Source organism: Camellia sinensis, chromosome 1 (genome assembly GCF_055761805.1).
Source record: "Camellia sinensis isolate YWXY chromosome 1, ASM5576180v1, whole genome shotgun sequence".
Lineage (NCBI taxonomy): Eukaryota > Viridiplantae > Streptophyta > Magnoliopsida > Ericales > Theaceae > Camellia > Camellia sinensis.
In genome coordinates, this window is record NC_138961.1 from 19,441,337 (window position 1) to 19,513,425 (window position 72,089).

Consider the following 72,089-nt stretch of genomic DNA (forward strand, 5'->3'; position numbering starts at 1 on the left):
TAACAATACTGCGGCCAATCTGCACGTGGCCCTCGCCCGGGGATAACAATACCGCGGTCAATCTGCACGTGGCCCTTGCTTGGGGGTAACAATACCATGGTTACTTGCGCGCAAGTTATGGACCTCTGTGGTCGTTGGTACCAACTATGTATATGGGTCTCTGGACCAATCTGTTCTGATAGCTAATGGGTGTACCACGTATGATCTTATGCAAAATCTGAATATGCAAATGTATATGAATCTGTTTCTATTTTGAAGTCTAACTGATTTAAATGCTGGATTCTAACTTGTGCTGGACGTCATTCATATAACCCCTTCACTATGTTATTATTCACTGGGCTTTCGCTCACAGTTTATATTATATATGTAGGTGAGCCGGCATGTGACCAGGGCCAGAGTTGACGGCCCTTTGTACCGTTTTTGTCAGCCAACCGCTGTGCCTCCCGAGGAGGTTCCGATCGAGTCTAACGCCAAGGCTGTTTTTTTATTTCATGCTAGTCTTTGTGTAAGCACTGTACAGTTAGATCTTGGGAAGTTCACTTCTGTAAATATTTTATAAATACTGTGTATCTGGACTGGCATGTTTATATATATATTTATAAGTTTTAAAATGTTCTATCCCATGTACGTTATCACAACTTATTGGACCTTGTCTATTTTGTATTATTGCTTCCGCAACCCCTTAATATTTGTTAATCTGTTCAGAGGCCATTGGTAATCCACAGATTACTGGCCGGTTATGGTGCTAAACCCATAGGGACAGGTTTGGGTCGTGACAGAGTGGCATCAGAGCACGTGTTCTACCGCACACACAAGTCCGTATGAGCTTAGGATGTCCTAGTAAGAGTTAGGGGCATTCCATCTGCATGTGTGGGTGTGTGGTAATTCAACTGAATATGAAAACTGAATGTACATTTGAATCAAATAACTTGAAGGAAACAAATAAGATTATGCCTGTGTTTATTATCATTTGATGTTTGTATAGTAAGATGGACAATGCGAGGGGAAGTGGTGAAAGTGAATCTTCGGAGGCCCGCATGGGCCGAATGGAACAGATGTTGGCAGCGTTGACTGAAGCCTGGACACAACAACAGAGACAACAACCTTTGCCCCCTCTGCCTCCACCGGCATAAGCCGAGGTAGATAATGTTGACATCATCAATCTGACACAGAAATTTATGAAAATGAAACCACCAACGTTCTATAGTGGAATTGACCCTTTGAAAGCAGAGACATGGCTACTTGAAATGGAAAAGTTATATGAAGTGTTCCTTTGTACCGAAACTTAGAAAGTCCTCCTAGCCACCTACACTCTGAAAGATGAAGCCCGCAGGTGGTGGTTATTGATCCGAAATGGCAATGGGAATATGACATGGGCACAGTTTAATGCTATCTTCTACGACAAGTACTTTCTCCAATGTTTCAGGGATCGAAAAGTGTCGGAATTCCAAGAACTTAAACAGGGAAGAATGGTTGTAGCAGAATATGAAGCCAAATTCACTAAGTTGGCACGTTTTGCTCCACATATGGTGGATACTGATTACAAGAAAGCACAGAAGTTTGAGGGAGGGCTGGACCTAGAAATATTTGACCGAGTGGGTGTCCTAAAGTTACTTACTTATGTGGAGGTACTTGACAGGGCATTGATGGCAGAAGCCACAATAGTAGTTAAGAAACAAACTACAACACCAACAACAGAATGGAGAGGAAAGAGGACTGGACCTAGTTTCAAGAAAGGCCGGTCGTTTTTGAAAAGGCAATATACAGGATCCTCCGGCAGCTCTAGCCAAAGTAGTGGATCTACTTCAAACTGTCCCGACTGCGGAAAGAAACATAGGGGCACCTGTTTTCGAGCATCAAGTGCATGTTTTCGCTGTGGCAAGACTGGCTACATGGTGAGGGATTGTCCGATGAGATCCAATGACGTTAACCGTCTTATGACAAGTTCCACCTAGTCTGTTTCTGCAGCAAGACCAAATGCAAGGACCGATGTTAGAGGGAATGCAAATAATGAAACATTGAGGCAAGAAAGAGTGTTCGCTCTAGTGCCTGGTGACGTACCCAACACCTATACTATGGTGTCAGGTACACTTTCTGTATGTTCTCAAAATGCATGTGTACTGATAGATTCTGGTTCTGCACATTCCTTTGTATCGCATGCTTTCTCTCGAAAATTGACTAGACCACTAGAACAACTGACATATGTGTTATCTGTATCCACACCGTCTGGGGATTCTATGATGTGTACTCATGTTTATCCAGCATGTGATATTATGATTGGTGATATGGCGTTATATGTGGATTTATTACTCTTGGATATTAGTCATTTTGATTGTATTTTGGGGATGGACTAGTTGACTGAATACTGTGCTACCATTGACTGTGCAAATAAAACTGTTGTGTTTAGACCACCGGGTATGCCTGAATTTACTTTTATTGGGAATGGGGTAGTTCCTGCCCCGTATTTGATTTCGGCTATGAAAGCTGTAAAACTCCTTAGGAAGGGATGTAGGGGTTACCTGTGTTGTATATTGACTGCACCATCTAACGGTACTACTGTAGAAACAATCCCTGTTGTTTGTGAGTTTCCGATGTGTTTCCCACTGACTTGCCTGGGGACTTAGTTGATAGGGAGATTGAATTCAGTGTTGAAGTGCTTCCGGGGACACAACCTATTTCCAAGACTCCCTATAGGATGTCCACCTCCGAACTGAAAGAATTGAGAACCCAACTTCAGGAACTGTTAGACAAGAAATTTATCCGTCCGAGTACTTCACCTTGGGGTGCTCCAATCATGTTTGTCAAAAAGAAGGATGGATCTTTGAGATTGTGTATAGACTACCGGGAACTGAATAAAGTGACTATCAAGAACAAATACCCTTTGCCCCGAATAGATGACCTGTTTGATCAACTTCAGGGTGCCCAAGTATTTTTTAAAATTGACCTCAGGTCCGGGTATCATCAACTAAAGGTTAGAGCTGAGGACATAGAGAAAACTGCATTTCGAACTAGATATGGACATTATGAATTTTTAGTGATGCCGTTTGGGATGACCAATGCACCTGCAGCTTTCATGGACCTAATGAATAGGGTGTTTAAATCATATCTGGATGATTTCATTGTTGTATTTATTGATGACATTTTGGTTTATTCTAAAGATAGGGAAGAACATGAGAACCATTTGAGAACCACCTTGCAGACTTTGAGAGAAAAGAAATTGTATGCTAAATTGTCCAAGTGTGAATTCTGGCTTGACAGTGTGGCATTTTTGGGACATGTAATCAACAAGGATGGAATTTCTGTTGACCCTCAGAAAATTGAAGCCGTTGTGGATTGGCCTAGACCAACAAATGTGACAGAAGTCTGAAGTTTTCTGGGACTTGCAGGTTACTACAGAAGGTTTGTGAAAGACTTTTCCAAGCTTGCCCTGCCATTGACTCAATTAACTCAGAAAAATGTGCCATTTGACTGGAATGAACAAAGGAAGGCGGCTTTCCAAGAGTTGAAAACCAGGTTAGTGACTGCACCAATCTTAACCTTGAAAACCAGGTTAGTGACTGCACCAATCTTAACCTTGCCTAATGGTACTGATGGGTTTCAAGTGTGTAGTGATACTTCTTATAAAGGCTTGGGGTGTATACTAATGCAAAACGGAAGGGTAATTGCCTATGCTTCTAGACAACTTCGACCTCATGAAAAGAATTACCCAACACATGACCTTGAATTAGCGGCTGTGGTGTTTGCTCTGAAAATATGGCGCCACTATTTGCATGGGGTAACTTGCAAGGTGTACACAGACCATAAGAGCTTGAAATACTTCTTCACCCAAAAGGAATTGAATATGAGACAGAGGCGATGGTTAGAGTTAATCAAGGATTATGATCTACAAATCTTGTATCATCCAGGAAAGGCTAATACCGTAGCATATGCCTTGAGCTGAAAATCCGGTGCAAGTTTGTCATGTTTGTTGTCCAACCGAAAAGAATTGCCTAGTGACCTAGAACAAGATGGGCTGTTATCTGCTACTTCTGCTCAACCTGCTATTCTTGATGAGATCAAACAAAAACAATGTGAAGATGAACACTTGAAAAAGATTATAGAGGAATTTAATTTGAAGCCAAGGCCAGGATTTGTGTTTGAGAAGGATGTGCTAAAATTTCAGAACCGTCTTTGTGTACCCGATTGCGATGATTTGAGGAAACGTGTTATGACCGAAGCTCACAGTAGTAAGTTTGCTATGCATCCGGGGAACACGAAGATGTATCATAATTTCAAACAGAATTTTTGGTGGCCTAGAATGAAAAAGAGTATTGCAGACTTTGTGGCTATATGTTTACATTTCCAACAGGTTAAAGTTGAGCATCAACGACCTGCTAGTTTGCTACAACCGCTTCTAATACCGGAATGAAAATGGGAGCACATTACTATGGACTTCATTGTGGGGTTGCCTCGTTCTTCTCGAGGTATGGACTCTATCTGGGTTACAGTTGACCGTTTAACTAAGTCTGCCCATTTTCTGCCTGTTAAAACTATTTATAACGCTGACAAATTGGCCAATATCTATATGACTGAAATTGTGAGATTGCATGGAGTGCTAGTATCTATTGTGTCTGACAGGGACTCAAAGTTTGTATCGAGATTTTGGCAGAGTTTGCAACAGGCTTTGGGGACTGAATTGAGACTGAGCAGTGCCTATCACCAACAGACAAATGGCCAAACTGAACGAACGAACCAAACTTTGGAGGATATGCTCAGAATGTGTATGTTAGACTTCCAAGGGAATTGGGAGACCTACTTGCCATTAGCTGAATTTGTGTATAACAACAGTTACCATTCAAGCATTGAAATGGCTCCTTACGAAGCTTTGTATGGAAGAAAGTGTCGTTCTCCGATATGCTGGGCTGAAGTAGGTGATAGACCTTTGTTGGGACCAGAACTTGTGCAAGAAACAATCGAGAAAGTGAAACTGATCTAGCAACGCCTGAAAACTACACAGAGTCGGCAGAAAAGCTATGCCGATGTCCGAAGAAGAGATAGGAAATATGAAGTTGGGGACCACGTGTTCATAAAGGTGACCCCGATGAAGGGTCAAACTCGGTTTGGTGTTAAGGAAAAATTGGCACCAAGATATGTTGGACCTTATGAAGTCCTCGAAAAGATCAATCCGGTATCGTATCGGGTAGCCTTACCTCCAGTAATGGAACATATGCATAACGTCTTTCATGTATCGATGCTACGAGAATATTTGAGAGATCCACTTCACGTCATTGAACCGACACATGTACTTTTGAAAGATGACTACACTTATGAGGAACAACCTATCCAAATTGTGAATCGCCGGATCAAAAGACTAAGAAATAAAGGAATACCACTAGTAAAAGTTGACTGGCAAAACCACGGAGGAACCTATGCAACTTGGGAAATCGAGGAAGACATGATGAAGAGATATCCGGAATTGTTTCCATTGGACCCAATGCTGATTCAGAATGAAGGTAATTCGAGTTTGGAGGACCAAACTCTTTTAAGGAGGGAAGACTGTAATGACCCCGACCTCCGATTAATGCTAATTCATGATTAATTATGCTTAATAGTAATTTAGGAAGGATTTGGGATTTATTTGCATGTGTATTGCATTATTTATGTGTTTCTATCTGTTTGTGATAAAATGATCTGTTTATGTCTTTGACTATAAATTGCGAATTGAAAGCCTTATCGGCGTCTGAATCAGAAATCGACTTGATTTATATGCTAGTTAGGATTTATAGAATTGTATGGTAGGTTTAATTAAAATTCAGTTCGGAGCGATTAAATTAGATTAAATAATGCTTGATGAAACATAGATTTAGCGAATGCTCGTAATTACATTTTTTCCCCTTAGTAGGCCACTTTGTCCAATCTTGATTAGGAGCTCTTCATAACATTTCCTCAGCCATTTTGTGACCAAGAAACGTAGGACAGTGAGAGAAGTGAAAACTTAGCTTCAACAAGAGTTTTGGCTTAGAGACTTGAATTGGTAGAAGATTTGCAAAATTGAGCTTCCTCACCTATAATTCAAGACTTAAGGTAGGAGACTCATCCTCTCACTTATGTATTTGAGTTGTTCTAGCATGGTCCATGGTGATATTAGTGATAGAAGTCTAGTTATGGCTTAAAATGTTGAATTTACAGCTAAATCATGCATGTATGTGCAGATCTTGGAGTTTAAAGTTGTTTTCATGGAAATTCTTGCATACATGTCTACATTTTGGTTGAAGTTCATGATTTTGAAAGAATTGGCTCTTAGGAGCATGAATTGGAAGCCTTGAGGTTGATTACATTCATGCATGTTATATATCCATCATGTTCTTGAAGTTTATTTGAAAATTGTGTTTAATTGAACTACCTTTGGGCTTTGATTTCTCAAATTGATCTTTGAAACATGTCATATTATGAGTTTACAAGTGTTTTCCAGAAAATTGGCCCAAAAGGATTGAATTTGATGCATTGTAGTTGAGTTTTGAGCTTGAGGTTCGAATCTGAAAATTCTAGATTTTGGACTCACGCTCGAGCGGGGAACTCCACGCTCGAGCGTACATACTGGCTTCATGAAGTATGCTCGAGCAGGTAAAATGATGCTCGAGTGGGAATTTCATGTATCCAGTACTTTGTCTGTGTTTACAGTCCGCTCGAGCGGGGTAATGCACGCTCGAGCGAGGACTTGTGTCTCACGCTCGAGCGGGTATCGAGCGCCCATCGAGGGTGAATTTCATGCATCCAGCACTTTTACTATAGCTTGAAGTCCGCTCAAGCGGAGTAATCCACGCTCGAACGGATTCCTTTTGTCTGCATTTCTGCTCGAGCGTAGAAGGACACACTCGAGTGGGACCCCTGTTTCAGCCAAATTTTGAAAAGTGTTTTAAAGCGCATCTTTGCATCCTCATTCCATCCTAGGCATTCCTAGGCCATGTTTTAGACTCTGTAATGAGGATAAGAGATTAGAAACACACTAAGAGCCAACGAAATAAGTTTTGTACTATTAGAACGTGTGTTTCAAGTGTGCATCTGCTATGTGTTGTGTAGGTCACGTGCCACGCCCTGTCTGATCGATCTGCTCTGTCTGTCTGTCTCTAAGCTCACTGTGAGTAATAACTCTGTAAAGTTATGTTTAACTTAAGTATTTTCTGACTAGTATTGTATGATTTGTTTTTCTGAAATGCTATCTTAAGAATTATGAATGAATGTCCTATTTTCTGAAACGTAATTGTGGCACCCTTAGTTCACGTGGCCCTCGTCCGGGGGTAACAATACCGCAGCCAATCTGCACGTGGCCCTTACCTGGGGGTAACAATACCATGGCTACTTGCACGCAAGTTATGGACCTCTGTGGTCGTTGGTACCAACTATGTATGTGGGTCTCTGGACCAATCTGTTCTGATAGCTAATGGGTGTACCACGTATGATCTTATGCAAAATCTGAATATGCAAATGTATATGAGTCTATTTCTGTTTTGAAGTCTAATTATGCTCTGATTTAAATGCTGGATTCTAATTTGTGCTGGACATCATTCATATAACCCCTTCACTCTATTATTATTCACTGGGCTTTCGCTCACAGTTTATATTATATATGTAGGTGAGCCGGCATGTGACCAGGGCCAGAGTTGACGGCCCTCTGTACCGTTTTTGTCAGCCAACCGCTGTGCCTCTCGAGGAGGTTCCGATCGAGTCTAATGCCAAGGCTGTTTTTGTATTTCATGCTAGTCTTTGTGTAAGCACTGTACAGTCAGATCTTGGGAAGTTCACTTCTGTAAATATTTTGTAAATACTGTGTATCTAGACTGGCATGTTTATATATATATATATATATATTTATAAGTTTTAAAATGTTCTGTCCCATGTATGTTATCACAGCTCATTGGACCTTGTCTATTTTGTATTATTGCTTCCGCAGTCCCTTATTATTTATTAATCTGTTCAGAGGCCTTTGGTAATCCACGGATTATTGGCCGGTTACGGTGCTAAACCCATAGGGACGGGTTTGGGTCGTGACAGAATCCAAATTGCTTTTTAGAGGCATTCCCTTCTGAATTGAGGCAATATATTAAATACGTTGTTAGACTTATTTATTGTGATGATTTATTTAATTATGTTTTAATTTATTTGAAAGAGAAAAATAGAATCCAAAATTTATTTTGATGATTTAGTTGAAAGAGAAAAATAGAATCACAATTTATTTTGATGATTTATTTGAAAGAGAAAAATAGAATCAAAATTTATTTTGTCCCATTATTTCTCACCTAAACCTTTATCCTAAATGTTGTTAGAATGTATTTAATATTTGATTAAATCAGGAGTTCAAACAGCCCAAAACAAAGGTTCAAATAGCCTAGCACAGCAGCATGCCAAAAGGTTCAAAAGGTTCAAGTGGAAGATATTCAAATTAGTAATGATGGAAGTATAACGGCTATAAACGACTATAAAGGTTCAAAAGGCCAAAAGATTTAAGTGAAAAATATTCAAATTTGTAATGATGGAGTGGAAGATATTCAAATTAGTAATGATGGAAGTACAACGGCTATAAACGGCTATAAATTCAAATGACTACAACGGCTATAAATGACTATAATTTTTATTATATATACCAAAGCCTCTAATATAAACAAGTTACAACAAAAAATCTGAAAATATTCTTTGATCTATAATCACTCACATCTATGCTCAGAAATTATACACTAAGCCTTATAGCTTTAAGTCCATCTTTCCTGTGTGAAATTTACAGAAAAATCAAAGTTTCATTTTATATATCTATCTTTGAGAGATATTTATTGTAAGCTTTCTTTGAAAGCAAAAATACCATCTTATCTTGTAAAAGTGTTGCAAACACTGTTGTGTTCTTAAAATCTTGAGAGTGATTGTGAATCACCTAAGATTTGCAAGGGTTTGGGCTTGTGAAGTCTGTGTAAAATCCGTGGAGGATTGCTCCATTTGTAAAGAGGTTTCTAGCACCCCTGTAAAGTTAGAAGATAGTGGAAAATCTCAAGTGATGCTTGAAGAGTGGACATAGGCCGAGTTAAAGCCGAACCACTATAAATTTGTTTGTCTCTCTCTCCCTTATCTCTTTATTTTATTTTAAATTGCCATAGCTATATTTCACATTTTTACTGTGCTAAAATCATTAACTGACATAGTTGTTAAGACACTTGTTTTAATTATTTTTATTTCATTAATTATATTTATCTATTGTGCTAGTCATAATTTTTATTAGGGTATTATTAATTTTAATTGTGAAAACCTAATTCACCCCCCCTCTTAGGTTGTCTTTTGGGTAACATACGTTAAGGATGTTGCAGCAGATGGCAATTGTGGGTTCCGAACTATTGCTGGTTTGATGGGTTTTGGAGAAGAATGATGGTTACAAGTGAGAAAAGATTTACTTAAAGAGTTGCATGCGCATAGTGACCACTACAGGAAATTATTTGGATCACAAGAGAGAATCGATGACCTTACCAACACCTTGGCATATTTTGAACCAAACCCTGGGTTGGACCGGTGGATGACGATGCCTGACATGGGTCATCTTATATTGTCTTTCTACCAAGTCGTTTTGGTCCACTTGTCTATGCAACAATGTTTGACATTCCTCCATCTTAGGTCAATACCGACGTCTGTTGCCTCTTGCAAGGAGATATGTATTGGCTTTGTCAACAACAACCATTTTGTTCAAGTATTGGTTTCTAATATTTTTGTACATTCTTGTACATTATAACAACAAATTTCTTAATAACAACAACATTTTTGTACATTCTAATTTTTTTGTTATTATTATTTTTTTTTATAGCTCATTTTGGAGCCTGGTCATCCTATTCCACCCATAGCAACTAACTGGCGGAGGTACCATGACCCTTGTGCAGTAGGCTGGGAGGTTGCATACAGTTCCAGAGTGTAACATTTCAAATCACTCATCAGTCTAAACGTAGCCACAATCGAAACAGTAGACCTGGATGAGGACTAATGTCATACGAGTGAGCTAGGAAATAGAATTAGAATGGATTTCAGTTATGTAATTTTCTTTGTTAAACTAACTTAGAATGGAAAAGAGTGAATTGGAATGGATTTAAGTTATGTATTTTGAATGGATTTAATTCACGTTAGTTTCTTTGTTCTAATGAATTGGAATGGTAAACAGTGAATTGAAATGAATGTTATGTTCTGTGTTATACTAAATTGAAGTTGATGAAAAAAGTAAATTAGAATGGATTCAAGTTACACAGTGATGAACAAATTTTGTTTGGACATACAATGCTGACAGGATCATTATTATTCGACAAAACAGTTCTGAACAAAATACATTTTTTCGGCTATACAGTGGTGAACAAATTGTTTTTATTCGGTTCTACAGTGCTGAAATGAGTAGGCCAGCAATTGTGAAAGGGCTAGCAAGCATTTATATTCAACACTACAGTACTAAAAAAACCATATATGTTCAGCATTACAGTGCTAAACGAAGACTACTTGTTCGGCATTACAGTGCTGAGTGAGTCATTTTGATTCGGTTTTACAGTGCTGAACAAGAAGGATTTGTCCGGTTAGTCAGTGATGAACATAAAATTCATGTTTATTCATTAGTCTAGATTTGTTTATTCAGTGATGACCATAAAGCAATAAACAAACCAATATTTCAAACAAATAAACTATCAAACCAATTCAAACCATCAAACTAATTCCAAGCCATCAAACCAATTCAAACCATCAAACCAATTCTAAACCATCAAAATAATTCATTGAGTGCCCAAAAAGGTATGGTAAAGTCATATACAAGCCTAGCTTATACTTGTGTCATATACAAACCACCATCAAAATGTATGCAAAAAATTTTTCTTAGACAAACTAACATATACTAAAGTGTTATCTGACCTTTGTTATACTTGTGTCTAACACCATCAAAAAGTCTAACATATGTTTGAGACTAAGATTTCAAAATACACATTTAAAACATTTGAACCCAACAAATACTAAAGTCTAAGACTTTGCTCCACGATTCCTGCGACGAGTGTACACCAAGTTCTCTAATGGTGTATGTTCTTCAGTGGACTGTTAGCCCTCCAAGAATTGTGTTATCTTCTTCATAGCATTGCGTAACATATCTCGGGTGGGAGCTGCTTCATTGTATCCGATTTTGAGCATTGAACGTGAAATGCTTAAGGCACTGTCAATACACTGCAAACAATAAAATAAAACTTAACAATTGCCTTAAAATATATATGAAAATGAAAATGGTAAAAATTGACATACAAATTGAAGTTGACGATAATCAATTGATGTCTCAGTGCGTGGGTTATGCTTAGAACAATGTATCGGGTTTTGAACTTGCACGTGTGAAATGGAAGTAAACCAGTCTAAGTAACCTGGCATACAATCCCATAGATGCAAGACTAGAACACTACGAGCTATCTCAGACAACAAGTGATTTTTCCAACTCTTCCAAATCGTATCCAAGTATTTATAGGCAATAATGTACTGTTTTGTAGTGGATTCTCTAGAGGCTCGAACTGGAGCAAGCGGAGGTGAGGGAATAATGTGCACCTTACCAAACTGTCTTAGTACCCTATCTTGATGGTATGGTTCAACAATATGCATACATTTTAAGCATCCACTATAGTAAGAAACATAAAAAAAAAGGATGACCAATACGCTTATCATGTTATGGATCTCAAATAACCTATAATAGTAAAAATTTATATGTAAGCTATGAATTAGGTTGAATAATAACAAGTAATATGTACATACATTGACACAAGATTGACACTTAGGCCATGGGCCTCTAATCTGTCGAGGTCCTCTCGCAACCTTTGTAAAATAGACATTGACGAACCAGATTGGGTGCGAGAAATCCAACGAAAGACACGAGGCTGATCTTCTTTATAGTCCAAATTGGGGTGGGGTCTAGCACCAACAAAATGCTCGTAAATCCAAGCTTCCAGCAATGTCATGTATCCCGCCATCTGTTTCACGGCATACCTTGTGGCAGTACCCAATTGCCGATATAAAAAAGCCAATGTGGCTGCACGCCAAGCATAAGAAGCAACCGATCGCAAATCCATAAGAAAAGACAAATACACTACCGGAACACATGTGCCAGTCTTGTCTGCAAATAAGGTACAACCTAACAAATATAACAAATATGCCCTAGCTGTACACTCAATGGTATTATCATTGTCCGTATCAAACACTGACCCAAACCGTTGTCTCAACTATTCTACCTTGATAGACTGGCCCCATGCTACCTTCAACGCTACATTTGCCTCATCTATTTTACTCTCAAAGTCTCAACTAGCAGATTTACAGCGTCAACATTTGATAACTTCTTGCAAGAGACTGATTTACCAATCACTAGAATCCCTAGAATTACACTAACGTCATCTAAGGTTGATGACATCTCACCAAATGGTAGATGAAACGTGTTTGTCTTTGCCTGCCATCTTTCCACAAAGGCCGAAACTACAACTTTGTTTACAAATTTATATTGGCAACTCACTAAAGACATCAACCCCGAATCCATAATTAAACCATGAAATTTGGACTATTCATTCTCTTCCAAGTTGAATGACCATTCACCAACTTTAAAGCCATGATTTAAGCATTTAACTATTCCACGTTCCTGCAACATAGAATAAAAAAAAAAAGAATTAGTAAAGTTGAAACAAAATTTAAAACATTAAATTAATGTAAGACAATGACTTACATCATTATGCCAAATTTTTACTGCTACGTGACAATGAAAACTCTTCAAAATTGAAGGATCATATGGCCCTCCAGGAAAAGGTCCAGTAAGATTTTCATTAACTTTTTCAGTTGTATCTGCTGGTTGGTCTTCATAGTCACCCATGTCTGTTGGTTCATCACCCGGATCATCACCTATGTCTGTGGGTTAATCACCCATATCTATTGGTTCATCGCCCATGTCATTCACATTTAATTGATTGCCCCCATCGTTTTCAACCTCAACTGTTTTTGCTAGAGCAACACCTATGTCATTCATGTCATGTTCATTAACTCCACTACCTTGATCCATAGTCTTACGAGTGCGTCGAGGTCTCTTAACCACTTTTTGAGAAAGTACAACATTACGTCTCCTAGACGTTGTTGGGCGATCTCGAGCAGTTTACACCATAGCTGTCCACTTAGTACAATTAGATGTTAGTCAATGACAGTGTAAGCAAATATATCCAATGTTAATTACCCTTAATAATATAGTCAGTCCATCCTATGTATCGAAAATGCATGTCATCTAGGGACATTATATATATAACTTATAAGCTATTGAAGCCTATCTTAAATAGGTGTGTCATAACCAATGAAGCAAAAAAACATGCATGGTCAGAAGTATATATACATGTATTTTTATGTATGTAGATAGCAATTAGAGATAGCTTTAGAAAAGACACAAATTCAAATAGGAAACAACAAACTAAGATAGTTTCTTGCCAAACACAATGAATAAACGATAAAACGAAATTACTAAAAATAAGATATTTGAGTTGGACCAAAATTTGAGAATTGTAATGCGTTAGAAGCATGCCAAGAGCAAGGCCATTAAAAACAAAAAATCCTAAATAAAATTATAGACAAAAACAAAGCTTTCCCAAAAAAAGTGCAAAAATTTGAGAGCCTAAATAATGGAATTTGCTATTAAAAACAAAAAAGGCTTAGTACATAGCAAAAGTTGTGTGTTTTGCTTCTTAGGACATTTCGGATTGATTATAAGTACTTAAAGAAAATTCAACATTGGCCCAAAGCCTATAGTTGCAATATAATCACATGCATCTCCAAGTTGATATAATGTGCTAAAATTAGCACTATTTTCAAACAGCCCACCTACCTCTTGTTAGGTTTATGATGTGTATTGTGCTAATCAGAGTTAGTTTATGTGGAAGACAACTAGTACAAGTGTTGTGTGATTTTGTGGCTATAAGTTGATGTATGAAAATACATGGAAAAGAAGTTGAAAATGTGAATTAAATAATCTGGCTGGTTGCTGCCCTATTTGCCTCCTCTTTCCCTGTTTTTCTTTTTGCAAAAAATTCAGATATAAGTTTTTTATGTTAAAGAAAATTCAGATGTAATAGAAGTCAAAATTTTCATTTTCTTACTTCTTAGCCACCAAACAAATATAAACTTGGAATTTATAGGGTACAATATTACATAAGAAATAACATAACTTTTTCGGCTCAAATATGGTACAATATTACAGAGTCAAGTGCCCTTTTCTTTGTTGACAATTTCTGGTTTGTCATTTACAACACACAATGTATAACAAAACTAACTAACCTCACTACTAGTTAATGTTTAAGTAATAAAAGTAACACACACACACACACGAAAAAAAAAAAATACAAAACAAAGCAAAACAAAATAAAATTATGAAAATAATGTACCTCTAAAGATTATTATAGAAAACAAAGGCAAAACCAATGGCAATAGCAATGCCTTACACCAACAGAAAAGGGATAATTTTATACTATATGTACAGTAGAGACATAAAAACCTCACACTGCAACTGGTCCCAACACTCCAAGACAAAGGATCAGCCAAACAAATTTTTTAAAAGACAAAGGGTACTAATCAATGTGTTTGGTTTGAGTTTTCTGGATTATGTTTTTTGAAAACTAAATTTTTTGGTTTTCGTGTTTTTTTGTTTTTAGTGAATATTTTTAAAATTTTAAACATTTATTTTTTATTTTTTTAGATGCACCTTACTTAGATGTATCTAAAAAGTAAAAAATATGTGAAAAATATTTTAAAAAATTAATGAATACATAGAAATACAAAAAATGTACTGAATTCTTTTATTTTTTTGTATTTTTGGTATTTAGTGAATTTTTAAAAGATTTTTTTTACAATTTTTTTACTTTTTAGGTGTATTTATGTTAGGTGTGTCTAAAATGTAAAAAAATTGCTTAAAATATTAAAAAAATTCAATAAACAAAAAATACGAAAAATAAGAAAGTAGAATTTGCTAAAAAGTGTTTTTGGAAAAATGGAACCAAGCCATTTTTTTTTTATATATTTTATTTCTAGTTAGTATGTAAACTTCTATTACATTATAATATTCAAGCCATCCATTAAATTATAATATTTAGATCTTTATTCCAAAAAAAAATTGAATTTTATGTGGAAGCAGGCCATCCATTACATTATAATATCCTTCCATAATTAGGGTTTTGTGTGGTTGTGGATTTGGTTGGTAAAGAGTTTTTATTTGTGTGGTTATGATTAATTGAAGAGAAAAGAGAAGTAAATTATACCTTTGATGGTAGATGAAAAAGTCTACAGTACTTGTAAGAAAAAAGAAGTAAATTGTACCTTTGTGTGGTTATGATCCAAAGCACTTGTAATAAAAAAGAAAAAAAGAAAAAAAGCAATGTCCCAAGCATTTCAGCAGCACTTTGAATGGATTCAATCGGTGTGGAGAAGATGAATACGGTAGACGGATGGTCAGGGAATGAGAGGTATGAAAAATTGGGTGGGTGTGCATTTGATTGTGAAAATATTATGAATATGGGTAGATTTGGTAATAAGTGAGGTGTCTGAAAAAATATTATTAAAATTTACGGTTTAGGGTTGGGGTCCAAAGAATTTTGACAGGTGCTAATAGCAGCACTCTTAAGAAATAATTGAAATTCTCATTATACTCTTTATAATATCAAAACTAACCCTAAATTAAATCCTTTTAAAAACTCCTACAATTTTTTCTCATTATACCTATTCTTTTTGAATCACTTCGATATTCTATTACCGAATAAACTATATATTTATCCGACCGTCGCATGTTTACAAATTCACTTTCTTTAAAACATCAATTTTTTTTTTTCTAAATTTGTGATGGGCATGTTGGGTTATACATTGTCAAACAATTTGAATTATTCCAATGTCATATTTCCAAACAAACTAGATTTGTCCAGCCATCTGTTGCAGCACGTTTACAAATTCACTTTCCTTAAAACATCAAGCATCCATAAAAACACTCTATGTACAAACATTCATAAAAACATTTATAAAATTTGTCAAATAAATATCTTCAAATTTGTTAATACAAATATATATAAAAACACACTGAAATGTCATCACAATCTATCTAAGTTGATAATTTCAGTAGTTACTACATCAAGGCTGACAAGCATACATAATTGATCAATAAAAGTAGTAGGTTTTTTCTTCCATCCATTAGCACGCAGGGTGATGAAAACGAATCTGATTACTTACTTTCAAAGGTACTAGATGACTAGGAAGCAGATAAATCTAACAAACTTCGTCTGTAATGAATTCATGAATGTAGTCCATGAACAATGCACAACTAGACTTACTACAATGAAAAGAAGCATAATCCTTCAAAGCAGAAAAAACAAAAATATTAGAAAAATAAAACTGAAAATGTTTAGCAATGAGTTACTGGACATGTATTTTTGGCTCGGCAATGGGTTACCGAATATGTATTTTTTAACCTATGATCAATCAATTGACAGTTGATTGTTCTACCACTGAGCTACTGAGGAACAACAAGAGATTAGGTCTCATGGAGTTATACAAGGCTATATGATAGCACCCAATGTTTCAAATTTGCCGATTCGATCTTTGATTTATCATTCATGGACGTTGATAAGATCTCTATTTGACTTTGTTCGGTTCTGATACACCGAACAAAAGTTGAATAACCCTATTCAAAAATGAAACAAAGCATAAAAAACAAAAAAATGCACTATTTCACTTTTTTGCTGGTCCTTCATCACCATTTATTTGTCAATTGCTTTATTTTTTCATCAAAACATTGTAATTCTCATTTTTTGAAATTAGATGTATAGTAGAGAAAAAGAAATAAAAAAGGAAGAAAAGTAGGGATTGAAATATAATGGGTGTAATGAGACAATTAAATCAATTTAATTTTTATTTTTTGTCGCTAAAAATAATTTTAAACACGAATAAAATTGGAGGGAAAAAAAAAATCTCAAATAGAAGGTATAAATAGATAATTGTGTTGTGTTCCATTGTTAAAGGTTGGTATGCTTTTGTTATTGTTCAATGGTACCAGTTTTGTCTGATTGAAAACATCTGTATCGAAATAGAAAACAAAATAATTGTGACCGAATTTTAAATTGAAAGCCCTCATTTAGAAATATATTATTTTAATAATTTTTTAATTTTTTATAAAAAGATGTGTAAAAATATAAAAAATAGTGTGATAACTTATAATGACTTTTCTGACTTTTTGACTAAAATATGTAAGCCTATTTTGGAAAGTGAATTAAGAGTCACTTCTTACATTTTAACCTACTTTCCTCTCTCACAAAAAAGTCAAAAAAAGTTAAAAAGTAACTTTTAACCATCTTTCTAAAATATCCCGTCAAACGAGGTCGTCTTTTGTTTGGCGATGAGTTTTTTTGGCTAAATAGTCACAAAAAGATAAAATATGTTAAAAAGTTGATAAGATAAAATGTTACATCTAAACCATAAGTATTTCACTTTTTCTTTCACAAAAATCAAAAAAAAAAAAAAAAAACCAATCTACACGAACTTTTAATCCCAAACTAAAATAGTTAAAAAATCAAAAAGCCAATTAAAAAACCCTATTACCAAACGACAACTAAGAATACTGATTCATGTGTTGGCAAATATAATTTCAAATATAAAAAAAACATAACCTACGTATTTCACTTTAAAGTATGTTTGGTTCTTGAATTTGTAAAACAAATTATGAAAGATTATAAATAAATAAAAAAAGAAGGAAGTAATTTGTGAAACTCTAAAAAAAATGAGTAATTTATTAGAAAATTTCTTTCAATACTTATATTCCAATTAATCCATAAGATATTATTATTTTAGATATTTAATCCATCAAATTCTAATTCTCATATTTAAAGTATTTTATAGACAATTTTACCCTTATAACTATTTTTTGAACTCTCAGCAACTTAGTGATGTGAACATTCACATTAAATAAATTTGACAGTGTGAATGTTCACATTATGGAACATTCACTCTGTCAATGTAAACATTAATGTACGTTTCACCCTATTATTATTAGGGGTATTTTAGTAATTATGTCACCAATAAGACTTATTGAAATATAAAAAATTAATTTAAATTAAATAAAATATAAGTAGTAAAGAAAAATTTATTAATAAATGTCACCAAAAAAATTGACTTCTATTTTATTCACTTTCCCTTTTCTTTTTCTGTCACAAATCTTAATATCTTGTGAATGGAGATAGGTTGATTAGGGGAATTATTGTATGACTTAGCACAACGAATAAAAGAGAAAATAAAGAAAATAAAATGACGAGTGATTTGAATGTTAGCACCTAGAATGATAGAGTAAAACTAAAGGGGAAGGAATAAATAATAATTGTGATTTAAAGTATTAAAATAAATACAAATGTGAGTGGATGAATAGGTAAACGATATCCGATTTATTTGATTTTTTACAGGCATGTTCTACTTGTTGTATTCTAAAATGTGAACGGCTCATATTATCAAGATGGGCCTTGAAATGGGCTCATTTCGCCGCACAAGAGATGCTGCTGTGCACCCCGCGCAAAAGCATTCCCAAATTCGGACAAATTTTATACACCCAAAAAGGAAGGACAAAATTTAAAGGCTCATTTTTTTTCAAGGCCCTACCAATTTCCAACCAATCAATTTTAAAATAACATAAACATTTGGAATTTTTTCTTTTTCCTTTTTGTTTGTGTAAATATATAAACCCATGCAATACTTAATGCTTGAGATCACTAAAAGTAGTGCTCTAAAAGCACTACTAGTGATGTGGCAGTGGATAGGACCCACTGCTTGTGTCTTGTGTTTTTTTTTTTTTTTTTGATTAAAGTGCTTTCCAAAGCATCACTTTTAGTGGGATGTATCATTATCCATACTTAAAGTTTTCAAGGAAAGTAATGTTAGAAATTGTAAATATTTTATTAATATTTTTAATACATGTTTTACATGAGTGTAAAACTCGCCTGATATAGATCTTACATTCATATGAGACATTTGATAAAAATATTAATAAAATATTTGTGATTCTTAATATTTTTCTTTCAAGAAATAATAAACGAAAAAGTAAAACCCTAGATCTGCTCTTCGTTTTTCTTTTTTTCACTCTCTCTCCTTTTTCTTTTTCTTTTTTTTTTTTTTTTTCTTCATTGCGGAGAAATGCATAATGATTCTTTAGTTGTTTCTTGAGTGTAAAAGTTTACTTCATTTTTTTTTTTAATAATTTGCCTTCAGATTCTTTCTTTCGGCTGAATTTTTAACGATGCCGTTTGGTTTAAAACCAATAACAATAAAATAACACTGCAATAGATAATATGATTCCCACATGGATAGAAGAATGAATCCGCCATAACATTTCTGCCAAGTAATGAATAGATCACAATGAACTTTATAATTTTGATATAATTATATTATATCGTATTTTTTTAAAATATAAATTTCATAACACAATGGCTCATACCAATAATCATTGTTAGTCAACAAATGAAAAATACTGATGTCATCATTCATAATACATCCAAACATTATCCTTACGCATCCAAACAAACATTCATATTCCTCATTTAAATGAGAAAACTAGTAATTATTATTAGGTACGAGAAGTGTGATTGTGTCAATTAACACCATACATGTTTAAATACGAAATATCTGAGAGTAATATAGTAATCAGCTCCATTAATGTTGACAAGTCAAAATTGTCCTTATTTTAGGGGAAATCGATGTAATTTCATCAAACCAGTGAGACTAATGTTCCTTACTTCAGGGAAGTCAATGTAATTTACCCAAAGGCATGAGCACCATCACAATTCACAACACTAAACCAAAGGCATCCAACAAAAATGAAGATTTCATTTCCACGTGGCTTCTATTTTTGTAGTTACAGAAAACCAGTAACGAACACATTCTTGGCGAACCTTACAACGAGAATTTCTCATCACGAGGGGTGCAGAAAAGACCAGAAAACCCGAGTGTCCTACACAACCCTTGTCACAAACCAGTTTGAATTGTAAATTGGAGGTGGGAAGGTTTGCACCTTGAAAAGGCTGGTTCTGCAACTTGAATAATTTTCTTTAAATAAATTTTTATAAAAAATAAAATCGCTTGGGATCATCCGACTGTTTTGGGATCCCCACGTTCCTCTACAATATTGTTACATCAAAAAGAATGTGTTGTCAAAACCACAAACAAAATTTACCGTTTTTGGAGGGCCTCAATTGCCTTTTTCCATTGCAAGGCTCTCTGCTTTGTGTCCTCAAACGTTAGAACCTTCTTCGGCTGTACCACAAAAAATAGTCAAACAAGTTCAATAATGGGGCAAAATAAATGCAATGAATATCAGGGCACATGGCACATTTTCTATCCATCCTATTAGTCATTACACAATATATATATAGAGAAAAAAATCACATAATGACTGAACTTTTTAGAATCAAATCATTTCTACATTTAAGTATTTGCCTAAACAATACAGAAGTACGCAAACTTCACATGCCATGATAATTGACTGTAGTCATTATAAAGCACAATTGAGCAGAGTGAATATGTGCCCCAAGGACAGGGAAGTGAACTTACAGTGCAAATCTTGAAATTCGAAGGGCTCATGACTTGAATGTTAAGGTCATTAGGGTTGTCAGACCAGATTATATTCCCTTTGACCACCAACTTTGAAGGATCCACATAAATCAACTTTGGCTTGTTTGTGAGGATAAGCTGCACTTTCTTGTTTGTCAGTTTCTGAATCTTCTTGACCATTGAGATCATAAGAACAGATTCACCTGGTTCTAAAAACTGTTGCCTGTGAGTTTTTCAGGAAAAAAAAAAGGGGGTAAGCCAATTTGATAATAGGGAGAAACCAGTAAATGTACCAATATGGGTGTGCCTGCAAACAATCTAGGCCCTGTTTGGTGTAGCTTATGGGGCTGCTTATATCTTCTTTTTTTTTTTTAAGAAATCTATGCCAGACTATTTGCTTTTGTGCAGCTTCTCCTCACAGCTTATGAGGCAGATATAGTTTAAATGAATTGAAAAATATATATATATATATATATATTATTAAGAAGCAGGTGAAAGGGTGTTTTTAGCATTTACTAGAATGATAGACGATGGCATATCCCCTTCTACTGTAACTTTTTATTCAATACCAATACTTCTTTAGAGGGGAAAATGTGATAAATAGCCCTTCCTAACTTATCCAAACATGCAGGATGTACTAGCTATTGTATAACCAATTCCAACCGACCATGTTTTAGTTTCGATGTTCTATGTCAAAGCACAATAATGACAACCAACAACAATATTCATATTATCATATCAACGATTCTGAAATTTGATCATCCCATAAAGTTCTAAGCTTAGACAATAAAATCTCAATAATGGTTTTGAATGATCAGGATGTTGATGCCAATCACAGATGTAAAAAGATGCTCGATAACTACCATTTTGAATCGAAGGAGTCAATTGAAGCAAGCCTAGTTATATGACCAGCTTCAGAAGATGATGCATCATTTTGTTTAGCTGAGCCATCCCCAACGTGTGAAGGGTCCCAAGATGAATCCTGAACATCATCACTGTCACTTGAATAAGCCTAAAAGAATTGAGACCGCACATTAAAATAACTGTAGAAAACATAGTACCAGAAACCGCAAAACTGGCGTGGACAGTTGGATTGCTTTGTAAAAATAAATAAATAAATAAATAGATAACTAGATAACATAATCAAAATCAAAACAAAAAGAAAAGGCATGAAAGCGTACCTTTTGCTCTAGGGCAAGTTTTGGCGGGGTTTGCACCCTTAAATTCTTCCAATCAATTCCCCTAAAGAAAGGATGCGACTTGAGTGCAGCATAACCATCACGCCCAGCACCTGGTCTTCGGCTGGGATCAATATCCTGTGTCATGGTTGCACAGTTAGTGGAAGGCACGATTACGTACAGTAAAGTAAATGGTAGGAGCATTTGCATCATCCACAACTGAAAAAGCAAATGAATATGATCATTACATGTAATTACCGGGTCAAATTCACTAAAAATCCAAAGATTCAAAAGAAAAGTACCTCTAGGTTGGGCCTCCTATGCTAAATCCTAGAAGGGCTCAGATCTTGAATTGTAAAGTTCACATGAAACACAACCTCAAAAACTTCAATGTATTTATTCGTAGTGTGTTTACACTATTAGAAGATTTTGAATGACGTCATTTCTTTTTATTTTGACAGCTAAGATGAACACAAATAGGTGCCAGTGCGCCTTAACAGGATTAGATGTGACGTGAATTATACAATAAAAAGCTAGCTAAACAAAACAAACTACATTATATGGCCCACTACCAAACAGATGCCTCTTTGCAGCACCCCCAGTGGGCTGTGTGACCTTTCTCTCCTCTCCTTACCTTCCCTCTTCAGGCAGCCAAACCATAAAACCAAACAACTCAATAGTAAATGCTAAAAGAACAAATCAAAAGAATGAGAAACGGCACCGCGGGAGGGCAGAGCTGAAGTTCAAAAGTACAAGCATTGCATGCTTAAACTGAAAGAGAAGCTATGGATGAGTTATAGATTACCAACAACCGGTCAATGAGATCTCTAGCTTGTTCTGAAAAATAATTTGGAAATCTGATATCTCTGGCAATAATTCTTTGGAAAATGAGCCATTCACTTGCATCTTTAAAGGGGGAAGTTCCTGAAAGCATCTGGTACAAGGTGCAGCCAAGTGCCCAGAGGTCATTTCTGTATAAATGCATTCAAAAGAAGAAAATAAGTCACCCAGCAAAGATAACACACGAATATTACCAAAACTAAAACAGAATGAAACAATGAGAGCCAACTAGAATCCAAAATATAATAACAATTTTAGAGTAAAAAATGAGCTTAGATAAATTCCAGTCACAACACTGGACCCACTCAATGAAACCATCTGGTTCTTTCTATTATTGCAGTGTACTCTATAAGAATACATAAATAGATATCAGGGTCCTTCAAAAATAGTCTCTCACCCAAAAGTTGCTGGAGAAGAGTTTAGAACTTCTGGGGGAACATAAGCAGCTGTTCCAACAAAGGTGCAAGCTTTATCATCTGGAAAGGGATAAAAATGAGAACGGTAATACTTTATCACAAAATTGGTATATCTTTCACTACAATATGATAAATTCACCTGACGCTGCATTAGGAAGGACTGTAATCCGACTATCCTGCATAGGCTTCACGCTACCAAAGTCGGCAATTTTAATATGTCCTTCTGCGGAAAGTAGCAGGTTCTCTGGCTGCCATTCAAGATCTCTATTAGCATATCCAATATTGTCAATAAAGCAGTGCATCCAAGGAGTAAATTACCTTAATATCTCGATGTATCAATCCCATACTATGTATGTACTCGAGAGCATCCACAACTTCAGCTGCATAGAACCGAGCTTCATCCTCTGGCAAACGGCTTTTCTGCAAGCACTCAAATTTAGTAGATATTGTCCATCACATCATAAAATGAGAAACTAGGTAAGCAACACTCAACACATTATAGAAGCAAAATAAAAATTTGAAATTCAGGCAACACTCAACACACAATGATGCGGAGCTGGAATCTGCTTTTGCTTGGATCTCACTTTTACTTCTAAAATTAAAAGAATACAGGCAAATTGATTTCCTTGGGATTGTGATTGATTCAGGATACATATGTAATGTACACCATAATCAGTATTTGATTTAGACAAAATCAGATTACACTCCACGAAAACTGTTCCTATAGAAAACTGTCAAGAAGTTGGGTAGACTAAAAACTAAAAAACCAAAAAGACATATCCCAATATTTTGAAATTTACTTACCCTGGTTATTTGATCAAAAAGTTCTCCACCTTCACACGACTCGAGTGCCATGTCTTCACAATATAATTAAAGGCACCATGTCAAATGACAAACTCAATTGTGCATAAAAATCGAAACATAATAAAGAAAAAAACACTGGTTTCTGCATGAATATGGATCAATGAAATTCTAACTACACTTCGGTCAAAAATACCTACATAGGGAAAAATTATCTTGAAATGTAAAAAAGAGCCGCACAATGCCAGGATGATCCAGCTGATCTATTACAATTCGCTCCAATTTCACATAAGCGGTTTTGTTTTCTTTGGTAATGAATTTTTTATCCATGATTTTCAAGGCATAAATCATTCCAGTGTCTTTCTTCCTTGCTCTCACAACCTGATATGTCATTGATTGGAAGGTAAGTGAATGTCAATAACAGAAGTTAACGATGAACTACTGAAAAGTGTACAAGAGGAGGAAAGCAATTAACTCTAGGATGCAAATGATTCAACCACCCAAACATATTATAGAGAACAACAAAACAACCAACGAATTCTAACACAAACTGATACCCCATAAATTGCAATTAAATTTATGCCCCCCCAAATAAGATAGCATGTTCAAAAACAAGTAAACCTAAATGTACACTTGCCAAAACCAGAATAATTTGAATAAAAGGATTTGGTGGCAACAAATAACATTATTTAAGAGCATTTCTCACATCACTTCTCATTTCTAAATTTGATCAGAACTCTAACCACAGCCCAAATCTGAAGCTCTCACATCAGCAAACTGGCCACTTTAAATATGTAAAATATCAACAGATTTCCACGTACTAAAAAAAACTCCATGTAAGCATCTCTCAAAGAATGGTAGCTAATTCAAGTTCATATTTTTATTAATACTTGTAACATCAACTTTTTCTCATATTCTATGTAAAAGCTCCATAACTGTTTTCAGGAAATTCCAAAATTCTTTACATTCTCATCCCATTATAGATTACCCAGAACCATTTCCCACCAAAAAATCCTCCAAACATAACACCAATATCCTAGTAGTTTAAGATTATTTGAGTTTTGGTAAACTTTGAGATTTGCATCACCTAAATTTACTACATAACTTTTCAACCCACTGTAGATAAATATCCGTTAAGCAAGAACAACATAAGAACACCTTCAATTGGCTTCATCATCAAAGAAATATAATCCACTGATCTATTAGGAAAAGGAAACAAAATATAGATATCTGATTTAATTAAACGCCAAATCCCAAAACAGATTCACAAGAAAACCAAATTAGACGATCCAAAATCCCATGAAACATGACATTCAATCTCAAAACCCATTAACTACAATCCTCATAAATCAAATTAACCAAATGAAAAAAACAAAGGTTAACCCAATCAAAGACTTAAAAAGACACAAAAAATTCAAAAGGTACAGAAAATTCAGACCTTGGAATAAGAACCAACGCCGTAGATCTTGCCCAATTCGAAGTCTTGGATGGTGAAATTCTCTTGAGGTGCCCTAAATGCAAAGCTCTTAGATCTCTGTACGTTTCCACAATTTGATGAATTGTTCTGAATCCTCAGCTTCGAATCGAAATCGTTCTCCATATTAGCTCCTCCTCCTCCTTCACCCCCAACCAGAGCCAACATTTCTCTCTCTACAATCCCCTATATATATAATATACATACATATATATATATATATATATATGTAAATATCACTCTCTCACTCTCTCTCTCTCACTTTCTCTCTCCTCTAAAAATAGCACTTTCTCTCTCTAGAAATCTTGGAAGAAGAGTAGGGGGTAGAGTCACGGGCTCCAATAAGACCGTTGAACAGAAGAGGAAGAAGAGCAACAAAAAAAAACCAATCAATCAGACATCAGATCAGAATCTCTTTATATATTCCTTCTATGTGAACCAATCTGAAATTGCCAAGACACCATTGAAGGAATAAGGAAAAGCGAATTGACTCATTGGGTTAGTACCCAAGACTCTGCGATTATCAGCTTTAATTTCAGAACCCTAGAAAGAAGAATAAATGGAGAGAAGAGTATATATATATAGCACATGGGATTCAAATGCGTTTTGTTTGTGCTGAAGCTGATGCTCTGCATGTGATTAGTTCAACAATGGCCTCTCACTGATGCAATTCGAATTGCATATGACTGCGAAAAAGTAGAGAGAGAGAGAGACAATGAAAAGAACTGCAAAATAACTGTAATATAATAAAAGTAAAACAAATTTAGGTAATAAATTGTGGGAAATCCTTGGTGCTCTCGAGGTGAGCTGTTTGAATTTGTGCTCATCAATGGATCGTTCAGATGATCGATTGAATGATCGGCTTAAATAATTGTCTATTGTGATTGCCATCTTATATGACTGTCAATCTTTTTAACCGACGTTCGGCAAAACAAAATTTAAACCATTCGAGAAATAATCAAATTCGAAGGACGTAGTATTGCTCTAAATTGTGTAAGTCTCATATTTCTATCTTTTTATAATAATTATTTTGAGTGTATATTATTTATTTTGGATAAATTATAAATATATTTCTTAAGGATTGCTTAAAGTAAGTTGAGTAATGGATATTTTGATCCATTTAAACTGATCGAATTGATTGTACGAGCACGGTATTAGAGATCCACTTAGAATAGTGCACTTCTCTGATGGCTCCTACCTCCAGCAAGTTTCCCACTTCCTCTGCCACTATCTCCGCGTGGTGGAATGCTGATCTGCGAGTGCGCTGTATAATTGGTCTGGCATTTGGATGGACATTAAGTTGGTGGCAGATGAACTTAGGGTCAATGCTAGGCATGTCATATGGCGTCCAGGCGAACACTTCGTTATTTGAGATTAATAATTTAATAATCTCAATTCTCTCAGTGCTAGACAAAGATGAGCCGAGCAAAAAGAATTTTTTTGGGTCTCTTTCATTTATCCTTACCTCAACCAAGTCCTCCACTACCTTCTGCCCTGCTGTTTTGCTGACATCTGCAAACAATTCGTTGCTTTATGGCTCTTCTACCATCTAAACCAACCCTTTTGCCGTACGGCTGCCGTTTACTGTGACGAAACATTGCTTCGACATGATTTGGTCTCCTGAGACTTCTTCAATCACGCCGATTTCGTTAGGGAATCGTATTGCCTAATGGTAGGTTGACGCCACTGAGCGCATGGCATGCAGCCATGCCCTTCCCAAGATTATGTTGTAGGTGGATGGGACCTTCAATACCTAGAATTCCACATGTTTGGTCACGGTTCCTGCCTTGACCGGGAGAATTATTTTGCATACTGGCCATTCTGGCATTGAGTTGAAACCTGCGAGGGGAGATGTTGCAAGTGCCAGGTCTTTGTTCTCCAATTTCAGTTGTTTGAAGGTCTTGTAGTACATTATCTCGCCTGAGCTTCCTTGATCAATCAGAATCTGCTTGATATCAAAATTCTTGACGCACGACGTGACCACCAGTGCGTCATTGTGAGGGCAATGCAGCCTTGCTAAGTCTCTGTCTCAAAAGGATATGACGTTCGTGGCTTTTGTTCTGCCTTTTTTCACGGTTGGTTGTGCACTTAGTACCTCTCTCAAGTGCTTAGCCTTTTTGATCATCCCCCTGAGATCCCATACCCGCTCAGGTTCGACGACTCCATGTATGACGTTGATTATGCCTTGGGGTGGATCGTCGACCGGCATCCCATTTGGTTTGTTGGGTTCCTGTGGGGCCGGCTGTGTTTTCCCTTCTATATACCGGTCCAAGGGTCCAACAACCACTAACTCTTCCAGATATTGCCTCAATGGTGTGCAATTCTCAGTGCGGTGCCCCTTCTTATCATGAAAGGTACAACAGGATCTCTCATCATAGCCCCTTTGTGCTTCTCCCAACTTAGCAGGCCGCCGAACGAAGGGCTCATTACGTATTTCGCTGAGAATCTGGTAGATAGGTTTATTGAATACTGTGGTGATGGTAGTGCGGACTCTTAACTTCCTTTTTTCTGGGTCCTCTCTATTGGCTCGCCTACCTCGCCCACTCCTACTTGGTTGTTCTATCGTGTTGACTTTTGCTGTAGTCTTTTTATTTGACAACGTCGTTGTGCCAGATTTTACTTTAGCACGGGCACTATCTTCCTCTACTCGGATATGTTGATGCACCCTCTCCATTAGGGCCTCCATCGTAAGGGGTGGCATCATTGTCATTAAGTCCCTCAGTTTGTTGCCGACTGGTAAACCCCGTTTATATTGTGCGATGGCAAGGTTTGTAGGGCAATCCCCAATCTGGTTGAAGGTCTCCCAATACCGACTGTTGTAAGACCTTAATGTCTCATTTTCTCTCATGTCAATGGAGAGTAGTTGATCAATCTCCACTGGTGTCTTGGTGTTCGTTCTGAATCTAGTTACGAACGCCTCTGCTAATTGTGCCCATTAGGCGATGCTACATTCTGGTAGCCTTTCGAACCAAGTTAGACCTAGGTCGCCAAGGCTGGATGGGAACAGGATACACATTAGGGCCTTCTTTCGCCGGTATACTGCCATAACCTGGCGAAAGTAGCTTAAGTGCATGTAGGGGTCTGTCTTTCCCCCATAAGTAGTGAATTTGGACTGGTGGAAGCCTATAGGTAGTGGTGTATTCTCAATTGCCGGAACGAACGGCGAGTTCTGTAACCTTGCTAGTACCTTATCTGCTGGTTCGTAAGCAAGGCACGGTGTAGACGTCCCCGAACGTCCCAGGAGGGAAATCCCGATTTGTTCATTTGGGCTCACTACAGTTCAAGACTCAAATGTCACGATTCTTAATCTGATTTCACAATGTGCAATGTGAGATTGATAAATCACCAAAGAGTCCAAATCCGGCAAATCGTTTTTGAAAACAGATTTTTTTTGAAAGAAGTGCCAAACATAGACTGCTTTGCCAGATACAGAGTCGCCACCTAAATATTTTTTATGGGGGAATTTAGGAAACCCTGACTCGTTTGCCTAAGGCCACGTGTCCGTCATCACCAAAGTTGCCTCGGCTCGGGAACTTGGGTACGATTAGGGAAGGTCAGCTACGAGAACCCCTGCTCGCCCGATCAGAAGATCGGCCTCTACTAACCATGATATCTAGTTTTGAAAACATTATGCGTTCTTATTTCGTTTATTAGCCTAGATTTACTATGTGATACGTATAGCATACAAGTATAGACTGGATCGCCTGAATTGGAACAAAACATTTCATGTTTGTTTTTTAAAGCGGTTTGCTACTCGCAAGTAGGCTAAAAATGTAGATTTTGCCACCCTCAGGTGGGCTTAGAAAAGATAGTTTTGCCACTATCTAGTGGGCTTAAAACTCACAGTCAATGCATTGTTCCAATTTAGATAACCCAACCTTCACCCACAGGCATTCAGGCAGTTTATAACACATAAGCACGTAGCCTCATGGTAAGCATGCTATCATGGCAGACACTCACACGCATGCGAGGATGTTAAAGTATAAAAGCTTACCTAATATTCCAAGCCACAATAGAAACTAGTTAGTAATCAAATGCATGATCCTAGTTCGTGTTAGCAATGGCTAATGCAACGCATACAGAATGCAATTAGGACAGGCTTGGCTAACCTAAAGATGGCATATGAAATGCAACAAATAACATGTATTCAACTTGGAATTGAAATACCATACAGTGAGTATGATGCGCCAAGCCCGGTGCATGCAATACAGATGAATGGATGCACGCATGCATAACATAAGGTATGCTAATTTAAATGTGCCTTAATACTAACCATTGAAAGCAAGTAAGTAAAAGGGAGAGAGAAGTGGGGTTGGAAGACATACACACACTCACACACACACTTATTACACAATTGCCCTCGCTTAGAGAGTCCGAAAGAATAATACAAATCACCTAATTAACTAACTCCCGAGCTAATTAATTAATTACAAAACCACTTAACTAATTAACAAATCAATTAGTCTACCAAAGCAGTAAAACAGCCTCGGGAAGAGGGATGTACGCATGCTTGGTCGGCTTGGCTCGGAAATCCATCGCCATGCCACAGTTGCCTCTGTTTACACTGCTCTGCTTTTTTAAAAATTGTGCCAACCTCTGTGACACCTTTGAAACATCTTGGAGACATGCTGAGAGGCCAGCGGCCATGAGATAGGACCACCGGCCAAGTGAAACAGGTCATCGACCAAAAATTGTGCTCTCGGCCAAAAATGGATAGCCGGCCGGCACTGAAGATGGCCGACCGGCCATCGCTTCCAGCAGAATCTTGTTTGACAACAGTAGAGGGCAAACAGAGCATGGCAATGCATTTTCAAAGCAATGTATGCACAACCACCCTCCCTATCATGTCATGAACTCAAGGGAGTATGGTTCTCGACCCTTGGGCCACCAATCACGCATTTCAATACATGATGGCCAAAGGAGCCGAGTTGGGCATTTTGATGTCAAATGTAATGCACACCAATCAAACACATAAGGCCCAACCTCAATCATGGTGATTCAAGAGGCAAGGCATGCATGCAAAATGCAATGCAACCTAGGCATGCAAGCTAAGTATGCACCATGAACATGAGGGCAAGCAATGTAAACATGCAACATGGACAACACACAAACATGTAACAACATGTTAAGTGGCTAAAAGAGAGAATACATGCCAAATGCATTACAACCTAAGCATGCAACAACATGTCATATAGCTCAAGCAATGCAACAAAATGCAATATGGCTAAGCATGTGTCAACAATGCAAGTAATGAGCATGCAAAACATCATGCAACCAAAGCATACAAACATGAAGCAATGTAACAATATTTGAGCAACGTGCAAAAGGTGGACTTAAACTAATATGGACAAACCTCAACCATGTCTAAAATCAGTGGCCAAATGTGCTAAAATGATGGCTTGACATGCACCAAAATGAAGCTCATGTAATGGTCCAAAAATGAGGTATTCATGCATAACTCTCAAACGCATTTAAAGAGTGGAAAACATGGGAATATGACATACATATAAGCTCTGAAATATGATGCACAATAATGCCAAAACATAGAAATACCTCAACATAGGCATGCAATAGGCTCTAAAACTCGAAGCTAAGCAAGGGTATTGAACTACAACCATGCATAGCAAGAAACATTCGACCATGAGGCCCCAAAACAGAGCTAGGATAGTCCAAAATACGCACAAAATCAGTTTATGGCATGGTCAAAAAGTGCTAGAATCGAGGGTCACCAAAGCATGCAAAGTAAGCTAGTGAACCATGATTTGCACTACAACTATATGAAGCATATGAGAGGTCACCAAACCAGCCAAAAACAGAAGTATACCATGCCAAAATATGCCCAAATAACCACTGAAACTCAGTCAATACATGTTAGAATGAAGTGCTCCTTTGGAAGGCCATGCAAAGGGTTGTTCTACACATACATGATAGACATACAAAATGGCAAAATCACCTCTTGAAAGAGGTTATGACAGCCCTAAAACTCACTGAAAAGGGCCTGGAATGAGCCAAGGAAGCATACAAGTAAAGACCCCTTTGAAAGGCCTTGAGGAGGATTACTTTACACATGCATAATAGACACTTTATATGGCAAAATGGGCTCTGGACAGAGCCTATGCAGACCTTAAAACTCATCAAAAAAGGCCTGAAATATGGCTTTGAAACATGCAAATAGGACCCCCTTTGGAAGCCCAAAAATGCTAGAAAACAAGACAACAATGGAGAGGGTCACCCCTCTCCTTCTTAGGACCTCAAAACACCATCCCCACCACTGAAATCCCTCTGGATTTTAGTGGTGAGAAGGCCAATACAAGGTGGTCCTGAAGCTCACAAAAAAGACACAAAAATGAGGCCAAACAAGGCCTAAGAGGGGTAAACAAACCCAAACACAAAAGTGATCTTAAACAAACTTAAAAAGGAGCTCAAAATAAGACTTTTTTTAGTTTATAACAAAGCTCAAAAATGCTTACAAGTAAGGCTAAAATATGAAGCAAAATAAAGACCAAAAGAGGGAAAAGTGTGTTACCCTTGTAGCCAAAAGGGGACAGCAGCTTCTTGGTCCAGAAAACCAGTTCCTTAGCCTCTGAAAATGGCTTCTAAGATCCTTAGGTTGATGATAGAGGTGTTAGGCTAAGAGTTGGTGTGCAAAGGGGCCAAGAACTATGGACTTTGGAGCTCAAAATAGTGAGATATGTATGGTTTTTGCCCTAGCAAAATTTTTGGAACCCTTGCAATGGAAGAGGAGCTCTTCTTTTATAGAGGAACGAAGGTCCAAGCTTCTTGAGAAGCTTGGAGCAAAGGGGCCAAGCTTCTCTTAGAAGCTTGTAGTAAAAGGGCCAAGCTTCTTGAGGAAGCTAGAGCAAAGGGGTCAAGCTTCCTCAAGAAGCTAAGCAAAGGGTTCAAGCTTCTCTAAGAAGCCAAAACAAAAGGGTCAAGCTTCTTGGAGAAGCTAGAGCAAAAGGGTCAATGCTTCTTGGAGAAGCTAAAAAGGTTCAAGCTTCTTGGAGAAGCAAAAATCAAGGGTTCAAAAGGTTCAAGCTTCCTCAAGAAGCTAAAACCAAGGGTTCAAAAGGTTCAAACCTCCTCAAGAAAAGGTCTCGGCCAGAAAAAGTGACCGATTGACCAAAACAATGGCCGGCCGACCAAAAACATTGCCGACCGGCTAACACCTTTGGCCGATAGCAAGAAAACAGGGCCGGTGACCTCAAGCCATGGCCGGTGAGGTGTGGGGATGGCCAACAAGCCATTCCCTACCCTCAGAGGCAAAAACCTAAGTGCTTGGTCCACAACCAAGCACAAAACAGATAAGTTAAGAGATCTTGAGGCAAGGCGCGTAACCGAGACCCCCGAGAACTTAAAACGAACACGAGCATGGATGATCATCGAGTGTTCAAACGATGACGTCCAAGTCTTGAGGACGGTCAAAAATGGGGTGTCTACAGTTGCCCCTATTTGACAGAACTCGAAAGTCATAACAATGACGGGAGTGAATGTCAAAGCCCAGAGACGACCCATTTTTGACAAGGCCGAAGACTTAGACAAAGTATACAAGCTACAAACAAAGATATGCGTCCGAAAGCAGGGGCAAAATACAAAACAATGCACAAAGCCGAGCATAACTTATAATCATGCAAAGAAAGCTGTAACGAACCATAACATGCAACAGTTTTAAGCAAGCAAAAACCAAACTACATTACAATGCAAAAAGGATGTAAGAAAATTATACAATCCTCGCTACGTCTTACACGGAGAATATACAATACCTGTCCGGTTCGTCTGGTCGTGCCAGCTTCAAATGAACCGTACATACAATATCATGCCTGAAAAATAAGAGAAACTTAATAGGTACAACATCGTTAGAAACATGCATAACAATGCAAGTGAAAAGCTGTGTGACAACGCGAGTGGAAGGATGCAAGACAATGCAACCTAAGGGCGATGCATAATAATGCGGGATGGATGCAAAACAATGCAACTTGAGACAAATTCCAAACACTCTGAAAATGTGTAAGAAAAGGGAGAACCTCTCAGCGTAGCACATGCGAGAGAGGAAAGGGGATGGTACAAACATTGGAACGTATTCCAAATGCTCTTTAACCAAAGAAAGAGAAGAACAGGGACATATTTCGGTGTTCAGAATGGCATAAGCATTAGAATGTATTCCGAATGCTCTAATCCAAAGAGGGAGAAACATAAGGACGTATCCCGGTGGTTAGGGACGTATCCCGGTGGTTAGGAAAAGTATAAGCATTGGAACGTATTCCAAATGCTCTTAACCAAAAGGGGAGAAACATAGAGACATATCCCGGTGTTTCGGAAAGGTATAAGCATTGGAACGTATTCCGAATGCTCTTAACCAAAGAGGGAGAAACATAGGGATATATCCCGGTGTTTCGGAAAGGTATAAGCATTGGAACGTATTCTAAATGCTCTTAACCAAAGGGGAAGAAACATAGGGACGTATCCCGGTGTTTCGGAAAGGTATAAGTATTAGAACGTATTCCAAATGCTCTTAACCAAAGGGGGAGAAACATAGGGACGTATCCTAGTGTTTCAGAATGGTTCGAGCATTGAACGTATTCCGAATGCTCTTAACCAAAGGGAGAGAAACATAGGACGTATCCCGGTGTTTTGGAAAGGTATAAGCATTGGAACGTATTCCAAATGCTCTTAACCAAAGGGGCAGAAACATAGGGACGTATCCCAGTGTTTCAGAATGGTTTGAGCATTGGAACGTATTCCGAATGCTCTTAACCAAAGGGAGAGAAACATAGGGACGTATCCCGGTGTTTCGGAAAGGTATAAGCATTGGAACGTATTCCAAATGCTCTTAACCAAAGGGGGAGAAACATAGAGACGTATCCTAGTGTTTCAGAATGGTTCGAGCATTGGAATGTATTCCGAATGCTCTTAACCAAAGGGGGAGAAACATTGGGACGTATCCCAGTGTTTCAGAATGGTTCGAGCATTGGAATGTATTCCGAATGCTCTTAACCAAAGGGGGAGAAACATAGGGACGTATCCCAGTGTTTCAGAATTAAAGAGTGTGCATAACAATGCGATTGAAACGTGTATAACAATGCAAGTAGAACGTTCGTGATAACGTAAGTAAAGAGGTGCATGACAATGCAGCTAGAGTATGCGTGACAGCACAAGTAAAGAGTGTGCATGACAATGCAAGTAACGTACGTAACAACGCAGGTTGAAGAGGTGTGCAAGACAATGCAATACAAGTACACAAGACAGTGCGATGTAGATTAAATGCATAAAACAGTGCGATGCAATGCACTAACAAGTGCAGGTAAGGTACGCAAGATAGCGCGAGTGAGGTGCACAAAAAGAAGTGCGATAAAATGCATTTTCTATGCAAGTATGGGGCATTAATCATGAACTCTGGTGCCTTCGATTTACCTCTCAGAGGACTTTGCAACACACTCAGCTCCAAAAGGGCACACCCTGTTCATATTGGCAAGAGATGACATCTGCATGTGAAGACCACATATGCTACTGTGACTTGAAGCAAGCTTACACTTGAGGTAGAGGCGCACTCATACTTCGGTAGCATTAACAAGGCCTGAGGAGGTGTATCCGGAATACAATCACGGAATTTGAAACAAACTCAGATGCTCCAATTTTCCCTCTTTTCTTTTGCTTTGCAGTTTGGAACCTATATAGCTTCAGATAGGTCCTGATTTTACTGTTCCCACATGACCTGGGTTGAACCCTGCAGTTTTTATGAAAGAACAAATCTTGTTTTGCACAAATGTGGAGAATGGCACGACACTCTGAGCACAAAACGATTCATTTTTGAAATTGAGAATGAGTTCTCGACCGGGTATTGAGCCTACAACTGACCACAACCAAAACGACTCAAAAAATGGAAAACAAAGGTAAAATAACCTAAACATAACGAGACATGCTCGGAACGACTCAAAACAAGATTTGAGACAAACAAAACAAAAGACACGACATACAGACGTGCACGGGGAGCCTGTTTCTTCGGATATTGTTTCCCACCCTTTCTCATTTGTGATCCTCACATCACTCGACCCTCAAGCTCTGTTTTTCTGAAAAAGCCCTTTTCCTCACTTGTTCTCTCAGCGCACATCTCTCTATTCTTCAATCTCTCATTTTTTTATCCCTTCCCTGGGTGGTTGATGGATAAATAGAAAGTTACAGGGTCTTGCCCCTAGCATTTCGCTAGATTTTTCTTCTTGTTCACAACAGTGAGTTTCTCCTACAGAGGGGCTGTGCTACAACTGGGTGTGTAGCAAATCTGCAACTAACATCAGTTGACGATGCTCTGCTGGGGAGTTTAGACATGATCAGATTTGTCCAGATGAGGGATGGAATACCTTGCTCTATTTCAGTTCGTGCTTCGCACTTGGCTTGATACCTCGTTGCGTGGAGGATGTGAAAGCTTTCTGCCCTTTTGCGGTCAGCTTTAGTGGTGCCCTTTTCCGACAGGTAGAGTGTCCTTTCTGGCAAGTAGAGTGCCATTTTCTGGCAAGTATGTTGACAACGGGGAAAAGACAGAACACCTGACTCAACTGTGCCCCTAGTTCATCATTTTGACCATTTTTTTGTTTTTGGTTTTCTACTAAAACAATTTTGATCAACATGAGAGTTAGATTAACATGCTTGTTCAATTTTCTGATTTGAAATCATACAAGTTAGGTTATGAGCACTGAAATTTTTCCTTTTTTTGGGTCCAAGAAATGGTCTAATTTTGGAAAAATGGGATAATTTTTGAGAGAATTAGTCAACCTCAGTTAAAATTCTCAAAAACTTTTTTTACAAATCAGTCACTGCTCAACGAGCACGGAACCTACTTTTGAGATGCGCAATCTCGAATCCATAACAATGGAAAATTGCCCATTGCTCGAAAAAGCTACATGGCAACGGAAAGTTGCCCCTTGTTTAAATGGCACCGCAGCGCATTGAATGGAAACGAAAAGTTGCCCCTTGTTTGAATAGCGCCATAGCACACTGCAATCAATCCTCAGAGTGACGATCACAACCGAACTCTCGGATACAGAGAAGGCAAAGACGATCAAAAACCATTACATGGACACAATCAATTGTAGAAGTGTTTGCGGCTGGACTTTAGAATGAAGTTACCTACGTATCCCAAACATGGGAATCAAGCCTTACGTAGTTCGGGGTTTTAGGTACACTCGAGTATTAACCTCTCCTTTTGTGCTCTAACTTTTGCCAAGGCCGCCCTTCTAGGCTTTCAACCTTGCGAGCTTTGTTCTTTTCTTCTTCTTTAATTCGTTTCATTTTTTTCATTTTTTTTTCATTTTTTTTTCATCTTTTCTTTTTTATTCTTTGCATTTTATTTCTTTTCTTTTTTTGTTTTTTTTTTCTTTTTTCTTTGCTCTAACTTTTGTCTGGGTCTCCCTTTCGGGTTTTCGGCTCAGCGAGCCTCTCAAGGGTAAAAGTGTAGCTTTGTTCATATCGAATGGTTTTGAGATCCTGAAGTCATCTGAATCCAGGAGAATGGCCGCTGTTTGCTGACGATGCAGGAGTCTATCCAATGGGGGGCTGAATTTGTCCCTAGTGTTGTGGATAGGAACTCGGTTGTCCTTCAGCAATGTCTTCTTCTTTCCTCCCTTCTGGGGTTTGGCATTCTTGCCGATCTTCATTGATTTGTGGAATGATCCATCTTCGGCTCTTCGAGCACAATTTGGCATCTTTTGCCCCTAGTTCGAGGGGTGCTTCTGATCTAGCTTTGCAAGCTTCTTTTGACGACATCTGATCTTCCTAATCTGACTTCCCTGCCCTTGATTCACAGGCTGCTGCAAATCTGGCCACACAGGCCTTACATTGTGATTGACCTTTGAATATTCTGAATTAAGGTTCAAGGTTTGAAAGTAGGGGATTTGGGTCTCGAGGCTGAGAGCGATCCTAAGCTGCACAATCTCAAGAGCGATTCCACACAGGTCTTCGCAGGACTGCGCAAAAACATTTTTTGAAATCTTTTAAGAAAGCGACAAATCGCTCGTGCTGAAGATAGTGTAGAACCAATCTGGATCAAGCCAGAATCCTTCTCAGTACTCACATTAACAAACATGATTTCATTCGTTAAAGGCTTAGCACGCCTCTATTTCTCTCAAGTGATCAAATTTTGCAAAACCCGAGGAATTCCTTCCTCTTCGTTTTCACCGCAGTGTTTAAAAAGTTTTGAAAAGCTTAGGTCAATGCAATGAGTTCGAGGTGCATTTGAGTAGGTGAGGTGCTCTGCCATTTCATTCAAATCCTGGCACAACTAGCACACGACAGAAGCAAACACAAGAGTGCGAAAACTACTGTTGTTTCAATTAGATCTGTTGGCGCAACTGGCTCCATGGCAGAAACAGACTCAAAAGAAAGCGAAACGATAAGCATAAAACAAAATAGTGATGCCCGAGGTAACACCCCCGGAATCACCCGACTCCTATACAACAGGACTGACTCGATACGACAAGATAGACCTTAACTGACTCAGTATGAAAAGACTGACTCAAAACAAAGAGACAGACTCGAAACAAAATAACAGAACTGACTCAATACCCAAGCCAGAACGTACAAAAACTAGCATTCACAAATGCTCAAAACAGTGCGTGCCATTTACCACATCTAAAATAAACTGAACGCCGCCCGTAGGTGGTTCATCCCCCGATCACATAGTCATATTATCCCCCACAAGTTCACTGATCAAGTGCCAATAGATTTTGCAGAGCTTGGTGCGACGATGACCTCATTGTCAATCAGATTTTGTATCTCGTGACGAAAACGGACGCAACTGTCCGTGTCATGATCGGTTTGTTGATGGAAAGCACAGTACTTAGCCGGGTCATGCTTTGCAAGAAGAGGGTTGGGTAGAGGCTGTTGTTCTAACGGTTTCAGATGTCCTTTCCTGAGTAGGACCCCTAGGGCTTTAGACAAAGGCATATAGAGTGGGGTGAAAACCCTCTTGCCTCGGGCTAGATAGTCCGAAGTTCGGGGGTTTAGATTGGATGCACCAATAAAGGGGGTGGCTGTTCTTGGTGTGGTGGTGGCGACCATGCCCACTTCGGAAGATCTTGTAGCTGCATCACCGCTGGCGGTCGCATTCGAACTGCGAGTAAATGCCCTCCTGGGCTGCTCCTTCTCCTGATCAATGAGGCCCTGCTTTATAGCGTCCTCAATCTGTACTCCCATCTCATGTAAGTCTGGAAAGGTGGGGAATGGGAGAACAATCATTTTCTGCATGAGTTTAGGCTGGAGGTTGCGCACAACCATCCGTATTTGATCCTTGTCGGTCGGCCTAATGGTCATCATTGAGGCCTTGGCCCTCCAGCAGGTTACAAAGTCAGAAAAACTCTCCTTAGGCTCCTGCCTTGTCGTCTCAAGATCACGGGTTGTAATCTCGATTTGCGTATTATAGGAGTACTGTGCAACGAAGGCCTCGGCCATCTCCTCCCAATTCCTTTTGACGGAGTCTTCCAGTTATGCGTACCAGATGACCGCTATACCCGATAGGGTCCGGCTGAACAAAGAAAGCTTCTGTAACCTGGTGAGGCCCATCGACCTTAGTATATCTGAGAACAATCGTAGATGCACCATGGGATCCCCAGAACCATCAAAACGATCAATTTGTGACATCTTAAACCGATTTGGCAGCGTCACGGCTGAGTCGGTGTATCCGTCCTCATTGTCTGGAATGGACTTTACTCCCTTAGATTTCTTGAACATCTTTTCCAGCTTGCTCACCTTCAGCGTTGTAGGGTCTAACTTGAACTCAAAGGGTGAATCCGGCAGGTTAATTGGTGCTTTAGATAGCTGGGGTAGGATCAGGGGCGGAGGTGGCCCTGTCGGAATGTCCGTATCTTCCTGAACATTAGCTGTCTCCCCGAGTGTTGGAACTCTGGGTGGGGGAGGAGCCTGATGTGAAGTAGATGCTCCTGTTTGCTACTGTAGCCGGGCAATTAAGTCTGCCTGTTGGGCCATGATCTCAGCCTGCTGTTTGGTAAATTCTGCTTGACGAGCAGCATCCTGCTGCATGGTTTTCATGCTCTCTTGGAGTTGATGCATCATTTCCTCCATTCCTGCCATGTTCTGCTGTCCCGGCTGACTGACTGGTATATCTATCTCTGTGATAAAAACTGAGGCCTCAGCCTAACTGTTCATTGGTTGGGTGGATAAGGGCCACTGATCTGGTAACTGCTGAACTGGTGATCTGTGTTTGACTAGCCCTTTTACCCTGCCTCTGGCAAAGGAACACTGATTACCCTTGAATTGAATCTCTGACCCGACAAAGTCTATCAGCACAAGTCCGATGAACCTCGGGGGATATTGGAGCCCTCTGAAGCTATGGTTCCCTAACTACCTAGCAAAAGAGAAAACATGCAGCATCTCAGCCCAATTTCGTCAAAACAGATATAAGCATAACAGGATGATTGTGCCCTCTACTGAATTCTATCCCAAAATTCTGCCTGTAAACTGCTACCCTCAGGTAAAACTGATTCCCCAAATACTGATGCCCTCAGGCCTGATACCCAGACTTGCATACTGATACATGCATTCCTGTAGAAACGCACTCTAAAAGCACATAACAAGCAAGTGAGAGCCAAAACACCCCTATGTTGGGGTAGGGTTTCCCTGTCCTATTTTTTCAGGAGCTAGGGTTTCACTACGCACACAGCGTTTTCAAATAACCTATCGGGTAAATAACCTGTCCTAGCTTGGAATGGTCACTATGGATTCCGAATATGCACTAGGTCGAATGGTCGAAAAGGGTGCCCCGGTAAAACCGGGGTTTGTGTTTCCATACTGGCAGAGCCCGTAACCGATCAACCTTATGGCACGTAACCTCAGTCTAACCGCTCAGGAATAGCAGATGGCAAACACGGTGTCCTAGGCACACCAATGCAAATGCAATGCAAAGAAACACATAAGTATAGTCAAAACAAGATATCACGAGTTCGAGTCAAGTTCTCTAAATCCCCAGTAGAGTCGCCAGAAACTGTAGACGTCCCCGAACGTCCTGGGAGGGAAATCCCGATTTGTTCGTTTGGGCTCACTACAGTTCAGGACTCAAATGTCACGGTTCTTAATCTGATCTCACAATGTGCAATGTGAGATTGATAAATCACCAAAGAGTCCAAATCCGGCAAATCGTTTTTAAAAACAGATTTTTTTTAAAGAAATGCCAAACACGGACTGCTTTGCCAGATACAGAGTCATCACCTAAATATTTTTTATGGGGGAATTTAGGAAACCCTGACTCGTTTGCCTAAGGCCACATGTCCGTCATCACCAAAGTTGCCTCGGCTCGGGAACTTGGGTACGATTGGGGAAGGTCAGCTATGAGCACCCCCGCTCGCCCGAGCCGAAGATCGGCCTCTACTAACCACGATGTCTAGTTTTGAAAATATTATGCGTTCTTATTCTGGTTATTAGCCTAGATTTACTATGTGATGCGTACAGCATACAAGTATAGACTGAATCGCCTGAATTAGAACAAAACATTTAATGTTTGTTTTTTAAAGCGGTTTGCTACTCGCAAGTAGGCTAAAAATGCAGATTTTGCCACCCTTGGGTGGGCTTAGAAAAGATGGTTTTGCCACTATCTAGTGGGCTTAAAACTCACAGTCAATGCATTGTTCCAATTTAGATAACCCAACATTCACCCACAGGCATTCAGACAGTTTATAACACATAAGCACGTAGCCTCATGGTAAGCATGCTATCATGGTAGACACTCATACGCATGCGAGGATGCTAAAGCATAAAAGCTTACCTAGTACTCCAAACCACAATAGAAACTAGTTAGTAATCAAATGCATGATCCTAGTTCGTGTTAGCAATGGCTAATGCAACGCATACAGAATGTAATTAGGACAGGCTCGGCTAACCTCAAGATGGCATATGAAATGCAACAGATAACATGTATTTAACTTGGAATTGAAATACCATGCAGTTAGTATAATGCGCCAAGCTCGGTGCATGCAATACAGATGAATGGATGCATGCATGCATAACATAAGGTATGCTAATTTAAATATGCCCTAATACTAACCATTGAAAGCAGGTAAGTAAAAGGGAGAGAGAAGTGGGGGTTGGAAGACATATACACACTCACACACACTTATTACACAATTGCCCTCTCTCGGAGGGTCCGAACGAATAATACAAATCACCTAATTAACTAACTCACGAGCTAATTAATTAATTACAAAACCACTTAACTAATTAACAAATCAATTAGTCTACCAAAGCAGTAAAACAGCCTCGGGAAGAGGGATGCACGCATGCTCGGTCGGCTTGGCTCGGAAATCCATCGCCATGCCACAGTTGTCTCTGTTTACACTGCTCTGCTCTTTTGAAAATTGTGCCAACCTCTGTGACACCTTTGAAACATCTTGGAGACATGCTGAGAGGCCATCGGCCATGAGATGGGACCACCAGCCAAGTGAAACAGGTCATCGACCAAAAATTGTGCTCTTGGCCAAAAATGGATAGCCGGCTGGCACTGAAGATGGCTGACCGACCATCTCTTCCTGCAGAATCCTGTTTGACAGCAGCAGAGGGCAAACAGAGCATGGCAATGCATTTTCAAAGCAATGTATGCACAATCACCCTCCCTATCATGTCATGAACTCAAGGGAGTATGGTTCTCGACCCTCGGGCTACCAATCATGTATTTCAATGCATGATGGCCAAATGAGCCGAGTTGTGCATTTTGATGTCAAATGTAATGCACACCAATCAAACACATAAGGCCCAACCTCAATTATGGTGATTTCAAGAGGCAAGGCATGCATGCAAAATGCAATGCAACCTAGGAATGCAAGCTAAGTATGCACCATGAACATGAGGGCAAGCAATGCAAACATGCAACATGGACAACACATAAACATGTAACAACATGTTAAGTGGCTAAAAGAGAGAATACATGCCAAATGCATTACAACCTAAGCATGCAACAACATGTCATATAGCTTAAGCAATGCAACAAAATGCAATATGGCTAAGCATGTGTCAACAATGCAAGTAATGAGCATGTAAAACATCATGTAACCAAAGCATGCAAACATGAAGCAATGTAACAACATTTGAGCAACATGCAAAAGGTGGACTTAAACTAATATGGACAAGCCTCAGCCATGTCTAAAATCAGTGGCCAAATGTGCTAAAATGATGGCTTGACATGCACCAAAATGAAGCTTATGTAATGGTCCAAAAATGAGGTATTCATGCATAACTCTCAAACGCATTTAAAGAGTCGAAAACATGGAAATATGGCATACATATAAGCTCTGAAATATGATGCACAATGATGCCAAAACATAGAAACACCTCAACATAGGCATGCAATAGGCTCCAAAACTCGAAGCTAGGCAAAGGTATTGAACTACAACCATGCATAGCAAGAAACATTCGACCATGAGGCCCCAAAACAGAGCTAGGACAGTCCAAAATATGCACAAAATCAGTTTATGGCATGGTCAAAAAGTGCTAGAATCAAGGGTCACCAAAGCATGCAAAGTAAGCTAGTGAACCATGATTTGCACTACAACTATATGAAGCATGTGAGAGGTCACCAAACCAACCAAAAACAGAAGTATACCATGCCAAAATATGCCCAAATAACCACTGAAACTCAGTCAATACATGTTAGAATGAAGTGCTCCTTTGGAAGGCCATGCAAAGGGTTGTTCTACACATACATGATAGACATACAAAATGGAAAAATCACCTCTTGAAAGAAGTTATGACAGCCCTAAAACTCACTAAAAAGGGCCTGGAATAAGCCAAGGAAGCATACAAGTAAAGACCCCTTTAAAAGGCCTTGAGGAGGATTACTCTACACATGCATAATAGACACTTTATATGGCAAAATGGGCTCTGGACAGAGCCTATGCAGACCTTAAAACTCACCAAAAAAGGCCTGAAATATGGCTTTGAAACATGCAAATAGGAGCCCTTTTGGAAGGCAAAAAATGCTAGAAAACAAGACAACACGGGGGAGGGTCACCCCTTTCCTTCTTAGGATCTCAAAACACCATCCCCACCACTGAAATCCAGAGAAGGCCAATACAAGGTGGTCCCGAAGCTCACAAAAAAGACACAAAAATGAGGCTAAACAATGCCTAAGAGGGGGTAAACAATCCCAAACACAAAAGTGATATTAAACAAACTTAAAAAGGAGCTCAAAATAAAACTTTTTTTAGTTTATGACAAAGCTCGAAAATGCTTACAAGTAAGGCTAAAATATGAAGCAAAATAAAGACCAAAAGAGAGTAAAGTGTGTTACCCTTGTAACCAAAAGGGGACAGCAGCTTCTTGGTCCAGAAAACCAGTCCCTTAGTCTCTGAAAATGGCTTTCAAGATCCTTAGGTTGATGATGGAGGTGTTAGGCTAAGAGTTGGTGTGCAAAGGGGCCAAGAACTATGGACTTTGGAGCTCAAAGTAGTGAGATATGTATGGTTTTTGCCTTAGCAAAATTTTTGGAACCCTTGTAATGGAAGAGAAGCTCTTCTTTTATAGAGGAACAAAAGTCCAAGCTTCTTGGAGAAGCTTGTAGCAAAAGAGCCAAGCTTCTTGAGGAAGCTAGAGCAAAAGAGTCAATGCTTCTTGAAGAAGCTAAAAAGGTTCAAGCTTCTTGGAGAAGCTAAAACCAAGGGTTCAAAATGTAACAACCCACATTTCATGTCCTAGTCATGGTTGCATGCATTTATATGTTTTGCCATGTTAAGTTGCTGTAACAACCCATATTCATGTTGTAGTCATGTTCATGTTTGTTTACATAACCTTGTCTTGTTAAGTTTGCATTCTTGAATCTTGTCTCGTTTTGTGTTTATGTGATCTGTCTAAGTGTTGTGTGTCTGCTTTGATCCTCCCTTGTTGTCTCAAGCCTAAGTCATGTTAAGCCTAGGTCATACCAAGCTTAGGTTATGTTAAGCCTAGATCTTTCCAAGCCGAGGTCATCTTCAGTCTAGAAGTATCTTGGAACCCCTTTGTTTGACCTCCACCTTCGCCCTGACATATTGGCCGAGATGTATGTTATGTCGGCAATATTTATGTCGGCAATCCTGAAGATTATGTTTCTTGACTTGTATTTCATGTATTTTGTTTATGTCGGCTCGAGAAACCTTTTACCAGGATGTAATATGTATTTTTGTACTTCATTTTATTTGTATTCAAGTTTTAAAGCTATGTAAAGATGTATGCCATTCCATTTGACTTATGCACTGCTCTTATGGACCACTTGTATTTTAAATTATTGCTTTCGCACTTGTGAGCCCCATATATTTATACTCTGATCGTGTGTGAATTTTGAAAGTTGGCCTTCGGTAATCTCGGATTACTGGCCATCACGGCACCAAACTACTAGGGGCGGTTTGGGGTCGTGACACAAAAGGTTCAAGTTTTCTCAAAAAGCTAAAACCAAGGGTTCAAAAGGTTCAAACTTCCTCAAGAAGCTAAAACAAGGGTTCAAAATGTTCAAACCTTCTCAAGAAAAGGTCTCGGCCAGAAAAAGTGGCCGATTGATCAAATCAATGGCCGGCCGACCAAAAACATTGCCGACCGGCCAATACCTTTGGCTGGTAGCAAGAAAATAGGGCCGGTGGCCTCAAGCCATGGCCGGTGAGGTGTGGGGATGGCCAACAAGCCATTCCTTGCCCTCAGAGGCAAAAACCCAAGTGCTTGGTCCACAACCAAGCACAAAACAGATAAGTTAAGAGATCTTGAGGCAAGGCGCGTAGCCGAGACCCCCCGAGAACTCAAAACGAACACGAGCATGGATGATCATCGAGTGTTCAAACGATGACGTCCAAGTCTTGAGGACGGTCAAAACTGGGGTGTCTATACACGGCATTGACATCCCTACCTCGACACTCCCATGTGTCCTAGGGGCCAATCGCTGTAGTGCTGAAACCCTGCGAGGGTCGCGAGCCCTGGTGTCTTCCTTTCATCGGGCCCTCTCCTCGAGCACCGTCCGTAAGTTCGCTGACCTAGGCAACTCCATATGCCTAGATGTCGTCTGGTGCGTGTGTGAGGGGTAATAGCTGCTTCCCTCTGTATATGGCCTTTCAGTTCTCGTTCTCTCAGACCTGGAATGACGAGTCCTGGAAGTCCTCGATTGAGTGTCGCTTGTTCTAAGGGTCTTGCTTTCTGCTTGTGATGGTGTGGTATGTCTGCTACGATCTTCTGAGTGACGAGGGGGCGTGTTGCCTTTACGCCCCTCTCCTGTCGCTACCCCTTTTCCTTTTATCTAGCGCTTCATTGTCTCCATGTCTGCCGCCATCCTCCTTATTAACTCGTCATGCTCTCTCACGCAATCCTCCAGAACTTAAGGATCCAGCCTCCGCCTCTGTCTTTCAGGACTTTGAGAGCGATGGGGGCTAGTGCCCCGTCTCTCCCTTGTGTCCCTCCGGGAGTTCCGTCGCTGGTGTTCTAAATCCGTCATGGATGGGATAGAAGGTAAACCTTCACACCTCCCACCCCCCTCCGGGATTTGCCCATCAATAGCAGATTGCGGCAAGTCTTCATTGTGCGCCATTGCTTTCAAGTAGAGAGGAAAACTTGATTAAGAGGTTTTGTTCTTGGTGAAATTCCCACTGACGACGCCAATTGTACGAGCACGAAATAATGTTCTCGTATAATTCTGTTGATCAAGTTTGCGCTCCTCCAAACGTCGTCGCCCTACTCCCTGAAAATACAAACGTGAGCTAGCCAACAGGTGTATGCCAGATACCTCTTCGATGCCTGAGTCAGCAAATAGACAATAGACAAAAGCTCTGTATTCAAGAGTCAAAATTGTGATACCTGTACATAGGTCCCCTTACGAGCTTTTATAGATTCTGTGTGGTACAATCCCAGTAGAACTCTTTATTCCTCAATGCAGAGTCCTCCTAGGAATCACATTTCTGAAAGATAATGCTTATCCTTCAACACTCTCCTCGCTGTTTAACCAAGTGAGATGGTTTTACCATGGTAACATCACCAAACAACTGAGCTACCCTTTAGCCCTCAGACTCCGCTCGGCACGTCCCCAGGCGACACGTAGCTCGGTCATGGTTCAACTTTACCTCGGATCCGAATACTATGACCGAGCTGATTACTACCACTCCGGCTGAGGTAACTGCAACCTTACTTAGACAGAGCTAACAGAACCAAGGTCCAATTTGCTGAGTCCTTTTCACTACGGCCCATAAGTCGGTCCACTACAATGTCTAAGTCTAGCTCGGTCCTAACTGCACGTAAAAACTCCCTCTTAGATAAATTATAAATATATTTCTTAAGGATTGCTTAAAGTAGGCTGAGTAATGGATATTTTGATCCATTCAAACTGATTGAATTGATTCGATCCGTCGCATTTTGGACGGATGCGTGATGACGAGTAGACGATTGTTGATTGATTTTTTCCAATTCACCTAGTTTTGAATGGATAACGAATTTGAGATTTTTTTGGCCGCAACCAAATCATTAAACCCCGAGCACCCTTAGTAATTTGTAAAATTTTGTATTTTCAATTAAAAAAAAGTTTAGATATTTAGTTGCATTTTCAATTTGGAAATCCTTTGATCAAATGGTAAGGGTTGATATTTGGCATTTTTGTGTGAAAAATATAAGGTTAAATTTTGTCATTTTTAAAAAAAATCAAATTAAATAGTTTTTGAATAAAAAAGTAATGAAATAGTTTTGATAATGTATGGTTTTCTTATATGTATTTATTATTGATATTTGACAATTTACTTGATAATCTTTTGATTATGTTGAGTTGGATTATTATCCAAAAAAAATATTGACAAGTTGTTATATTATGTTCAAAATTTGTAAAAGTTTAAACCACCAAACCAATTCGCATCCATCCGCCAATCTGCATCCCTCAATTCGGCAAACGGATGCAGATTGATTTTTTCCAATCCGCCCATACGGAGGATGAATAGCGGATTAAATGTTTCCCGACCACAACCAAATTGCAAACACCCCTAGCTTAAAGTATAGATTATCTCTTGTGATTTGAAAAATTATAACTATTCCATTGTCAGAATTTTTTATTTAACAGAATTAATTAAAAAAATAAAATTCATAATTGCTCTTCTATACAATAATAAAATTACATGTAACGCCTCCAAAATAATATAATAAATCCAACTCATAAGCGGAAGAATAATAAAAATAAAATACTTTCATTCATCAGAGTTTGTGTTACAAAAGATAACACGTGTAATAGACATTCATAAATGTATATCTTGAATCTATAGCATGTAATACCAGTTATTGATCAACAAAATAAATGCCCTACGGGCTTACATCTTTCCAAATCATTGCTTGGTTACAACAAAAGAGAGTCATAAGCTCTGTACGTATAAAGCCCTAGGCTTGAATGAACATTAAATACAAAATAACATAAAAAGAGCCTTCGGCTCCAAGGTCCTCCCAAGCTACGTCCTTGGAAGAGGTATGTCACCGATACCTAAAAATTATTTCCCAAAGTAGGGTAAGCCAAAGCTCAATAGAAACAATCTAACACAATATATGAGATTTAACAAAGGTATAAATACGATGTGCTTATGCAATGCTTGAAATAAAACATCCTCATTTATATGACCACAAGGTACCCAAATTCATATTTCAGTTTGTTTTCCTTCAGTTTATTTACGATCGATTTATATCATCTCAATTTATGAGCCAATTTCATTTATATTTCAACAATCCAACCAAGACTATAACTTAGTGGTTCTCTAATCAATGCAACCAACACATAAACACTTCACTTTGCCATTTTACGGAAATTTCGTCCGCGGGAATCGCACCCATGTATAGACAAGATTTTGAACTTTCACCCTGGATACTCCAGCCAACTTGATTTCAATGGAGTCCATCCCTTATCTCCTCCCAAACAATGGAGTACATCTCCTCTCTCCTCCCAATCAATCATACATATACAATGTATTTAAACATAGTTATATTCAATGACAATCAATAAGAGGCTAGTTTCAATTCATCTAATCCTCATGTAATTTCTACAACAATCATGACTATCCTTTACCGATAGCCTAACACAGTTATTTCTAAATAAATATTCAATCTCAAGACAGATAACTTATTCAAATTTCCATGGATATGAGATAATACATATCCAATTCCACCATTTCTACCAATATCCATCCAATTTCATATTTGCAACACCAATTTCATATATTTATACAAAATAAATATTTGAACCATTTAGGGCAAAACTCCCCCCTTTTTAAATAGCAATCCAAGTGGCCCAAATTAAGTATTTAGCCACAATACGACCTTACATTTATCTCCATGACCATTAATTTCACATTTACTCAAAACCTCTCTTTTGATTTTATATCCCAAACCCTAGGTTTGTCCATAATACTCCCAAAACCCACCATTGTTACACAACCACAAATAACTAAGTTGAGAACCATAACAAAGTATAGAAAATCCATATCTCAAAAAGAGAAGATGAGCCAAGCAAGGGTGGAACTTCAAAGATGTTCAAACTCAACTCTATTCAGATCAAAGTGTAGACCTTGAGATGCTCTATCTTTTTAACAAAGGCGAATGGGTGAAACCACTAGAACTAGGTGAAAATGTAGGGAAAGAGAGTGTTTTAGAGAAAGAAGGTCTCAACTTTAGGTTTCAGGATGAAAAGATTTGAAAAAGTGATGTAAAAAGTCATTTTCGCTATTTGATATACGCACAATCAGCTCGAGCGCAAGAGTTGACGCTTGAGCTTCAGACACAACAAGTTGTTTTGCTCGAATGCAAGAAGTCTCGCTCAAGTGCAGAATACACACCTCCAATACTTTTGCAGGCAACAGACAAACTGCATGAGCGCGAGAAAGGCCGCTCGAGCGCCTACCCGCTCGAGCGTAGGAAACACCGCTCGAGCGTGGAAAACACCCCTCAAGTACTTTTGCAGATGTACAAAGTACTGAGAGTTTGCAAATCCCGTTCAAGGGGAAGAAGGGCCACTCGAGCGAAAGACCAAAATTTTGGGCAACATAAGGTTTGAAAACCAAGCAACCAACATGTTCTAAACACACTCAACACGTCCAAATAACCAAATTTTATGAGGAATAAAGAGCAACAGACAATGAACAACATTCAGAAACCATAAACCCAAGTCCGGACTACCACAAGTGTCGGGTCAAAACTAGGATCGCTAAAACCCTCTCCTCTTAAAGAATTTCGTCCCCGAAATTTCAAATCAAGCTCAAAATCGTTATTAAACCATGCACAAGAATATTAGTATAGCCAATTCCACATCATGACCCACTCACCGATCATCCATTCTTACCAACTCGATACACAAGTTTTAGTATCAGGCGTGCCAATTAAAATTCTCAAAACATTTACAATGTCTAAATCAAACTCCAAGTTCTTTTTCCAAACTTTACTCAATATATATACAATACTCCCAAAAGTAATACAACGCACACAATATTCTATATTCTTAAAACATATACAATGTTTATATTGAATTCATGTTTCCAAACTCCCATAACATATACAATGTTTTCAGAATTTAGAACATATACAATGTTATTACATTTCATTAACATAATCAAAATCTCAATACATGCTCAGGCACCAACAAACAAGTTCAGATATTTCTCTCGAACTTCCAATTCACACTTCCAAGTCACTTCCTCGACCCCGTGATGTTTCCATAATACTTTTACTAAAGGAATTGTCTTGCCTCGCAAGACTTGGTCCTGGATATCCAAGACTCTCACATGTCTCTCCTCATTCGAGACATCCTTGTCTACCTCTAAGTCAATCCAATCCAATACATACGATGGATCTGGCTCATACTTCCGAAGCATGCTAATATAAAACATATCATGGACTCCGAAAAGTTGTGGCGGTAATGCCAAACAGTAAGCTACCTCTCCAATTCGTTCAAGAATCTCAAAAGGCCCGATGAATCGAGGAGACAACTTCTCACCCTTTCTGAACCTTATCAAACCCTTCCTAGGTGATATTGCAAGAACACATAATCTCTCATCTCAAAAGACAAGGGTCTCCTTCTACGGCCGATATAACTTTTCTGATGACTCTGGGCCGTAATCAACCTCTTACAGATAAGTACAACCTTCTCCGTCATTTCCCAAATCAATTTTGTTCCCAACATAGGTGCATCACCCACCTCGGCCCAACACACTAGAGATCTACACGGTCAGCCATACAAGGCCTCAAATTGTGTCATGCCAATACTCGACTGTAAGCTATTGTTATAGGCAAACTCTACCAAGGGCAAATGTCTCTCCCACGAACCCTTAAAATCGAGAACACAACCCCGAAACAGATCTTTTAAAATCTGAATGGTACGCTCTTACTGCCTGTCAATCTGAGGATGATACGCTGTGCTAAAAGTCAATCTAATGCCCAAGGCATCCTGTAAGCTCTGCCACAGCCGAGCTGTAAAACGTGGATCTCTATCGGATACAATTGTTACTGGGACCTCGTACAACTTCACTATGTCCTGAATGTACAAGTCGACAAGAAAATATACTGAGTCACTCACACACATAGGTATAAAGTGCCCCGACTTGGTCAACCGGTCAACTACCACCCAAATGGCATCACTGCCCTGTTGAGTTCTAGAAAGACCCACAACGAAATCCATTGTAACATGCTCTTATTTCCACTCGACTATAGGCAAGGGTTGCAACAAACCCACTGGCCTTTGATGTTCGGCCTTCACTTGCGGACAAGTAAGGCACCTCGATACAAACACCGCCACATCCTTCTTCATGTCCCTCTACTAAAATTGGGGACTAAGGTCGTGATACATCTTTGTGCCTCCCGGATGCACCGCAAGGCGTGAATGGTAAAACTCTCTGAGTAAAAAATCTCTAAGTACTTCCTCTCAACAAGACTCCGGTATGAACAAGCGGTCACGGTATCTCACACTCTATTTGGGATACACATTCAAGCCCTTCTCTACCTTCCTATTGGAAATCTTTCCCCGGAGAGATTCCATCTCAAGGTCACCCCTCTGTGCTTCTATCACTCGATTCACAAGTGTAGGTTGTGCAACTATCGTGAATAAGGCTGTTGACTCAATGGATTTGCCAAGATGCAAGTCAAATTCCCCAAGAGCACCCAATATCTCTCATTTCCGGATGGCAATGCAAGCTATGCTGCCAATAGATTTCCTACTCAATGCATCGGCCATGACATTGGCCTTCCCCGGATGATAATGCAGCTCAAAGTCATAATCCTTTATGAACTCCATCCACCGCCTCTGCCTCAAATTCAAGTCCTTCTGTGTAAACATATATTTCAGGCTTTTGTGACTAGAAAATATCTCAAATCTCTCACCATACAGATAGTGCCTCCAAATCTTTAAGGCAAAGATCACCACCGCTAACTCTAAGTCGTGAATAGGGTAATTTCTCTCATGTGGCTTCAACTGCAGCAAACCATAGGCTACTACCTTCCCCCCTTGCATTAACACACAACCCAAATCTTCCCATGAGGCATCACAATATACTGAATAACCCAACCCCTCTTCGGAATAATCAAAACTGGAGCGATAGTCAGTCTAACTTTAAGTTCTTGGAATGATTTCTCGTAGGTCTCACTCCCCACAAACTTAACTTCTTTTCTCGTTAATCTAGTCAAAAGTGAGGTTAGTCTAGAAAAATCCTTCACAAATCGGCAGTAATACCTAACCAACCCCAAGAAACTATGGATCTTGAAAGTATTCTTACGTTGTTCCCAATCTTGAACTGCCTCTACCTTGGATGAGTCTACAGTCACCCCTTCCCCGGATACCAGATGGCCTAAGAACTTAACCTCTTTCAGCTAGAACTCACATTTTCCAAACTTAGCATACAACTTGTGGGCTCTAAGTAACTCAAGTACTACCCGTAATTGTTCCCCGTGCTCCTCCTCAGAGGGTGAGTAAATCAAGATGTCGTCTACAAAGACGACCACAAAGCGGTCTAGAAACTCATGGAAGATCTGATTCATCAAATCCATAAATACAGCCGATGCATTGGCCAGCCCAAAAAGCATCACTAGGAACTCGTAATGGCCATACCACGTACAAAATGCCGTCTTTGGGATGTCCTCCTCTCTCACTCTTAACTGATGATAACCCGATCTTAGGTCTATCTTAGAGAAACAACAAGACCCCTTCAACTGATCAAACATATCATCTATATGAGGCATTGGGTATTTGTTCTTAACAGTTACTTGGTTCAACTTCCGATAATCAATTCAAAGTCGCAACGCTCAATCTTTTTTTTTAGCAAAGAGAGTTGATGCTCCCCAAAGTGAAGTACTAGGGTAGATGAAACCCTTATCTAATAATTCCTAGAGTTGAACCTTCAACTCACTCAATTCAGTAAGTGCAAACCGATACGGTGCCATAAAAATCGGTGTCGTGCCAGGCACTAGATCAATAGAGAACTCGCTCTCTCGGTGAGGTGGTAAATTTGTAAGATCCTCGAGAAAGACATCTGAGTATTCACAAACCACTCTTGGCAACTCAATTCGGACTTCATCACACTCACTACTCGAGAAGCTAGCAAGAAGAAAATTAAGTTCATTCCACCTACGCGGATCATATATTGGTGATAAGACTCTACCAACTCAATCCTTCAAGAAATGAAAACAGTCACCGCTCAAGGTACATACAGTAACCTTTTGATGGTAACAATCTATAACAGCTCGGTATGAAGACAATCAGTCCATACCCAATATAACATCAACACAAGACACATCCATCAATACAAATGAAAAAGAAAGTCGGTGATCGGAAACCTCTATATCATAACCCCGACACCCTTGCTTCAGAACCATCTCACCTCCAATAAGTGACACCACACAAATAGGAGATGCTAACTGAGCCAACTCTAACCCCAAAACTGATGCAATTGCAGACAAGATATATGAATGAGATGCACTTGTATCAATTAACACATTGACAACTAAATTGCAAAACAAAAAGGTACCTCTCACAACAGAAGGCGATAATACTAGATCTGGCGCGGTAACAACATATACACGCCCTATAGGCCTCTGATCTACCTGCTCACCCCTCGGAGCATAGGTCTGATTCATTAACTGAGCCGAAAAGGCTCCTTGATTGGCCCTCGATGCCTGTGCTTACTGTACATGCTGGTGACCCTGTGTTTGCCTCAAACTAGATGCACCAGGTGTGTCACCCAATTGTGGGCAAAACCTCTTTATGTGCCCCGCCTGCCACAAGTGAGCAACTGGCCTCTCCACTAACTCTGGCTCTGAGAACAAGCCGATGACTGTACAGATTGTTGTCCTCCCCCTCTCTGCGGGCAAGCCAGAGACTTGTGACCCAACTGACCACACTTGAAACAAGTGAAATCCCCCTGACCACCTCTCTCCGAACCTGAACTCGGTACTGGAAAGGTGGACCTCGACTGTGCTCAGAGATTAGAACCTCTATGCCTTTTACTGTCCCCTTGGGTATCTTGGCTCCTCCTAGAGCCCCTCATCCTCTCCTCCTCTAACTGTATCACGGTCTCCAGATGAGCCGCCACCTCCACAAGACGTTCGTAATCCCTAATCATCTAACTAACCATCTTAAACATTAGTCCGGTCCTCAGCCTCTTCTCAAACTCCAAGCAACGACGTTCCTTAGCCGCCACTAGCTCGGGTGCACACCTCGGCAAATTGGTGAAGGTGGCTTCAAACTCAGCCACTGGTGTGTTCAGCTACACCAACTTAAAAAACTGATCTCTCAACTTCTCCCTAACTATGGGAGGCAAAAACTTGTCCTGGATGGAGTTAACGAATGCCTCCCAAGTCACCCCAATATGCCCACGCGCATACTTCCACTACTGACCCACATCCTCCTTCAGCTGGAAGGACACCAAGGTCACCCTCAACTGGTCGTTATCGATGCCCAGCATCTCGAACATCTTCACCATCTGCTCTAGCCACTCATCTACTTTCAGTGGCTCTTTGGAATCCCCCAAAAACTCATCCAGATTCGATCGAAAAAACTCCTGCTTCAGAAAGGATGGCCTTGCCTCAACTACTTGGGCCTAGACTTGATTTTCAACCTTGAGAATGTTCATAGATTCCCGCAATGCTCCGACCATTTCATGGGCTAAGGCGTCTATGGCCAGCTGACCAACTGGTTTGGCCACGTTGGCCTGATCAACACCCTGCTCCTGTTCCGGAATATCATCTGGTACCGACATCTCCTGCCGTCTAGGCCTACCACGCCTACCACCGCATCCACGTCTTGACATCCTAATAAAGGTAACAAAAGAAATTAGCACATTTACAAATGTGTCGAAGCTAACTCACTCGCGTCCTAATACGATGCATAACAGTAATTCACTCCTCGTAAACACGTATTCACATAAACACATATGAATTTCATTTTCAGATAATGACAGTCCCGTGGCGTTGCCAGAGTTTCAATTAGAAATAGCAGTGATCAAGTGCTATTCTAACAAGATTTATAGGAACTCGTGGACTCAATCAACATCCTAAAAATTTAATCTCATATCCATATAATCACATAAGCATGTTATATCGTCCATACTTAAGTCTCTAACTAGAGAGACAAACCCATTGTGGTACTAACCACTTCCCACGTATCCAAAGTATTCAAACCCGATACGCTCTAATACCAAGTTGTAGCGTCCCCAAAATAATATAATAAATCTAACTCATAAGCGGAAGAATAACAGAAATAAAATACTTTCATTCATCAGAGTTCGTGTTACAAAAGATAACACATGTAATATACATTCATAAATATATATCCTGAATCTATAGTATGTAATACCAGCTATTGATCAACAAAATAAATGTCCTATGGGCTTACATCTTTCCAAGTCATTGCTTGGTTACAACAAAAGAGAGTCATAAGCTCTGTACATATAAAGCCCTAGGCTTGAACGAACATTAAATACAAAATAACATAAAAAAAGCCTCCGGCTCCAAGGTCCTCCCAAGCTATGTCCTTGGAAGAGGTATGTCACCAGTACCTGAAAATGATTTTCCAAAGTAGGGTGAGCCAAAACCCAGTAGAAACAATCTAACACAATATATGAGATTTAACAAAGGTATAAGTATGATGTGCTTATGCAATGTTTGAAATAAAACATCCTCATTTATATGACCACAAGGTATCCAAATTCATATTTTAATTCGTTTTCCTTCAGTTTATATATAGTCGATTTATATCATCTCAATTTATAAGCCAATTTCATTTATACTTCAACAATCCAACCGAGATTATAACTCAGTGGTTCTCCAATCAATGCAATCAACACATAAACACTTTACTTTGCCATTTTACAGAAACTTCGTCCGCGAGAATTAGCACCCATGTATATACAAGATTTCAGGACTTCCACCCTGGATACTCCGGCCAACTTAATTTCAATAGAGTCCATCCCCTATCTCCTCCCAAACAATGGAGTACATCATCTCTCTCATTCCAATCAATCATACATATACAATATATTTAAACATAGTCATATTCAATGACAATCAATAAGCGGTTAGTTTCAATTCACCTAATCTTCATGTAATTTTTGCAACAATCATAACTATCCTCCACCGATAGCCCAATACAGTTATTTCTAAACAGGTATTCAATCTCAAGACCTATAACTTATTCAAATTTCCATGGATATGAGATAATACATATCCAATTCCACAATTTCTACCAATATCCATCCAATTTCATATATTTATGCAAAATAAATATTCGAACCATTTAGGGCAAAACTTCCCTCCTTTTTAAATAGCAATCCAAGTGGCCCAAATCAAGCATTTGGCCACAATACAATCTGACATTTAACCCCATGACCATCTATTCTACATTTACTCAAAACCCCTATTTTGATTTTATATCCCAAACCCTAGGTTTGTCCATAATACTCCCAAAACTCACCATTGTTACACAACCACAAATAACTAAATTAAAAACCATAACAAAGTGTAGAAAGTCCCTACCTCAAAAAGAAAAGATGAGTCAAGCAAGGATGGAACTTCAAAGATGTCTAAACCCAACTCTATTCGAATCAGAGTGTAGATCTTGAGATCCTCTATCTTTTTAACAAAGGCGAATGGGTGGAGAAACCACTAGAACTAAGTAAAAATGTAGAGAAAGTGTGTTTTAGAGAGAGTGTGTAACGGCCCCAAAATACATAGCAACAGTACCTTTATGTTATTATGAAGTAATATGAGTTAATTTGGAAATATCTGTCTGAATTGGGAAAATATCTGTTGGGGCTATGACTTCATAACTGAAATTGACGACTTTAGTCAAAAACTGAAATTGGGTACATGGATATGCTAATGAGAATTTTTAGAGCCATTTGGGAAGTTTAATTGAAAACTGATTTCGTCTGATTCGTTAAGTCATGTTTAGCTCATTCTTTTACAATTATATATGTATACATTAGATAGAGCTCATAAGAGCTCAAAATATCTGGAGAAAGGAAGAGAGTTCTAGAGAAAGAGAGAAGCTAAGGGGAAAGAAGAAGAACAAAAAGGGGATTAAGCTAAATCTTCACCAAATCAAGCATCTAAGGTGAGAATTCATCTCTAATCTCTTAAAGCTAAGTGAAATTGAAGAATTGAGTAGTGTAACTTGTTGTTTAGGACTCACATCAATTTAAAAAGATAAATTGAAATCATCCATGGCATCAACTCATGTAATTCATGTTCATAGACTTGTTTTCTTGCATGGCTTTTAAGGTTTGAAAGAAATTCCTCCATAGAACTTTGAGTTGGAGCTTGTAACTACATGTTTGGGTTTTGACATGAATTCATGATTTTTGGTTGCTTGATTGGGAATTGGATTGTGTTTTAAGGTTATGATTTTATGTAAACTAGATATGTTGCATTCAACATGTTTTTATAAGGTTTTGGCCTTGAAATGTATGAATTTGAAGTTGGTTTTGTAAAAGATTGAGTTCCAACACTTGAGCAGATTTTCATACTAGAATTGTAGCCAAATTGCTCGAGCGGCCAACCTTGGTTTGGCCAAAATTACATTCTGAAGTTCCACCGCTCGTGCGGCCAAGGCCACCGCACGAGCTGCCAAACAGGGTAGATTTTTCAATTTTGTTTTTTTCCATTTTTTGACTTCCAGGCCTTTAATTACACAATTTTTACGTGTCATATACATCCATACCCATTGCATGAGCATAAAAGAAATTAAAGAAAGAATAGAAACACTTTCTTGGATATGTAATGAATGAACCGATGAATTAAAGGAAATGTGCTTTGTGGTGCTTGGCTGTATTTCTGCAAATTGAACTAGTAAGATGGATCATCCGACCAAGCACTGTGGGTAACAATGTTGTAAAGTTATATTTAAGTTCTATTTCTTTCTGATTGCCATTGTTAAGGACTGCTTCAATATGATTTATTGAATAAATGAACTCATGCAATATGTTCATGTGGCCCTTACCCGAGAGGTAATAATACCATGGTTATGTTCATGTGGCCCTTACCCGGGGGTAACAATACCGTGGTATATGTTCACGTGGCCCTTACCCGGGGGTACCTTACCCGGGGGTAACAATACCGTGGTATATGTTCATGTGGCCCTTACTTGAGGGTAACAATGCCGTGGAATATGTTCACGTGGCCGTTGCCTAGGGGTAATAATACCATGGCTTTATGTATACAGGTTATTGGTTTATATGAATGTCTGTACCAATTATGATCTTAAATACCGCAACATATACACGCGGCCCTTATGATTGCTATGCTCATATTTAACGAACATAATACTGCTATGTGAACGAACTTGCTACAGTAACTGGTTGATTTTAATGTCTTTGTACATAACTTCTTTACGCATATGTTATTCACTGAGTTTTAGCTCACTGTTTTTGTATATGTATGGATATGTGAGCGCCCTGGAGGTCAAGCCTAGATGAATACCGTTAGTCAAGCCACTGCCTGAAGCCTACCAAGTTGTTTTGAGTGCCTCTGAGTTGGAGCTAGGCCTGGGAGGTTATTGGCAAGCTTTTGATTTTGATACACGCCTTCAGCGCGTGCATGTATTGTTTAAGATGTTATGTTATAAGTTATGAATCGTTATGTGGGTAAATTAACGTTTTTGTATGTAAATGTTTGTTCATATAGATGCACAACTCAGTGGACTATTGGTATTTTGTATATTGCTTCTGCTAGCCCCAATTATTGATGATTAGTACAGGAAGGCCTTTGATAATCTCGATTTACTGGCCAGTTACAAAGCTAAACTTTTATGGGCGAGTTTGGGTCGTGACAAAATGGTATTAGAGCATGAGTTAATTTACCCACACTTGTCCATATGAGCTGTAGGGTGTTCTAGAAAAGAATTAGGGACATTGCATTGGCCTGTGTGAGTGTGTGAACTATTATAAACATGACTGACAAGGAAATGAAGATGAATTTTGTGAACTTTGGTGAATACATCTAAAATTGAAATGAAATGAATGCATGTGAATTGAAAGGAATATATCGAAATTGAATTGAAATCTGTGAAAGAAGAATTATCGGCCTATGGTTATGCGTGCTAAAAAAAACAAGGAACAAATCTAACAGCAATTGAACAATGTGAGAACTGTAAGAGTGTTGCCTATGTTTCTTAGTGTTCTGTAGGGAAAAAAAGAAAAAAAGAAAAAAAAAAGGGGGTCAATGGAAAAGGCCAAATGATGTGGACTGTGTGAATATGTTTGAAATGAAATGAGAACGACAACTATGGGAACTATTGCCTGCGCTTATGATGGTCTCACCTAATGTGTTCTAAACCATGTGTGAAAGAACCGAATGGCTGATAATTTGTCACTCTATTGTGTTACATTACCAAATCGTGGTTGAATTTTATTATATTTGGAAGAACTATGCAAGCATTGATGACACGCTTCAGTATGTATCCAAATCTTAAATTTTGAGAATGTGCCGGGTTGGTCCTTTACTCCGTACTTAGACAATTGAATATGAATTGCTATGAATGACATTTTGAACTCTGCTGGAAATGGATAGATATGAGAACATACTATAATTGACTGCGTTATGGAAATGCTGCGTATGTTTTGAACCATGACCTCCTTGAAACATTGTGATGACGTAATGGTGGATTAATGACATATGCTCCAATTTGTTCGCGAAATATTTCCTATCATTTGCTTATATGTAATAACGAAACTGTAAGAACACATGCTTTTGGGATATGCTCTAGACCGATAAGAACTGTGTAGAATGTAAAGCAAGGTTGAGAATTTGTTTGCTACAATATTGAATTGACTAGCTTGTCGCGACATTTCGTTGTCATATCACTATAAAAAAAAAAAAAAAAAACCTCTTGAAATTATGGAATCCGAATGGATATTATATCGGTTGATTGATTTGTATTTAATGGAGATTATGATACTGTGAATGAAATTATTGTGATCTACTTATGCTAAATAACCGAACAACATGAATGTGTTTACTATCAGTTGTTCCATAGATTGATTGAAGTACCCCTAAAATTTATTGGCTGAATGAAATTTTATATGCGATACTAAAAAACTATACGCCATTGATAGATCACCCTTGCTATGGAAAGGTTTAGACATGTAAGTTTGTTACTTTATTGGGTTTGTTCTTTACACTATGTAGCGACATTTTGATATGAACTGTTATGCATGACGCCTTGAATTATGTTATGAATGGTTGTGACAAGAAGTTATGCATATATTGTCTACTCTTGGAATCTGGCAAGGGGCTAATTACATTGATTGCGATTTTTCTTCCTGTCAATTGCTTATACGGAAGAAAAGAATGGCGCACACACTAGTTACTGCTAAGAATTATTTAGGAAGTTGTTTATTATCTTATCGAACTAATCTAATTTAGCACTATGAAATATGACTTGAAACGATTTAATAGCTGATATGATTTTGTGAACCGAGGAATTGTATTTTTTATTTTGAATACTATGTGAACCAGTGATGAACTTTATGAAGTTGAGAACTTATCAACTTTTGTCATCACAGTTATGATTTTTGATGAGTACTGTTTATGTGTAATTGAAAATTGCTTATAGGATCTGTGATCGAATGTGTTTGATAGCATTCACTGATATGAAATGGTTGTATGATTCATTCACTCGTGTGACATCTATGGGAAATGTACATGAACTAAATTGACTGTGGTATGAAGATGTTATGTACGTTTGGAACTAGGACTTTGGTGAAATATCCTACGGGGTTAATTATATTTACAGTAGAACATGAAGGGTTATCTGAACACGGAAAATTGGAGATCTAACAAGAGGAAATACCTATTAAGAGAGGATACTTGTACTTATCCTAAGAAAGCACTTTTCCCGTTATGACTAATTATAACTCTGAATGTAATGCCGAATCTTCTAACCTTCTCTTTGGATATATATATTTTACTCGGAATGACGGTTATCATATATTGTTGCTATTGCCTAGATTACTAAGCTCATGACTATATGACAATGTGACTAGCTTGGGATTTCACCTAGACCAATCGAGTGGCCTGGGCCACAGCTCGAGCGGCCAACCTTAGTTTGGCCAAAATTACATTCTGAAGTTCCATCGCTCGTGCGACCAAGGCCACCGCACGTGCGGCCAAACAAGGCATATTTTACAATTTTATTTTCTTTTCGTTTTCTGACTTCTGGGCCTTTAATTACACAATTTTTACATGTCATATACATCCATACGCATTACATGAGCATAGAAGAAATTAAAGAAAGAATATAAACCCTTTCTCGAATATGTAACGAATAAACCGATGAATTAAAGGAAATGTGTTTTGTGGTGCTTGGCTGTATTTTTGCAGGTTGAACCGATAAGGTGGATCATCCAACCAAGCACTGTGAGTAACAATGTTGTAAAGTTATATTTAAGTTCTATTTCTTTCTGATTGCCATTGTTAAGGACTGCTTCAATATGATTTATTGAATAAATGAACTCATGCAATATGTTCACGTGGCCCTTACCCAGCAGTAATAATACCATGGTTATGTTCATGTGGCCCTTATCCGAGAGTAACAATACCATGGTATATGTTCACGTGGCCCTTACTCGAGGGTAACAATACCGTGGTATATGTTCATGTGGCCTTTACTTGAGGGTAATAATACCGTGGAATTTGTTCACATGGCCCTCACCTGGGGGTAATAATACCATGGCTTTATGTATACAAGTTATTGGTTTATATGAACGTCTGTACCAACTATGATCTTAAAGACCGCTACATATACACGTGACCCTTATGATTGCTATGCTCGTATTTAACGAACATGATACTGCTATGTGAACGAACTTGCTACAGTAACGGGTTGATTTTAATGTCTTCGTACATAACTTCTTTACGTACTTGTTATTCACTGAGTTTTAGCTCACTGTTTTTGTATATGTATGGATAGGTGAGCGTCCTGGAGGTCAAGCCTAGATGAATACTGTTAGTCAAGCCACCGCCTGAAGCCTACCAAGTTGTTTTGAGTGCCTCTGAGTTGGGGCTAATCTTGGGAGGCCGTTGGCAAGCTTTTGATTTTGATGCACGCCTTCGGCGCGTGCATGTATTGTTTAAGATGTTATGTTATAAGTTATGGATCGTTATGTGGGTAAATTAACGTTTTTACATGTAAATGTTTGTTCATATAAATGCACAGCTCAGTGGACTATTGGTATTTTGTATATTGCTTCCGCTAGCCCCGATTATTGATGATTTGTATAGGAAGGCCTTTGGTAATCTCGGTTTACTGGCCGGTTACGATGCCAAATTTTTAGGGACGGCTTTGGGTCGTGATAGAGAGGGTCTCAACTTTAGGTTTTAGGATGAAAAGATCTAAAAAAGTGATGTAAAAAGTCAGTTTTGTGATTTGATATACGCACAGTCCGCTCGAGCGCAAAAGTTGACGCTCGAGTGTCAGACACAACAAGTTGTTCCGCTCTAGCGCAAGAAGTCTCACTCGAGCATAGAATACACACTTCCAGTACTTTTACAGGCAACAGACAAATTGCTCAAGCACAAGAAAGGCCGCTCAAGTGTCCACCCGCTCGAGCGTAAGAAACGCCGCTCAAGCGTGGAAAGCACCCCTCCAGTACTTTTGCAGACGTGCAAAGTGCTGAGAGTTTTGGCAAATCTCGCTCGAGCGCAAAAAGAACTGTTCAAGCGGAGGACCAAAATTCTGGGAAACACGAGGTTTGAAAACCAAACAACCAACCTATTCCAAACACACTTCACACGTCCAAATAACCAAATTTTAGGAGAAATGAAGAGCAACAGACAATGAACAACATTCAGAAACCATAAACTCGAGTCCGGACTACCACAAGTGTGGGGTCAAAACTGGGATCGCTATATTACCTAAATTATTAATTGAAATATATTTCTAAATCATGAAAAACTGCCTATTAACTTGATGATTTATTGATAAAAATATAGATTTGTTATGAAATTAGAAACTTTAGAGGTGGAATATAATTTTTAAAACTATAAAGGATGATTCGTATTTTAATCGAACCTCAGAATGTGTATTTGTAATTTACCCTATTGTTTTTCTCTAATTGTCCCAACTTTACAAATTATTTCTGAAAAAGAAAAAACTGTTTTCAGAACTGTATAGGCTTTTAACCTACCTATTAAATTGGAATTTTTAAAAATATTTTTTATGAATTTTTCTTCTTATTATTTTTATTTTTAGTCAAATTTTTTTAATATCTTAATCAATTTTTTTTATTTTTAAAATTTATTTAATCTAGATATATTTAAAAATATAAAATTTGTACAAAATTCTTTCAAAAATTTATTGAACGCAAAAATATATAAAAATTTAATACATTTTCATATTTTGTTGTATTTGATGAATTTTTTAAAGATTTTTGTACAGGTTTTGTAATTTTTAACTATGAAGATTAAGTGGATTTAAAAAATAAAAAATAATAATTAAAATGTTAAAAAAATCATCAAAACTTACTAATCGAAAATTCAGAAAATTATTCTTCAAAACTCCAAACCAAACATTGAAAGCAAACTATTTTTTAAGAAATACAAAAGAATTGTTTCCAAAATTTTAGAAAGTGTTTTCACATGAAAAATAAAATTATTTTTAAAATCCATTATTTTTATTTTAAAAAAGGTAAATAAATAAATAAGTAAAAAAGTTAGCAAATATGCAATAGTTTTGGTAATTATAAAAGTAAGACAATAAATGAATTAAATGAAAATTTATTTTACTTCGGTTTATTTGTTAAATGAGTTTCCGAGTTTCAAATAAACAAAACTCAACTTGAACAAGATTTTGAACAAAATAGTATATAAAGTAATATTTATTTTTAATAATATATTTCATTAATTTATTTTAATTTTTGAGTAATGCCATGGCATTTGATTAATTTTTTCTAGATAAACTTTTTAAAAAATATCTTATTGGCTCAATTCAACTGGATGGTTTGTCTCTACACAGTTCAATTTGGGTTAATTTTGAAGAAAAAAAATCATCAATCAATTAATTCTTGGCGGATTAAGAATTTTTTGATTCATCATCAACTCATCACCTATCTTCAAAATTAGTGAGTTGATTAAATATTTTAACAAATTCAAGACAATGGTTTGAGTTTGTCGTGTCAAAAATATAAAATGATAAAGAACATCAACGACTACATAACCTTAATTTTTATAAAAATTAAAAAAAAAATGATTAATTATTCAAAATCAGCACAAGACTTACAATTTAATCAAATGCATTCATAAATTAACAAACAAAAAATCAAATTATAAAGAAATATGCAATAAAGATCAGAGGAGTCATCTCAATAATAGTATTAGAATTAGGTAGAGATTGTATGCAAGTGGAAGAGGGGTTAGATTTAGTAGGCCAGTTAGATAAATTTTAAGGGCGTTACTATTAGCATTCTAATAATTATTTTAATTTTTTTATTTTTTTGTTATTTTTATTATAATAATATCTTTAAGTGAAATTATTCAAAAGTATATCAGTAATTTTGGGACACTCCATCTCACAATTAAGTCCACATACTCACTACATCATAAGTTAGAACATCAACACCCATCTATTTTCTCAAAATCTCACCCTCAAAACCTTGAAAACCCTTTGGCCGCAATCTTCCGACGGCAACGGTGGCAACCATTTGATTCCATACATTTCTCTACCAATGATAATGAGTTCAAGTTTTTTTGATAACCACAACTTCCTGAAACGAGAGGAGTACATGTAGACACCCCATTTTTGACCGACCATAAGACTCAGACGTCATCGATTGAGCACTCGGTGATAGTGCATGTTGTGCTCGTTCGAGTTTCCGGAGTTTTCGGCTGGGTGCCTTGCCTCCGGGCCTCGGAACTTTTTGTGTTTTGGCTCGGTTTGTGGACCAAGCCTTGTTTCCCTTCCTTGGAAGGAGGGAGGAAGTGGTCTGTAGACCACATTTTTGTAGTCGTAGACCACTTTTCTTGCTTGGAGACTAGTTTTCGATTTTCAGAGCCTTCGGCCGCGTGCCTTGTCTCGGGACTGCTTAACGTTCTCCGTTTGGTGTGGTTTTTGAACCATACCTTGTTGCCTCTGCCTAGAGGGACACTGTAGTTCGGGAGACCACTTTTGATGCCCGTAAACTAGTTTTCGAGTCTCCCGGCCGCGTGCCTTGACTCCCGAACTTTCGTCTTGCATCCTTTTTTGTTTGTTTTTGGTACAAACATTGTTTTCCTTGTTTGGAAGGTGGTACAAGGGTGGGAGACCAGTTCTTCCCCTTGGAGACCACTTTTCTTCCTGCCAACCAGTTTTCTGGTCGGCCAACTGGTCTCCTTGGTCTTTGGGCTACTTTTTCTGGTCGGCCACCACACCACTGCCTTGTTTTCATGCTGTAGGCCTTCTCCCCCCTTGGCCGACCACTTTTTGTCTTGGGAGACCACTTGTGGTGGTCGGCCGACCACTTCAAGTGGTCGACTGCTTTTCATCAGCTTTTTGGAGATATTTTTAGGCCAGTTGTGCCAGCTGGAAGGCACAGAAGCCATTCTCCATACACGTGTATGGAGGGATGGCTTTGAGCCCTTAGCTTCCTCAACAAGCTTGAGGCTTGGTTCTCTATATAAGAGAACCTCTTCCTCCCTCCTCTAGGTTCAAATTTTTGTGGCTGGAGTGATAGATACACACTTGTCTCTATATCTCTTTTTTGGTCTCATTTTTGTGCCTAAAAGTGTAGTTTTTCCATACTATTGCACACAAACACACACTCAAACACCATCATTTTGTTGCTGAGGTACTTAGGAGCTGGTTTTGGAGTTTTGGGGTTGGTTTGAGTTCAGAAAAGCTACTGGAGTTGCGGTTTTGAAGGTGTTCTTCAAGAGTGAGCTTCTAACCCTTAAAACCCTTGTTTTGGCTTAAGCTTTTGGACCTATTTGCATGCTGATTTAAGCTTAACTTTCTACTACAAAAAGTTTTGTTTTTACATGCTTAACATGTTTGTTTAAGGTCACTTTTGTGTTGGGGGTAGTCTACCCCCTCTTAGGCCTTGTTTGGTCTTGTTCTTGTGTCTTCCTTTTAAGCTATTGGGACCACCTTGTTTTGACCTTCTCACCCCTGAAACTCAGAGAAATTTCAGTGGTGGAAATGGTGCTTTGAGGTCCCAAGTAGGAGAGGGTCATCCCATCTCCTTGTGTTTTGTATACTTGCTTTGTATGCCTCATGTGTGAGCATGTTTGTTAAGTTTATGTTGGCCATATCTTAGCATGTATTTGGGGTTATTTCAGCATGGCATACCACTGTTTTGGTTTGGTTTTGTCACCTCTTGCATGCTTTATACACTTGTAGTGTATTTCTCACAAACTAGTCTTATATGCTTCATGAAGTAGCATGTCTTTCTAGCTTGTTTTGAGTCCATTTTAGCATGTTCTTAGTGATGTTTTGCCATGTCATACCTCTGTTAAGGTTTGGTTTGGTTGGCCCTTGCATGCTCCTTGCACTTATAGTGCATTTCCATGAACTAGCCTCATGTGTATCATGCTTTAACATGTTTTTCTAGCATGATTTTGACTTATCTTCAAGAAGCTTTTGTCCATGTTTCAGCATGCTTAAGCTCTGATTTTTGTTTTTTTGGTCATGCATGACTTGCTTTGTATAGCCATGATTCAATCTAGCTTGTTGGCTTTGTGTATCAAGTCCACTAGCATGCATTGCTTGATCTATTTGAATGATTTGGAATCATTTATTATGAGATTTCAGTACATGTTTCATGGTCATACACTTGCATTTGTCACTCTTTCAATGCGTTGGAAGGTTTGCCATTTATGCCTTAAACATGAACCATTGTGTATGCTTTCATGCCTAAGCTTGCGAGCTATCATTTTAATGTGTTTTTGGCGTTATTTTGCCGTGATATAACTCTAATTTTTGTTGGCAAAGCCATCTCATGCTTGGTCTTGGTAGGTGTAGTGTAATCCACCTTATTTGCCTTGCATATTCCATGCCTTATGCCCTTCATGCTAGCTTATTTTGTCTTCCTTCCATGCATGTTTTAGACTCATTTTGATATGTTCTAGGACTGCTTTGGGTTTCCTTGACCATAGGATTCATGTTTTGCTTAGTTGTAGTACAAATGCATATGCTAGCTTCGAGCTTTGGGTACCATAGCATGCTTCATTTGTGTTGTGTACATGATTTAACATCCTTTAACATAACATTTCAGAGCATGTAGACTTACTATGTTCCCACTTCTTTCACCTTTTGAGTGCCTCTGAGGGTTGTGCATTTGTTGCCTTGTTTGTAGCCTAGCATGTATGTCATCTTGCCTAGGTCCTTGAACCCTCATCTTAGCATGTTTTGGTCTTTGTTTAGACCTAATTAAGCTTTGTCCATGGTTGGTTCATGCATTTGTGCCATGTATTGCATGCCCCCTTTGTAGTCCTCTTTACTAGCTTTGTGCCTTAAGGACTCCTGCATGCCTTATTTGTGTTGCTTGAATGATTTGGCATCATTTCATATCTTGTTTCAGTGCATGTAGTGTTGTTACACTCCCGTATTTGTCACTCTTTGAGCACTCTTGAGGGTTGTGCTCTTATGCTCAGTTGATGGGCCATTTCATTGAGTATGTTTGTCTTGATCTTCATGCCTTAGTTTCATCATTATGGCCACTAATTTGGGCATGACTGAGGTCTGCCTATTTTGGTTTAAGTCCATCGAGCATGATATGTGAATGTTGTTACATTGCATCATGTTGTTGCATGCTTATGTTGCTTTGCATTGTGTATGCATGTATTAGAATTGTTTGCATGTCATTAGCTTTGTTAAGTTGATCATGTCACATTGCATTGAGTATGCCATGTTGTTGTTTGCATCGTGTATGCCATGTTATTCTTTGCATTGTGTATGCCATGTAGTTGCATTGTGTTTTGCATGTGTAACAACCCCCATACTGTTTACTGATTAATGACCGATTGATTACCGATAATCACCGATTACTGTTAAACGAAACTGATAATGACTGATAACTGACTGATAATTGAACTGATTAAAAGTACTGGACTGACTGACTGAAATTGGAAACCGAATTGATTGAGTATATGTTAGTTAATTGCATTCTATCTGTTTGATTGTCTGATTATCTGTTCATGTTTATATGTTTAAACTGCTAATTGAAGGCCTTATCGGCGGCCGAATTAGAAACCGATTGATGTTCCGTGACCCTCATATTTAATGTGATTTTATGGTATAATTATCTGAAAATTGATTAGGTATGATTAAATTAGATTAAATTAAGCTAATTAAAGAGTTTGCCATATTTACCATTTTGCCACATGAGTGGCCCACTCAATACACATACTTGAGCCTTGTATGTACACACTTGAAGAACATTCCCAACAGCCATATCTCTTGTTCTAGCCGACCTTGAGGAAGAGAGAGTGAGAGTTTGTGTGGTTCTTGAGATTTGGCTTAAACAACTTAGAGAATTGAAGGTTGATTGTTGCTTTGTGGTCCTACACTTGTAATTGAGGCTCTAGGTAAGAGAACTCAACCTTTATTGATGTGTTTGAGCTAGTTCTTGCATGATTCATGCCTCATTTGTAGAGCTAAGTCATGATTTGGTTCATTAATGGTGGATTGAAGCTCATTTCTTGCATGCATGTTAGTATTGTTGCATTTTGAGGTTGATTACATGGACATTAGTACATGCATGCTCATATTGTTGTTATAGACCATGTTTTCATCTGGTTTTGGAAAGAAATGAGCTCATTTGAGCAAGCTTTGGAGCTTTAATTTGGTTTAAAACTCATTCATGCATGTTTGAATGTTGTTCTTGAAAATGGGTTTGAATGTGGTTTTAATTGACTCACCTTTGGGGCTTGAATTCATAAATTGAGCTTTGAAACTTGTTATACATTGAATTTAGTTATGTTTTCCAGAATTTGGGCCCAAGAGGTCGAGTTTGGAGTGGTAGAATGCTTGGTTTGAGCTTGGGAGGCAAATCTGGAAATTCCAGATTTGGCTTCCTCGCTCGAGCGAAGGGTTCCCCGCTCGAGCGAGCACCTTTGTCCAGGGCTCCGCTCGAGCGGCCATCGAGCGACCATCGCGCGTAAAATCTCAGCATCCAGTATTTTTACTGTTTTGCAGACCGCTCGAGCGAAGCCTTTGATTTTGGACTTACGCTCGAGCGGAGAAAGTCTCGCTCGAGCGAAGCTCCTATTTTCAGCAAACTTTGCAAAATGTTTTCTAAGTGTATTTTTGCATCCTCATCCCATCCTAGGCATTCTTAGGCCTAGTTTAAGACATTTAGATGAGGATATCGTTGTAGAACACACCAAGGCACCAAGGCAAATTAGGGATTAAGTTATGATATTTCCCAACTGTGTAGCTTAGTGTGTGTTCAACCTGTGAACTGTGTAGGGTTGGCGACTGGGGAGACACGCTCTAGCATACTGTAGCCCAGAACTCTGTGAGTAACAATTGTGTAAAGATATGTTCAACTGATATCTTTTGAATATTGAACTGAACTGTTTACTGAACTGGTATTACTGAATGAATGTATGTCCTTTATTTCTGAACTGTACTGTGGCATCCTTAGCACTACTGTTTACTGTCACTGTTACTGTTACAGAGATCTCTGTCGGTTCCCTCGTGGAACCACTACTGTTTACTGACTGATGGCCATCATTACTGTTCGGTCTTTCAAGACCTACTGTTACTGTTATGCTAATGGATGTACCACATATGACTGTTTACTGTACTGAACGACTGAAATACTGATTGAATTGAACTGTTTTCATTACTGTAAGGACATTCATTCTAAACCTCTTTACGCTTTATGTTATTCACTGGGCTTTAGCTCACTGCTCATATATATATGTAGGTGTACAGGCACCAGACCGCAGCTAGAGGCGTCAGGGTTACTCCAGTTTTGTCAAGCCAGCCTTTGTGCCTCACTGCGAGGTTCCGAGTTGCCATGCTATGGCTTGGGGGTGTTTTGTTTGTTTTTCCCCCTTCTGTACTGTTTTACTGTTCTGTATAGACCGAGTGTTACTGTACTGTTACATAGGGTTGAGTCCCTAGTCTGAATGATTGTAAATATTGTGTATACTGTTCTGTACTGTTTATGTATAAATGTGTGAAAAATCTTTTTGGCATACAGGGTGTCACAGCTCATTGGACATTGTTTAATTACTGTATTGGCTTCCGCCAGGCCCTGTACTCTGTTTTACTGTATTACTGTTCAGCAGGCCTTCGGTAATCTCGGATTACTGGCCGGTTACGGTGCTAAACCCATAGGGCCGGGTTTGGGTCATGACAGAGTGGTATTAGAGCGATATTTACCACGAGTTATACCGCACACACGTGTCCAAATGAGCTATAGGGTGTCCTAGAAAAGTGATTAGGGCATTTCATGAGCATGATAAGTGTGTGGTTATGTTATGACTGAATATCTGCTAATGTGTTAAACTGGTAAACAAATGACTGCTTATGTTTAAAACTGTTATAACTGCTTATAGTGAAATGGACAATGCAAATGAACCTGAGTCCTCATCTACTGAGGCAAGAATGGAAAGAATGGAAAGAATGATAGAACTGATAACTGCTAGACTGGAACAACAACAGAACCAACCGCCCCCACCTCCTCCTCCTCCGGTACAGCCAGAACCTAATGTGAATGTGAATGATGGGGATATTATTGCTCTCACCCATAAATTCAGCAAGATGAAACCGCCATCCTTTCAGGGAGGATTGGAACCGCTAAAGGCTGAAGCTTGGGTGCTTGAGACAGAAAAACTATTTGAAGTGTTTCCGTGCTCAGAAGCGAACAAAGTATTGTTAGCTACCTTCACCCTACAAGAAGAGGCTAGAAGGTGGTGGATGTTGATCCGTGACACAAATACTGTTATGACTTGGGCTCAGTTCAAGGAGTCCTTCTTTGAAAAGTACTTCCCACAATGTGTCAGGGATAGAAAAGTGACTGAATTTGAACAGCTGAAGCAGGGCACAATATCCGTTGCAGAGTATGAAACCAAATTTACTGAACTTGCCCGTTATGCACCGCACATGGTGGATACTGAATATAAGAAGGCCAGAAAATTTGAAGGTGGCCTTAATGTGGCAATACTTGACCGGATAAATGTTTTGAAATTACCGACTTTTGTGGGTGTTCTCGACCGGGCATTGATGGCCGAGTCGAACATTGCAGCAGTGAAGCAATCTGAAACACCAACAACCGAATGGCATGGTAAAAGGCAGGGTTTCAAATTCAAGAAAGGCAAGCACAACCCAGCCAATAAGAAACAGAATACGGGGTCGACAACTAGCCCCAGCCAAGGGAGTGGGTTCATACCACCCTGTCCTGAGTGTGGCAAGAAGCACAAGGGGGTCTGCTATAAATTATCTGGAGCCTGTTACAGGTGTGGCAAGGTGGGCCACATGGTTAAAGACTGCCCCTCTACTCCACAAGCTAGTAGTAAAGCTGCACCAAGCGCAGCAGCATCAACTGTAGCACCAAAGCCTAACCCCAGAGCTACCGGGAAAGAGCCCATGAGGCAGGGCCGAGTGTTCGCCCTAGTACCGGGAGACGTGCAAAATACTGAGACCGTTGTGTCAGGTATCCTCTCTATCTGTACGCAAAATGCATATGTATTGATCGATTCGGGGTCTACACATTCTTATGTATCGCATGCTTTCTCACGGAAATTGAATAGACCCTTAGAACCTATGAACTATCTGCTAGCCGTATCATCACCCGTAGGGGGATCCATGACATGTGCTTATATGTACCCCGCATGTGAAATCATTGTTGGGGATATGCATCTGTTTATTGATTTACTGCCATTGAACATTGATCATTTTGACGTAATATTGGGGATGGATTGGTTACAAAAATATCATGCCACTATTGACTGTGTGACCAAGCAAGTTGTTTTTCGTCCACCTGGTCTGCCGGAATTTGTGTTTAATGGGAGTGGAGTAGTACCTCCTCCGTATTTGATTTCGTCAGTGAAAGCTGTTAAATTAATTAGAAAGGGGTGTAAAGGATATCTGTGTTCTGTACTGACTGTGTCGACTGATGATAGTATTAAAACTGATGTGAATTGTATTCCTATAGTCAGAGAATTTCCAGATGTTTTTCCAGATAATCTTCCAGGAGATTTGACTGACAGGGAGATTGAATTTACCGTTGATGTGATTCCCGGAACACAACCAGTTTCTAAAGCTCCTTACCGAATGGCTCCAACTGAACTGAAAGAACTGAAAGTGCAACTGCAAGAATTGTTAGACAAAAAGTTCATCAGACCCAGTACCTCACCATGGGG

The 72,089-nt window shown here is 38.7% G+C and overlaps 1 protein-coding gene across 2 annotated transcripts; it reads right to left on the reverse strand.

Moving 5' to 3' along the window:
- Positions 1–20,090: 20,090 nt before the first annotated feature.
- On the reverse strand, positions 20,091–26,169 carry PDK1 (3'-phosphoinositide-dependent protein kinase 1). 2 transcript variants are annotated; one of them, XM_028238263.2, is made up of 11 exons: positions 25,272–26,169; positions 24,034–24,214; positions 23,837–23,889; positions 23,351–23,452; positions 23,172–23,280; positions 23,014–23,092; positions 22,582–22,747; positions 21,780–21,914; positions 21,462–21,580; positions 20,599–20,821; positions 20,091–20,301 (listed from the first exon to the last, which is right to left on the reverse strand). In XM_028238263.2, exons 1-11 carry the CDS (start codon positions 25,473–25,475, stop codon positions 20,218–20,220), a joined length of 1,455 nt encoding a protein of 484 aa, XP_028094064.2. In that variant the 5' UTR covers positions 25,476–26,169; the 3' UTR covers positions 20,091–20,217. The 2 variants fall into 2 exon arrangements, with proteins under 2 accessions (XP_028094064.2, XP_028094063.2); XM_028238262.2 differs by having other exon boundaries at positions 21,462–21,610.
- Between the last annotated feature and the right edge of the window lie 45,920 nt (positions 26,170–72,089).

Bases quoted from the DNA above. Each gene is read 5' to 3' on its own strand.
- PDK1 (XM_028238262.2), bottom strand. From the start codon at position 25,475: ATGTTGGCTCTGGTTGGGGGTGAAGGAGGAGGAGGAGCTAATATGGAG. The intron at 23,281-23,350 runs GTAATTTACTCC...CTTGAATGGCAG, and splicing joins TGATACATCGAGATATTAAG to CCAGAGAACCTGCTACTTTC. The intron at 21,611-21,779 runs GTACGCTTTCAT...CAATTCTTTTAG, and splicing joins AACTTGCCCTAGAGCAAAAG to GCTTATTCAAGTGACAGTGA.